This window comes from Beta vulgaris, chromosome 5 (assembly GCF_026745355.1).
Source record: "Beta vulgaris subsp. vulgaris cultivar EL10 chromosome 5, EL10.2, whole genome shotgun sequence".
Lineage (NCBI taxonomy): Eukaryota > Viridiplantae > Streptophyta > Magnoliopsida > Caryophyllales > Amaranthaceae > Beta > Beta vulgaris.
The window spans coordinates 13,052,739-13,122,896 of NC_079206.1; the positions used below are offsets into that span (position 1 = coordinate 13,052,739).

The 70,158-nt window shown below is 35.6% G+C and overlaps 3 protein-coding genes and 1 long non-coding RNA gene across 22 annotated transcripts; 3 read left to right on the forward strand and 1 right to left on the reverse strand.

The window, feature by feature from the left end:
- The first annotated feature begins 2,845 nt into the window (after positions 1-2,845).
- LOC125497893 (uncharacterized) lies at positions 2,846-3,947 on the forward strand. The gene is made up of 3 exons (XM_048645605.1): positions 2,846-2,932; positions 3,175-3,400; positions 3,475-3,947. The coding sequence occupies exons 1-3, from the start codon at positions 2,846-2,848 to the stop codon at positions 3,945-3,947; spliced, it is 786 nt and encodes a 261-aa protein (XP_048501562.1).
- Positions 3,948-5,397: 1,450 nt separating this feature from the next.
- On the forward strand, positions 5,398-10,452 carry LOC104892852 (uncharacterized). The gene is made up of 3 exons (XM_010678871.2): positions 5,398-5,724; positions 6,386-6,939; positions 9,932-10,452. Exons 1-3 carry the CDS (start codon positions 5,484-5,486, stop codon positions 10,193-10,195), a joined length of 1,059 nt encoding a protein of 352 aa, XP_010677173.2. The 5' UTR covers positions 5,398-5,483; the 3' UTR covers positions 10,196-10,452.
- Positions 10,453-31,358: 20,906 nt separating this feature from the next.
- Positions 31,359-60,098, forward strand: LOC104892853 (serine/threonine-protein kinase TOR). 18 transcript variants are annotated; one of them, XM_057395013.1, is made up of 33 exons: positions 31,359-31,576; positions 31,675-31,887; positions 32,349-32,668; positions 32,788-32,867; positions 33,701-33,772; positions 34,894-35,046; positions 35,125-35,277; positions 37,203-37,274; positions 37,362-37,496; positions 37,587-37,648; positions 37,732-37,829; positions 39,083-39,192; positions 39,356-39,529; positions 39,621-39,686; positions 40,723-40,791; positions 40,869-40,979; positions 42,562-42,702; positions 42,941-43,069; positions 43,156-43,321; positions 43,412-43,626; positions 44,913-44,996; positions 48,792-48,875; positions 49,248-49,322; positions 49,929-50,004; positions 50,357-50,454; positions 50,539-50,588; positions 51,044-51,279; positions 51,542-51,863; positions 52,363-52,427; positions 55,401-55,476; positions 57,240-57,304; positions 58,072-58,109; positions 59,234-60,098. In XM_057395013.1, the coding sequence occupies exons 4-22, from the start codon at positions 32,811-32,813 to the stop codon at positions 48,795-48,797; spliced, it is 2,073 nt and encodes a 690-aa protein (XP_057250996.1). In that variant the 5' UTR covers positions 31,359-31,576; positions 31,675-31,887; positions 32,349-32,668; positions 32,788-32,810; the 3' UTR covers positions 48,798-48,875; positions 49,248-49,322; positions 49,929-50,004; positions 50,357-50,454; positions 50,539-50,588; positions 51,044-51,279; positions 51,542-51,863; positions 52,363-52,427; positions 55,401-55,476; positions 57,240-57,304; positions 58,072-58,109; positions 59,234-60,098. The 18 variants fall into 18 exon arrangements, with proteins under 18 accessions (XP_057250996.1, XP_057250990.1, XP_057250984.1 ...); XM_057395007.1 differs by lacking the exon at positions 51,044-51,279 and adding an exon at positions 56,849-56,932 and having other exon boundaries at positions 50,357-50,588; positions 58,036-58,109; XM_057395001.1 differs by lacking the exon at positions 51,044-51,279 and adding an exon at positions 56,849-56,932 and having other exon boundaries at positions 50,357-50,588.
- LOC125497571 (uncharacterized) lies at positions 53,666-59,649 on the reverse strand. 2 transcript variants are annotated; one of them, XR_008969363.1, is made up of 4 exons: positions 59,508-59,649; positions 56,787-57,001; positions 56,373-56,661; positions 53,666-54,134 (listed from the first exon to the last, which is right to left on the reverse strand). It is a non-coding gene; the product is annotated as an uncharacterized LOC125497571 (long non-coding RNA). The 2 variants fall into 2 exon arrangements; XR_008969362.1 differs by lacking the exon at positions 53,666-54,134 and having other exon boundaries at positions 56,014-56,661.
- Positions 60,099-70,158: the final 10,060 nt, after the last annotated feature.

The window sequence follows — 70,158 nt, forward strand, 5'->3', positions numbered from 1 at the left end:
AATTCACCTTTTGACCAATTACTATTATACACCTAACACAAGGCAGTGCACACAATGACACAAGTCCTGCTCTCCAACACACTACCAAGCCAAGGCACTACACCCTCCATCCCACACAAAAGTTCGTTGTTGTCTAAACACAAGAATTAAAAACATAATAAACACGAGACTGTGTGCTGAAAAAAAATATTCACGGTACTTATATGACAGAATCTCAAAGGTTCTCCCAAAAATCCTTATATTCCATAAACATTTACAGGAAAAACATCAAAGCTACCCTATTGAACCATAAACAACAAATACCATAACCATAAACAAGAAATAATCACCCATAGATGAGATCCCACAAAATCACCAAATACCATAAACATAAACAACTAACCATAAACAACAAACACCATAAAGAAACCACATGCAATAGAAAGCCAGCAACTAAGTTCCCACAGGCATAGATCATCAAGATCTAACAGGATTTGAGTCATAGAGTTAGAAAATAGTCACCCATAGATGAGATCCCACAAAATCAACAAGTAGATCCATTTGCATCGGATTCTGACTCAGAATCGGTTGCGTTTTTGGTCGAATCTCCAACATAAGAAGTTTCATCATCAAGAACAGGGGACTTTTGTGGCGATTTTTCAGTTGATTCAATTTTTTTTGTTGCTCTAGCATCAGATTCACGCGTAAACATAGTGTACTTCACTTCAGAAACATCAGGCTTCACAACCAATTTCGAAGTTGCTGTTGAAGATTCAGCGACATACCCACCTTTATCACGGTAGGACTCGTATGAAGATTCGTTATTGTAACGATCTAATTTTCGCAACAACCAGGATTCTTCTTCTGCTGATAAGTCATCGGATGCGAAAATCGCGTCTGCAGAATTCGAATACTCCATAACAAGATGAGAAAAAGAAGAGAGAAGAAAGAAGAAGGAGAAAACTAGATTCGCGAAGTCAGATCTAAAAATTTCGAACACTGTTTTTGCAAGAAACTACTGTTCTTCGTGGTTTAGAGAAAAGAGAAGAAGGAGAAGTGTAGATTGGAATGTAAAAAAAAAAGATCTCAAGAATCGAATGTAAATTTTTCTGGAAATTAGGGTTCTTCGTGGTTTAGGGTTTGAGATGATATGGGTTTGATGAATTAGGGTTCTTGTGGTTTGGGGAAAGTTCCAGATGATATGAGATGGAGAGAGAGAGATATTATCAGATGAGGTGAGGAGATAAAAAAAAAGGGAGGGAAGGGTTTGGTAATTAATGTGGTTTATGTTGGTAGATGGAGAGTTAATTAAGTTGTTAAAGATATTAGGTAATGGCATTTTCGTAATTAAATTGAAAAAAAATTTCCAAAACAAGCTTGGTAGCACTTATTATGACATTTCCATTTTAGGGAAATGTTGCACTTATTTTGAAACAGAGGAAGTAGAAGATATAATAGGTCAAAGATACGTCTCGGAGACTGTGCAAAAAGAAATGAGAACTATATTTTGGGACAGAGGGAGTACTATTTAGGCTATGTTCAGTTCACCTTATTTTTGCTTATTTCAGATCTAATCAGATCAGATCAGATCAGATCAGATCATATCAGATCAGAAAAAATAAGTTCAGATCAGATCAGTTCAGATTATGCTTATATTTAAAAATCAATATATCTTTCATTACATATTAGTAAAAATTATAATAATTGAATATTAATAAAGTAACGAATCAAACAAGACCCCACATGGCTATATTTTTTCTTATATATTGAGAAAAATCTAACAGTGTGTTTGGTAGGGAGGAATTGGATGGAAAAGAAAGGAACGGGAAAGAAAAAAAAGACTTTCCTATGTTTGGTAAAAAAAATAACAAGGGATTTAATAGGAAAGGAAAGGAAGTGAGGGGAAAGAAAACCTTATAATTCTCCCTTATCTTTCCTCCCAAATTGGAGGAATTTGAGAGGAAAGAGATAATTAATTAAAAATTGATTATTTTTTTCCAAATAATACTTCCCTCCATTACGTTATTTTTTTCCCTCCCACCTATCATTCTCCCTCCAAAAAATTACACAGTATATAATAATCATTTTCTCTTCTCTCATCTCAGTTCATCCATAGCCCCCATAATAATATACAAAGGTATGTCTTCTATTATCAGTTTTTTTTTTATCTCAGTTTTTTGCAATTAATATATAATTCGTTGTTCTTGCCTGTAATTTCTTGATTTACTACTTTCACGATTTCATTTACAGTGTGTTTGGTATTTTTAGGAATTGTGATGTTTGATGATCCCATAAACCCCTATCAAAATATTACTATTTTTTTCCCTGTTTTGAACATGATCCAGAAAAAAAATCTCAAACATTTGCTGCTTATTTGTAACTTTTGATTTCGATCCATTTGTTGAAATCAAATTATAAGAAATCCCATTATATTAGAATGTTATAGGTTTATGAACCTTGAATGATTTGTGGTGGTCAGTAATCTTGTTCCAGTGTTCTAATATATAATTTATTTTATAATCTGTTATTATAGATGGAAGAAAATTTTATCAATGATAACGAGGATATATTAGGAGATGAACAAGTTCACAATGACAACGAGGATAGTGCGTTTGAAAATTGGGTTGTGATTTGGGATAGATAGAGAAATTTAGCTGCCATCAAAATGATTTGTTTAGTTACATATGGATTATACCTACTCCGAAAAAAAAACTACATTATGAGTTATAATCATATGCCTTCTAGAGAACAAACAATTGAACGACATGCAACAAGGAAAAACCTTTTTGAGTTCCTTAACTATACTAGGAAGAGTCGTCACTTACTACGCATGCAACCAGAAACTTTTGTTCAACTATGTACTATAATGCGTACGAGTGGCCAATTGAAAGATACACGACTAGCTAATGTAGAGGAGCAAGTTGCAATATTTCTCTACACAATAGGTCATAATGTAAGGAATTGCAGTTTGCAAGTCACTTTTCGTCGTTCCGGTGAAACCATAAGCCGATATTTTCATAAAGTTCTAGAGGCTATCCTTTCATTAGAAGATCAGTTCCTTATACAACCGGATGGCTCAACCGAAACAAGCAAAGATTTTATCCATACTTTAAGGTACTTTTTATAAATGAAGTCAGCAACAAATAATACTTTTTCTGCAGAGATAAAAATTAAATAAAAAAAATTTTGTGTCAGGATTGTGTAGGTGCTATTGATGGGACACATGTTCGCGTCAAAGTTTCTAACACTAATGCACCGAGATATCGTGGTAGAAAAAATTGGCCTACACAAAATGTCTTAGCTGCATGTTCATTTGACTTAAAGTTCACTTATGTGTTACCTGGATGGGAGGGAACGGCGTCAGATTCAAGGATACTTAAAAATGCATTAACTAGAGAAGATAGCTTGCATATTCCGGAAGGTAAAAATAAACACATTGATGTTTTTACCCATATTATACACGTCAATTAGCTTATTTCCATTAATATTTTTTAGGAAAATATTATCTTGTCGATGCCGGTTATATGCTCACGGGTGGCCTTATAACCCCTTATAGGGGTGTACGTTATCACTTGAAGGAATATTCGTCACGTGGCCCTGAAAATGCTCAAGAACTTTTCAATCTTCGACATGCATCATTACATAATGCTATTGAAAGAGCCTTTGGAGTCTTAAAGAAAAGATTTGCTATTATTGCTAGTTCAACAGAGCCACATTACTCTTTTGAAACACAAAGAGACATTGCGTTGGCGCGTTGTATCTTGCATAATTTTTTAATGGCTATAGATCCTGACGAGGAACTTATTGCTGAGGTTGACCGTGAACTATCAAATAGGTCTGCACGAATAAGGCGCAATAATGTAGGAGATGATGATAGCGAAGAAGGAAAAATTATTCGAGACAATATAGCAGCTGAAATGTGGAACAATTATACACAATATTTAGCTCTACGGGGTGACATGACTTGAATGTTTTTTCTTTGTTTTTTTTTTTTTATGTTTACTTATTTTTAACGAATGTGTGTTAGTTTTGAATGACATTGGAATGTATTTTTTAAAAATTTGAAATAATTTACTATAATATGATTAAATTTATATTTCATTATATTTTATATTCTGATTAGCCAGATGGATGTGCCAAACAAGAAACCTAGTGGGGGTCAAATCAAATGGACTGAAAATATGGATGCACTTCTAATTGAGGCATTACTTCACCAACAAATGATAGACAACCAAATCAATGGTCAATGGACTTCTAGTTCTTATGATACCATGGTTAAAGAGCTACGTGAAAAACTCGACCTTCCGATTAAGAAGGACCATTTGCAAAATCGACAAAAAACTCTTAAAAAGAATTTCAATGACGCGTATGATATGTTCAAGAACTCAAGTGGCTTTGGTTGGGATGAGGAAAGTAAGCGTTTTGTGGCTGAACCTGAAGTATGGAAAGCCTTGATAGAGGTACTTTTTGATTGTACTGGGTTGTTTGGTGAGCTTATTGTTATTTTTTTTTTATTTGTAACCTTTCATGTAAATATTTTTTTTTGTAGGCTAAACCTGAAGCTAAAAAATGGACAACTATTAATTCTCCTTGTGAGGCAAAATCTACATCTCCTACAACTTCAAAAAGTGAGAGTTCATCTAAAGGAAAGAAAAGGAAAGAAATTTTGGAGGAAGACTATGAAATCAAAATTTTAAAGCAAGGACTTGATAGTGTTGTTGATGCCATAAGGGAAGGTAATTCTATTTTGAAGCAAATTCGTCAACGAGTTTACTCAAGTGATGAAATCTATGAAGAAATTGTGAGCATAGGTATTGAAGAAAGCAAACAATTCAAAGCTTATAGATTTTTGAACGCTAATGACACGAGGTGAGAGAATTCTTTGGTTGTCCAAAGAATGTTCGCAAAGCATTTCTCATTCAAATGATGGAAGAGGATGGTGTATTTATTTAACAAGTTTTATGATTATTTAAACTTCAAACATTTTTCTGCAATGTTTTATGGACTATTTGTCTAAGTTTTATGAATTATTTTATCTTCAATAATTTTATTTTAGTTAAGATATAGAGGTTGTAATACTCTCACTCTATTTTTTGTTGACATACAACATGAGAGTTGGACGGGTGCCTTTGACTTTCTTAGTTTGAGTAAATAAATCGTATATGAATTGTTGTTCTTTTCCTTTCTGTTCATCCAAACATAAGATTTCTTTCCTTTCCTTCTTATTAACCAAACATCAGAAAGTTTAGTTTTTTTTCCTTTCCCTTCCTTTACTAAAAAAATACCAAACACACTGTAAAAGATAAATCTTGTAATCAGAAAAAATAAGTTCAGATCAGATCAGATAAGTTCAAATCAGAAAATTTCAGGTGAACTAAACATAGCCTTAGCCCTAACTATCGACATTAGGAAAAAAAAATAAGGCGAAAAGCTTAAATCATCCAAAAACCAACCAAACCATTGTAAATACTCTTAAACCGACATGAAGGGAAGTAATTAAAGGAATGCAAAATCAACAACAATCCAGACTTGATTCCAGAGCAATTGAAGAGAGAGAGAAAAGAATGGAAGAAGAAAAAGGAAGAAGAGAGGTGAAAACAGAAGCAATGGAAAGTATTACAGACAGACTTTGTGGTATTGATAATCTCTATTTTCCTCAAGCTCTTCTTCCTCATACCACCACCCCTTCACTCCGCAAGCCCCTCCTTCTCGATCTCCTCCGCCGCAACGTTCCCGTTTTCCTAGGTATCTCTTTTTTTTTTTTCGATTTTCAATTTATTAGGGTTTTACTTTTACATTTCACTTGTGCAATTGCTCTATCATTTTATCAACATTTTGTTACTTCAACCATTTAAGTAAGCATATTTTATTGCACAATTTCTGCTTTTAGTAATGGAAAATGTTTGAATTACCGTTTTAGATGCATTAGAATAAAATATTGATATGTATGTAATAAATTGAGGGGGAGAAGTGACATTAAACTAATGTTTCAATGTATTCCTAATGAATGAAAATTCGATGATATGAGAGAGGGTTGCCAACCCTTAGGCCTTAGGGTCGCTCAATCACTCCCCGTCAGTAATTGTTCTCAACTTGTTACTCCCTCCATCCCAATTTAGTTGCTACATTTTGATCGTAGGCACTATTCACGTCATAACTTTGACTATCTTTTACTCCATATACATAAGAAAAAACATAGTCATGTTGGATCTTGTTTGATTCGTCCTAATTTGTATTTTCCAAATATATATTTTATAATTTTTTCATTTATGTAACTCAAGATATTGGTGTTTGAAGTTGCATCTCGTAAACTGTGATAAAGCAAATGTAGCAACTAAATTGGACAGAGGGAGTAATGTCGAAGAAATGATATGTGACACTTGACATATATTGATCATTAATGTAGAACGATACGGACGGCAGTTGACATCAGAAGAACTTCAAGAGTTTGATGTCCTAAAAGATGATTATGAAATCGATTGGCATTTAAAGCATCTAAGAAGCAAGCTCAGTCCCACTTCAGAGCAGCTGCGTTTTCGGTCGTTAACTATAAAGAACAGGAGAAGTGCATACTTGGATAAGCTAGTCAGTGAAGGGAATTACTTTTCTGAGGATGCTATGAGAGAGAGGGAGCCGTATTTGCACCATGAGTATTTGGGGAAGTTTCAGGATCCTTACGGGAGAAGCATGCCCAGGCCTGGTGAACGGTGGTCAGAAACTTTGATGAGACGAGCTGAGGAGGCAATTTTGCTAGCAAAGATCAGAGGTGAGCAGCAGAGATTGGGTGTTGACGAGAGTGAATGGGTAGGTAATGAAAGAGCAGACAGAATGGAGGAGGAGGAAGAGGAAGAGGAAGAGGAGGAGGAGGAGACGGAAGAAGAAGAAGAAGAAGACGAGGAACAGGAAGAGGAGGCCGAGAAAGTTACTATTCATGGGAACGGGGTGCCCACTGCTTCAGAGGTAACTGACTCCATGAATTGCTTATGCTATGATTGCCAAACATTTGATGAAACTAAGCTAAGAAGAATTACATAGGGTGGATTTTGAAGGAAAATCAAGACAACATAAACTTTAGGTGTAAGAATTACTATTTGGCAGTGACATGAAAAATATTAAAAGGTCAAGTAGAAAATGATGACTCTGTTATCAACTGTTAGTTCTGTACTTGGAAAGGAATTGTTTAAATTTACTGCTCTTCACGAATTGCGAGCGTCGAACATGTCTTAATATGTACATTGCATGAACAATTTCTTCTAAATAACCAATCACAAGCACTTAAGGCACTAGGTTGGGGTATCAAACTTTGAATAGTTAAGTAATGGCGTCAAATTTTAGTACATTGACTTCGGCTGATCTCTTTTAGCAGTTAGGCTAATATTATCCGGCTAGGACAACCCTTGTTTTATAATTGTATCAATTTAGGGATGAGGTGAAGGTACTTGCCTACAACACTTGTATTTAATTTCACGGCTTTCTATATTCAATAGCAATAGAGTAGATGTAGCCCCATTTAAATATCTGCTGAATCACCTCAGAAGTGAAGAGTTTGTATCCTCTAGAGCCAGATCTGACTTAAAGAGGATGTCACTTTCTATGAGTACAAGAGCGTCCTGCCTGTCCTATAAGTTTATTAGCACAATCAAATTGACCCATTACATGCCTTTGTCTCTATTTATTGCAGCGTTGGCTCTATATATAGATTAGTGCCTTTTGCAAAAAAAGAATTCAGTTAGTAAAGATTTTGATAGTGAATCATAAGATTGAGCTTTAAATCTTTAATTGATGTAAGCTTTCGGTTAAGTAGTACTCTACAGTTTTCTACAAAGATGCTTTATTTTGAATTTGTAGACATAGTGGATCCTAGGATTGAGGTTAAAATCTTTTGCACTAAGTGTATTGGTAGTCTTTATGGTTTCACTTATTCCTTAATCCTTATTCTAGTGCATTACTCTGCAATATGGTGCTTAGTCCAGCTCAGTCATATAGACGGTCGGATAAAACAAAGACTCCCTCCCTCTGGAAATAATCACTACTAGCCTACTACAATAGTACAATTTATGTTACTAGTGTGAGAATTAAATCAGGATTTCAGGTAGTATATCTAGAAGGCTTATGTGGTGGATGCGTTGTAATGGAAGTGTACTTGAGTAGGATTTTGTAGTTTCACTGAGATCAGAGTCTGATATACCTTTGAGAGTGTACTGTTTTGGAGAAGCCCTCTTTCGCTGAACCTGAAAACCAGTACAGAAATGGGTGCTTTTTCTATGCTGTTTACCTTAGTTACTGAATGGTTTTAGGAACACCTCAGGCTAGGACCATACTCTTATATTCTTTTCAGTTTAACTCAAGGAATATATAGCTAGCGTAAAAGAGGATAGAGCATCATCTAGACGCTGGAGCTTTCAACCCTAGACATCTATCAAAATGTGGGCATTCTTCTGCACGAGTGATGTGCTTTGTGCAGGCAGAAGAATAGGTCAAAAAAGAAACAAAAACAAAATCTTCATTTCAATTGAGCTCTTGAACAGCCGATGTTGTACCAGTTATTAGACTTGTAGGGCTATAAGTAATGGTGTGGATTTTCATAATGGGGTGTGATGAGAACAAACGAGATAATTATAAGTTTTTGGAAAATTGTTTTAAATAAGTTAACCTTTGCGTGGTCTTCCAATTTCAAGTCTAACATTTGATTAATCCTAGTCAAGTTAGGCTTGTAGGGCTATTTTCTTCTATTGAGTTTTAACCTGTTTGTGACCTATTTAGTAGGTTACATGTGCCACGTGTTGCCAAATGATTGGTTTGCTATTATTTTTTGTTTTATTTTCTCTCTAATCCCCTCCTCCTCTGGTCATCTTTCTCTTCCCTCTTCCTTAGGACCACCCCACACCCACCCCTCACCCCTCCCCTCCCCTCCCCTCCCCCTGCACCCCTACCAGCAGCATCCCCCCAACCCACTCCTCCCCTCCCCTGCCCCTGCCCCTGCCCCTGCCCCTGCTGCGTTTCCACCAGCAGCACCCTCCACCCTCCCCCCACCTCGCCTGCACCCCTACCAGCAGCGTCCCCCCACTCCTCCCCTCCCCTCCCCTCCCCTGCCCCTGCTGCTTTCCACCAGCAGCACCCCACCCCACCTCGCCCACCAGCACCCTTCCTCCTCCCCACGCAGCCCCCCCGCGCCTCCCCCTCCCTCACTCTCGCCGGCGCACTCGTCTCCGTCCTCCTCCCTCACTCTCGCCAGAAGCCCGCAGCCGTAGTCCTTCAGATCATAGTGTTGCTGGCTTGTTTGTCTAGTTAGATAGCACATTATGTTTCCCTAATCCCTACACATTCCATGTAATATATACCGGCTTGGAGAACACCAGCTAGTTAGTTTCTAAGGCAGAATTAGTACTGTGCTGTGGTAAATCATATATCTGGCCTCATAGAATATGTGTTTTAGCACCAAATTATTTTACAAGGGTTGCAAATGAATATTGTATGATTTGTGAGGTTTCTTTAAGAGTAATTGCATGGAATCTATCATTTTGGTTGATTTTGTAAGTACTTTTTCATGTTTATAAGAAGACCGAGGTAAAAATTGTTGTGGGAAAATTTAGAACATCTAAGAGAATATTTGAAATATGCCAGTGTGTGAATAACTCACTGACAATGAATTCTTACTATAGTGAATAGTGATAGTAGTTGCACTATTTGCCAAGTGCTATTGAATTTGATTACTCTCTGACAATGTAATATTTCGTCAGTTGATTTCTGTCATACTTTACCACTCAACTAGCTTGAAGGGAAGCTTTCTTTCGAACTCATACAAGAACACTAATGAAGGCATTTTTTTTTATAAAAAATAGAAACAAATCCATCAGTAAGCTCTCTATGTTAATAAAAGGGAATTTTATGCATGAAGACTGACTTTCTTGGAACATCTGTGTTCACCCCCCCCCCCCAAAAATTTGCGCAGGTACGACCTATACAAGATCAAAATGGAGCAACTGGTGGCATTGTCTCTACGAGTTCATCGAATATGGAGAGGCCGATGTTGTCACCAGCAGAAATGCAAGAGCAGTTGGATCAGTTCACTTACATAATGCAACAGAAATTCTTAACAGGTCAAGATCATGAACATGTTAATTATACCAAAATAGATGAAGATGAGACCCTTGATGATCACTGGTCAAGAGAAGCTAATTATGATGCTGAGGAGAAGTACTTCGGAGAAGATTGATCAATACTGTTGACAACAGTTGCCTTTTGTAACAGAGAAAAGCTTGCACCGGCATCCCAGGGCACGCAGATATGCCGGATTTGTCAATAACTCCGTCACAACTTACGAGTGACTTCATGTACACTGTACAGTGTAGGAAGATGCTGAAGCTTTATAGTTTGTAGTTTATAATGTTTTGTTAACTTATTATGTATAGTTCTAGTACCCCTCTTAACTTTGTTACTCTGGTTTTAATTCTACTAGCCTTTTATTGAGAACCACTGTCCATATTGCACCAATCTTGTCATGTTCTAACTTTCTACATTTGTATGAGCTCCGCCTTATTTACAAGCTCTACGAAATGATTGAATTTATTTTTGTTGACAAAGATAAGAGCCGATGTATACTTTAAAATTAGTGAATGTCCCGGACGATGGCCCGAGTTGTTTCTTTTCGTAAATTTTTGTTTTGTGAGGAAAAAATTGATGTCATAATTTGAAGAATACAAGAAATTGGAGTAAGAGTTTATGTCTACGATAGTCTATTATCATTACCATTAATGTGTTAGTTATCTAAATACTTGTGTAATCTTTTAATGTAATATAATTACAGACCTTATCATATTTTATTTTAAAATATTAAACAATGATGTTATGTTGGATCAATGGTTAAGCTTTTACTTTACCTTTCAAAGGTCATGTGTTCAATACCTTCTAACCACAAAACATTATTTTTTTAGTTGAGGGGTTTGACATGAAAATAGAGCATTTACATTAGAGCCTTAGAGAGTTAGAGGAGAGTGTCACATGAGACATACATATTCTTATGAACGCCTTTTAATATATTAGTATAGATAATCATAGCTTAGAACGATCTAATCCTATTTTCATTTTGGCAAAATCTTTCAACCTCAAGACACAAAAAAGGAGCAATTGTGTTGTACACACCATTACACAAAATTGTAATTATGAAAAAAATAGCATATTGTTGAGATAATAATGGAAATGTGAATTCCACTGTTGAGCTATAGTGAAGTCCATCGAAATGGACTTTCACCTGACAAGTATTTAATGTAGGCTGGAAAAGTTTTCTGCCATTCGCTACAATTGTTGAACCTTGTGCAGATGTACATAGTAAAATTTTTGCTTATAAATATTGTTATCTGTAAGAAGTGAATTGTATGTCCATTCATGTATAATACATCTAACTGATATATTTCTATTAATACCTTCTCTATATTATATATTTCTCACAACACATTGTCAGCACGAGTTTACTACTGAAAAAAAATTAAAGATATGAAGTTACCAAAAGTTGTAAACAAAGAACAATGTCTTTTCGACAGTGGGACAAACACAAACTATATTGAAAAATAAATAGTATTTTTAAAAACTTGCAATATTCCAAGCAAATGTTAGCACAATCTCTTGGACAACCAAGTTAGTTGAAGGCTCTGAAAAGCAAGCATTATATTTTCAAATGAAACAAAAATGATAATCAATGACGCATTATATTCGAGTAAATCTCGAAGAAACCTCATAAGTTTCGAACATGTACGTTAGAATGGTTACCATATGGAAACAATTACGGTGAACCAAGAGTAATTTATACGTCTTAGGGCAGAAAAATGTGGAAAGAAATACATCTATGAAAAATTGTCAGCAATTTCCTCGGGAATGATGCATATGCTATGGCATATGATAATCAATTCATATGATATCTAACCATAAGTTAAATAACAGAAAATCATTTACTCTATGGCATGACCGATTAGGCTATCTTGTCACAGGAATGATGCATAGAATCATTGAAAACTCAATTAGACACTATAAAGAATGTCAAAATTCCTCGATCAAATGAATTATCATGCTCTGCATGCTCACTTGGCAAATTGATAACAAGACCATCTATAAATAAGATTGTCAATGAATCTTTAATGCTTTTAGAAAGAATACAAGGAGACAATTGTGGGCCTATTCACCCTCCATGCGGACCATTGTGCTATTTCATGGTATTAATTGATGCATCTAGTCGATGGTCGCATGTGAGCCTTTTGTCAAGTAGAAATATTACATTTGCAAAACTTTTGGCTCAAATAATTCGATTAAGAACTCAATTCTCATATCATACAATAAAGAGAATAAGATTAGACAATGTTGGAAATATACATCCTACACCTTTAATGATTATTGCATGTCTATTGGGATTGGTGTTGAGCACCATCTACCTCATGTACATACACAAAATGGTCTTGCTGATCAAGAGACTACAATTAATTGCAAGACCGTTAATAATGATATCAAAATTGCCCTCTTCTACTTGGGGTCATGCTATATTACATGCAGCAACAATGATAAGATTAAGGCCAACAATCTATCACAAATTCTCATCGTTACAATTAGTATCAAATCGAGAACCAAATGTTTCACATTTGAGAATTTATGGGTGCGTTGTCCATGTACATATTGCTCCATCCCAGCGAACTAAAATGGATCCACAAAGAGATATGAGAATATATGTTGGATTTGATTCTCCATCAATTATCAAATATTTAGAACCAACAACTAGCGATTGATTACGGCTCGATTTGCCGACTGTCATTTTAATAAGTCGGTATTTTCATCCTTAGAGGGAGAAAAAGTGTAATACTCCGTATTTTTGGGAGTTATTCTTTTATAAATAATAAAATATAAAAAATATAATTGAAAGTATTTTTAATATTATTCACAAAAAGATACAGTTTGGGTAAGCCTATAGTTATAACTTAAATATACAACCTACCTTTTATGCCTAATTATATTATGATTTTATTTTATTTTATTTTATTTTCGAAATAAATAAAATTAGAAATAGAAATTTGATTTGGGAACAAATTCTATTAAACCTAGGTTTACCATCCTATAAATAGGAGAGAGAGAAAAAAAACAAAAAGAAACCCTAACTCTCTTTAGCCGTTTTCCTCCCTCCTCCCTCAAAATTTTCTCTCCTCTTTTATTCTCCATCGTCACTCTTCTCCTCCCCTCCCCTGAGTTTCGTCGCCTTCGAGTGTTGTGTGTGTGCGGTGCGCTGGGTGTGTGGCGTGTGCAAGGGTCGAGTGTGGTGCGAAGTCGCGCAGTGCGTCGAGGGCGAGCGTCGAAGTCGAGGGATTTGTGTTGCTGTGTATGCGAACGCTCGAAGTCGAGCGCCGTGCGAGGTGTGGTCGAGGCAAGCCGAGGGTTCGAGGGTTGTGCAGTGTGTGTCGTGCTAGGTTCTCGCTGTGTGACGCGAGTGCTAGACGAGTGCGAGGTGCGACGCGAGTGCTAGGCGTCAATGTGTGTGTCGGTGGGCACGAGGGTGTCTGCGAGTGTGTCGAGGCTCGAGCGGTTGTGCGTGGTTGCAATGCGTGTCGCTGCGAGAATACGTCGTCGGTGATTGCCGCCGGTGAGTCTGTCCATGTAAAAGAAAATATAATATAAATTTCTCTTTTCTTACTTAATTTAATTGTATAATCTGACCATTTGCCTTGCACAATACTTAATTAAGCACTCCACTTAATCTCGACAAAATTCAAAGTTAAAAAAATGTATGTATTGTGATTTTCGAGTTTTTAGTAGAATGAAATATAATGAACAATATACATATTTTTATATATATACACATTACAAATTTCTTAGGGAGCATTTGGTTTATATGATTCTGGTATGAGGTATGGGTTTAGAATAAACAAAACTCATACCTAGTGCTTTTAATTATTTGATTGATTTAAAACCCATACCTCAAACCCATAAGGTATGGGGTTTAGAAACCCAAGGGGAGAGGTGGGTTTGGCTCATACCATTACCTCTAGGTATTAAATAGAAGAAAAAATTTCATTCCCAAATCAAACCAAACACACGGTATTAGGTATCAAGTTCCAAACCTATACCACCTTGGTCTCATTCCTGATTCCAAACCCATACCACTATATGAACCAAATACCCCTTATGCGGTTATTGGAAGCTTATCACTGGTGAAAAGAATTGTCTTTATGTGTATGGAAAATGTACAGCGTGCATTTTGCTTTTCATACTCCCTCCGTTTCAATTTAATCTACTCACTTACACTTTTCACGCATGTCAATGCAAAACTTTGAGGACATATATCTTTAATTTTGTATTTGTAAAAATTATAAAAAGTACATATTAATAAAATACATGTTACGATGAATCTAACAAGATCCCACATGACTATATATTCATCCGCATATAAATCACAAATGATGGTCAAAGTGAAATTTGTGAATAGTGTAAAATGTCAAAGTGTGTAGATTAAATTGAAACGGAGGGAGTATTATATAAATTTCTAGTTGATTGGCTTCAAATTTTGATCAAATGACAAGAAGTCATGAGTCACGGATCTTATGCTTATTATTGATAATTTGATATATTTCAAACCACTCCACAACGTCATATGGTGTTTGATTGATCAGCAATAATAGAAGGAAGAGAAACCAAATATTGGAGAAGCGCAAATAGGAACATGCAACCAAGTGTATGTAGATGATGGTACAACCTCTGCTAAATGACTAGTTTTAATATTTATTTTTATATAGCGCGTCTTGCGTGCGGCCGGTCACACGCGAAATTACAGGTGTGGCCGCGCGCGACATCCTGTCAGCCCGTCAGCTCATTTTCAAATGGTCATATCTTATTCGAATCTCATCGGAATCGAGCTTTTGACTATGCGTTGGAAAGCTATCGAGCCAAATTTTCATCTCCAACTTGAATCTTCCCAAAAATAATAAGTGCGCCGTGAGATATGATATTTTGAAGTTGACCCTTATGCACAAACCCTTATGAACAAATGAATTTACTCTTATGAACAGATGAAGTTACTCTTCTGACCAAATGGAGTTACTTGTATGAATAGGTGGTTACTTTTAACAATAAAAGGGTGTCACTCCTATAAAAAAATGTGGTTACTCTTGTAAGCAAAATGGATTACCTATGTGAACAAATAGGGTTATTCATATGATTAAATGAGTTTACTAGTATGAGTAAATTGGGTTATTCCTTATGAACGAATGAGGTTACCCTTATTAATAAGTGGGGGTTACTTGTATGAACAATTGGGTTACTGATACGAATAAAATGGGGTTACTTATATGAACAAAATGAGGTTACTCATATGATTAAATGGGGTTACTAGTATGAATAAATGGCTTACCCCCGTTGAACGAATGAGGTTACTCGTATAAGTAAGTGAGGATTACTTGTATGAACAATTGTGGTTCCTGATGTGAATAAAATGGGGTTACTTATGTGAACAAAATGAGGTTACTCACATGAAATGGGGTTACTGGTATGAATAATTAGGGTTATTCTTTGTAAACGAATGAGGTTATTACTAGCTCGTATTAATAAATAGGGGGTTACTTGTGTGAACAATTGGGGTTACTCGTATAATTAATTGAGGTTACTCGTATAAATAAATGTGGTTAATAGTATGATTAAACGAGGTTACTCATAAGATTAAACAAGGTTATTCATAAGATTAAATGAGGTTACTCATAGTATTATACGAGGTTACTCCAACAATATTTTAAGGTTACTCATATAATATTTTAAGATTACTCATATGAACAAATGACATTAATTACTGGTATGATATGGTATGAATAAATAAGGTTACTTATATGAACAAATGAGGTTACTCAGATGAAATCCCCAAATCGAAGCAAACATTAAACTTACTTCCATTTAAAATCCTCAAATTAACTTATCCAATTCAATCTTCAAACTCTTTTCCCCTCAAAATAACAGTTTACAAAGAGGAGAGAATAAATACAAGATAGAATCAAATGCAAGAGTTTTCCAGAGACTGAAAAGAAAGAGAAGAAGGAGAGAAAGAACGAGTGAAGCTTCCTTCAATGGAGGAGAGAGAAAATGTTAAAGAGTATTGAAGAGGTCCAGGGGAAGTAATGTCGTCTTCACCTTCAACCATGAGAGAGAAAAGTTTGGTATGTAATTCACAGGAGAATCATGCGAAAGAAGCGCTAATTTCCACCTGGGCTTATATATGGGTCGGCTACACGCGAAATTTTTAGTGTGGCCGGCCATATATAAGAATTTGTGTTATTTTATTTAAGAGTTCATGATTTGATAAAAAATATCCGTAAATCTTACAGCTTGTTTTACCTTTTCAAAAGAACTGCTTTTTTCAAACTTGTATTTAAAAAAGATACGTTCTTTTAATTTAAACTAGAGGTTCAATTGTATGTTCTTTTCATGAGGACCTATATTCTTTTGTAATTATGTGTTGTTTTTATCTTGAATAGTTGTTGAAAAAGTTTATGTTCTTTTATATGAATGAAATATTCTTTCGAATGCAGAATGAGCATCTTCAGTCATACTATGAAAAAAATTCACGATGCCCTCTTTGGCATTTCTATAAACAACTTTTAGGCATCAAAATTGGTGTTTTTATAGATGGTAGTGTACAAAAAACTGCTTGAGCTTGGATTTTGCTCTTTAATAGTTGGGTATGAACCGTGCGCTCTCAGAGATTTACGCGGTCTGGAACGAAAACTTATAAAAAAAGCTTTTTAAAAAATAGAGATGTATTTTATGCGTTTTTAAATTTAACCATCAAAAAGAGAATGTACAAGATTTTGATGTATTACAAAGTTCATCAAACTTATGAATTATCTTTTAAACGATTTTTTTCAGATTATTTTTTTAAAAAAAGTGGAAGCTTTCTCTCACTTGGCTCATGTTAATAGCCCACACTACGTATCAATAATCAATGTAAAGTAGGAGAATTTACCCCGTGCATTTTGTTTTCCATATAAATGAATTGTTGGCTGGCTTTGATCTAAGGTCAAGAAATGGATTTTATCCTTATTCTTGATAGGGATGAATTTTACCGAATAAAATCTAAAATTCAATCCAATCCGAATTAGTGATTCGGGTCGAATTCAAATTAGATTCGGATTACAATTTTTTGAAAAATTGGATTTTCGGATTGAATTTGATTGAGGATAATTGGATCCAAAAATCCAATAACCGGATAGTAATATGCCTTGTAATATATATCTGGATTGGCCTTAAGTGCTTAACTGAAATTTTTTAAAAAAAAAATCCTAGTACATAACTCAATTGACGTAGCACTTCAACCCTTTCCCTAAAACTCTAACACCACTTAATTCCTCATCTCTATTATATATGAAAACTATAGGGGGACACCAAAATAATGAAAACCCCACTTTACCCTCACTAAATTAATAAAATTACATCTAATCATTACGTCCACTAAACAAAACTGCCACTATAAGCAACTATCTAATACAGTAACCGAAAATATGGAAATAAAAAACCACACGACAGTTTTTTTCTCCATTTTCTTCCTCTTCCAAATCTTCAATCCCTCGAGATACCCTGTTCTCTGTTCATCTTCTTCCATTGCATCAGTACAATTTAATTGAAAAATCAACATTAGGTAATTATAAAGCATAAGTAAAAAAAATTCCCCATATTCTCTGGTGATTTCAATTATGGAGCAAGATTAAGTGACCCACCATAAACCTTGAAGAGCAGCAAGCAAATCAAATGAGTTGCAGTTTCACTAAAGAGAGAAAAAAAAGGTATGTTCTTACAATAAACCAAAATCACAATAACCTAATGTTACAGTACTTAAGTTTCAAAACTTAAACTTCAATTAAATTTGCATCACGGTCACATTCTTAATTAGTAAAGTATTTTTTTAAAAAATTTGTGTGATTCATTTATATGCGTTTATATCCATTTATATCCATATAATCATGAAACTTCTACCCTTTGATTACTATGAATTTATCTCTTTCATAAAAAATAATGTTAAATGTAAAACTATATGGGGAATTTCAATTCATCCGATTGAATTTCTAAACAAGAAAAAAAAAACCAATTTCCAACTAATAGCACCCATACTTATCTCTTGCTTTTCACAAGAAATCAAGGAAACCCACGCACCTTTTTATCAATTGTACTGAAAATGTAACTAATACTACAACAAAATTCCTACCAAAATCTTTCACATGCAAAAAAAAAAAATGCTTTGCGTTCAAACTAACCTGCAAGTCAATATTGAAATTGGCAACATTGCACAACTTAAACTAAATCGACACTTATCCCTATCTGTTGTTGTTGAAGAGTTGTCAAACAATTAGCATCCAATTTCTTCATTTTTCCACTAAAACTGTAAACTTACTACTTGATTTCAATTTCCCCCGGGGTGGAAATTAGTGGATGAAAATGGGGAAATTCGTGAAGACATGAGTGAGATGGGTAAGACACTTAAGGTAGCGGCATCGATGAACTCGCCAATTGACTGAACATATAATGCGGAGACCATCGCCAATGGAGTCACAGACGATGATAGGAGAGAGAGACACACCCCATAGCAGGAGGAGAGATGCATTTCATAGAGGGAGAGTGGAAGAGAGATGTTTCATAGAGGGAGAGTGGAAGAGAGATGTAAATCAGCTATCTTATAAGTTACTAATCTTATATACACGCGATGCCTGCGAAAATATGTAGAAATTCAAATTAGTTACTAATATCATCTAATAAATCAGTAATTTTTAAATTTGTAATCAGTTTACTAAATCAGGGATAAAATTTAGTTGAGAAGGAAGTAATTGATTGTGTCGTAGATTTTCATTGTTTTTTTTTTTTTTTTAATCTTTTTCTCCTTTTTAATTTTTTTCATCTCCTACCCCTATTAACATATATAGCCGGCAAAATTGACCCGTAATCGTTGACCTGACTCGAAATACCCGTCCTGAGACTCGTTTTCACCCGAATAACCCGTCCCGAGACCCGTTTTCATCCAAATAACCCGCCTAGAGACTCGTTTTCTCCCGAATAACCCGACCCAAAAGTTAATGACCGAACCCGAATCACCCGGCCCGGAAGTGACTCGTCCTAAAAGTTAATACACCCGAGCCTGAATCTACTCGAATCGAAAGTGACTTAACCCGAATTTGACCCAATAATGATGACCGAACCGGACGTGAAAAGTTGTCATATTACTCCATCTACTCTTTATTAGTTTACCCCTTTCTTTTGCACAGGATTTTAGGAGAAATAATGTTGTGGGTCATAGAAAGAAAGAGAAACTATTATTTTATATTATAGTTGAATGTATATGTGATGAAAAGTTAGTGTTCCTATTCCAAAAATAAAAACAAATGAAATGGATAAACTAATAAGGGACATCCCAAAAAGGAATATGGAAAACTATAAGACCGAAGGGAGTACTTTTATAAAAAATAAGGAAAAAATTGTCATGAAATGCTATATATGATTTTGCCACTATCCATTAATTATTTAACTTACTCCCATTAATCGTATATGTATTTTATTTATTTGCGACATTAGAAAACCGATTTAACTCGACCAGATCTAACCCGACCAGATGTGACCCGAAATCTCATGGACTCGAGGCGGGATCGTACTGGAACGAACCCGACCCGAGCACAAAATTGACCCGGTTATAACCCGTTCCGTATGACTCGTTTTGATTGATAGTATTTTTTAGGGCAATGCTTTAATTGATAATTCTTTTTTATATTAGGGCAATGCTTTGATTGATAGTATTTTTTTTTTACAATGTAGTACTTCCTTCGTTTTAAATTATTCGCTACACTTTGACTTTCATGTTTGCCGATGTACTACTTTGACTATTAATATCTTTAATTATGTAGTAGAATAAAATATAAAAAATTGATTTTCTGACAATATATACATTGAGACGAATCCAACAACATATTACATTATAACATTTGATTTTATCTAATAGTAAATAATGCATGGTCAAACCTCATTGATGAATAGTGGAATATTCGAAGTGTAGCGAGTAATTCAAAACAGAGGAAGTAGATTGATAGTCACATACTCATATAATATTCATGCAACCCCATTTTTCCTTGAAACTTTATGAGAACTATTATACAGGCCCTGTTCTTTTGGACTGACTTGGGCTGAACTGAACTGAATTACGCTGAAAATGAACTAATATGAATTAAAACTGTGAGAGGAAACTAACTGAACTTAGCTGAATAAACTGAAATTAACTGGAAGTAAGTCCAAAAGAACAAGACCATAATATAATAGACCTGCTTTCTTGAAATGTTATGTATTTCATGAAACTTGAATTGTCCTTTCTTATTTACAAAGTTTTCCAATTTTAAATATTTATGATTAAGATTGTTTTGTATATAAGTAAATACAAATAATCAAAATCTAATAATAATCATAAATGTATTATACCTATGAGAAAACATTATTACTAAAAAACGTCATGGTATATCTACTTATCAATTATAATAAAGGTGACAAACGAGTCATACAGAACGGGTTATAACCGGGTCAATTTTGTGGTCGGGTCGGGTCCGTTCCAGTACAATCCCGCCTCGAGTCCATGAGATTTCGGGTCACATCTGGTCGGGTTAGATCTGGTCGAGTTAAATCGGTTTTCTAATTTCGCAAATAAATAAAATACATATACGACTAACGAGAGTAAGTTAAATAATTAATGGATAGTGGCAAAATCATATATAGCATTTCATGACAATTTTTTCCTTATTTTTTATAAAAGTACTCCCTTCGGTCTTTATTAGTTTTCCCATATTCCTTTTTTGGGATGTCCCTTATTAGTTTATCCATTTCATTTGTTTTTATTTTTGGAATAGGAACACTAACTTTTCTTCACATATACATTCAACTATAATATAAAATAATAGTTTCTCTTTCTTTCTATGACCAACAACATTATTTCTCCTAAAATCCTATGCAAAAGAAAGGGGTAAACTAATAAAGAGGGGATGGAGTAACTAATATGACAACTTTTCACGTTCGGTTCGGTCATCATTATTGGGTCAAATTCGGGTTAAGTCACTTTCGATTCGAGTAGATTTGGGCTCGGGTGTATTAACTTTTAGGACGAGTCACTTCCGGGCCGGGTAGATTCGGGTTCGGTCTATTAACTTTCAGGACGAGTCACTTCCGGGCCGGGTAGATTCGGGTTCGGTCTATTAACTTTTGGGTCGGGTTATTCGGGTGAAACGAGTCTCTAAGCGGGTTATTTGGATGAAAACGGGTCTCGGGACGGGTTATTTGGGTGAAAACGAGTCTCATGTCGGGTATTTCGAGTCAGGCAACGGTTACAGGTCAATTTTGCCGGCTATATATGTTAATAGGGGTAGGAGATGAAAAAAATTAAAAAGGAGAAAAAGATAAAAAATAAAAAAAAAATGAAAATCTACGACACAATCAATTACTTCCTTCTCAACTAAATTTTATCCCTGATTTAGTAAACTGATTACCAATTTAAAAATTACTGATTTATTAGATGATATTAGTAACTAATTTAAATTTCTACATATTTTCGTAGGCATCGCGTGCATATAAGACTAGTATTATTGATGTCATTTGGTCTGTTTTCATGCATGTTCTCTAATCTTTCATACATCCAATAAAAGTAATTTATCAACGAGGTTGAATGGAGAACAATTCGAGGTGTGATAGGTGTGTCATAGTGAAATGTCAAAATGGGATCTCACAGAGATATAAAACATAATTTTTTTTAAAAAGTGAGGAATACACATAGACATAAAATATTTGCATTAGAAATTTGAGGAGAGTGCCACGTGATATATAGGTTTTCTTTCTCACGCCTTTTAATATATATTTTTATAGGTTTGTATAGATTTCATCTTTCCACTCTACTACTATTTGCTACTCTAATACTATCATTCAAATTGTTTTTGTTTTTTGACGGGATTATTATCTTCCCTTGAGTTTTATACAGGATTAAAAGAGGATAAATGGAGGGTGATTTCTGCAACAAATCTTGTGTTAGGGATCCACTTGTGGAGTTGGAGGCCAACAATAATAAATCATCACTTCAAGAATCCAACACCTCTTCCTTCAAAACTCTCTTCAATGGCGCCACAGGTTCTTTCATCTTTCTTTTTTTATAAGTGGCATTTTCGTAATAATATGAAATTTTTTAGATAGTCGAATTGATTGAACATACTGTCTATAAAGTCGTGAATTAGTGGCGGATCCAGAAATAATATTTAGTGGGTTCAAAAACATTTTGATAAGTTTTATTGGGGTCAATTGATCACTTTTATAAAGAAGAAATTGAAAATTCCAAAATTTATAATCATTTTTTCATATTCAAGTAGGGTCAGTAGACCCTATTTGGTCTAATGTGGCTCCGCTACTAGTCGTGATAATCTTTTCTTTTTATAGAACATAGACAACATACTTTCTCAAAGTACAACTTTTACCAGTGGATCTTTTACTATCCATCGATAAAAAATCATTAAAAATATAGATAGTATTGGCATCAACACCACAAATTACGGCGCGAGTACATTAGTGAAAAATCAAAATTGGTGGTGCTGGATGTAACATCGTCATAATTTATGGTGTTGAAACCAATTTTGCCTAAAAATATATACTAACACAAACTTTGAAAAATTAGGATCGGAACAAATTATGGTTGCAAGTGGGGTTAGTGAATAATGTCAAAAGTTTTGTTGTGTCCACATTTTGATATATATTTTTTTTGGTACAAAAGGAGAAGTTAGGGCACCCTTCTCTCAAGGGATTCCACATTTTGATATTGTAAACTTACAACTTGGGATGAATTCAAAAGTGTGAAAATCACAATAATGAAGTTGATAAATGTTGCAAAACTCAAAAAATGGAGTTTTGATAGTCCCTTATGCATTAGCTTCCGGAGGTTGGTTGAGCTTAGTGTTGCTTATCACTATAACTGCGGCATCTGCCTGCACAAGCCTCCTAGTAAAACGATGCATGGAGGCGGATTCGAGAATCAAGAGTTTCGGAGAAGGCGGCTACGAGAAGGCAACCTCTAAGGTTTCGAAGAAGGCCTCGAAGAGGGCCTCTTCGGGAGTCTCCTCAGGAAGCAAAAAAAGAGCCGAGGTCATGACTGAGGACCCTTTGTTGGCTTTTGAGGAGCCTCCTCAGAAGCGGTCCCATGTTGATCAGTTTGGGACCAACATGCCCTTCACCTCCATCACAAGGCCTCAAAAGTTAGCCAGGATGAAAAGTGTCGTCCAGGCAATCTATACCGATGCTGATGATGAGGCCCTTCTAAACTTGGGCCGTGTGGAGATCAATGCCCTCTATGAATCTTGGCTGGAGGTCAGCTTTTATCCCGAGTGTGTATCTAATTCCTTTCGCACCTTCTTTAGGCGTTTTCTGACATGTTTGACTCGTTTGCAGACCTCCCTTCACATGAATTCCATCACCAATCATCGTTCTCAATTTGAGGAGGGTGTTTCGACGCTTACTAAGGAGGTTGAAAGTCTGAAGAAGTAGGTTGAGGACCATGAGGCTGAGGTCCTTAAGCTCAATATCGAGCTCGATTCTCAAAAGGAAACTTTAAAGAAGGCCTCCAAGATCGTGAATGAGGTAGAGGGGTTGAAGGAGACCAACAAGAAGGTTCTTAATGACATCAAAGTAAATCATTAATACAACAAGGGTTTTTTTGTCCCAAACTACCTAAACTTTTAGCCACTTTGTGACAAACTACCTTAAATACTCAGAATTGTCCGAAACTACTTGAATTATACAAAACCGTTGTTGACCCATACCTTGATGGTTTTGGGAGAGTTGACCACGATTTTATACGTATTTTCATACGAATACGTATTCTTATACGTATTTCAGTATTTATATGTATTTTTATGCGTATTTTTATACGAATACATATTCTTATACATATTTTAGTATTTATATGTATTTTTATGCGTATTTTCATATGAATACGTATTTTTATACATATTTTATACCAAAATACGTATACATATGTTTTTTTAATGACACGTAAATCGAGGCTATCCGGGAACGCAGTTCAGGGCTAATCGGGTCGGTTTTTGCAAATTCCGACCTCGAAATCGAACCATTAAAGGTGGGGTTAAAATGACCCGTAAAACCTTGAACGAGCTATTTTTTTTCCCTGACACGTAGATCGATGCGCGCAAATCGAGGCTATCCACGAATGCAGTTCGGGGCTATAATCGGGTCGTTTTTTTCAAATTCCGACCTCTAAACGGACCAATTAAGGGTGGGGTTAAAATGACCCGTAAAACCTTCACCAGGTTAATTTTTTCCTGACACTAGATCGATGCGCGCAAACCGAGGCGATCTGAGGTTGGAATTTGCAAAAAAGACCTCGATTTGCGTGCATCGATCTACGTGTCAGAAAAAATAGCCCGTTCGAGGTTTTACGGGTCATTTTAACCCCACCGTTAAGGGTTCCGTTTCGAGGTCGAAATTTGCAAAAAACGACCTGATTAGCTCCGAACTGTGTTCCCGAATAGCCTCGATTTACGTGTCAATAAAAAACATATTTAAACGTATTTCATATAAAATATGTATAAAAATACGTATTTGTATAAAAATACAAATAAAAACTAAAATACATATAAGAATACATATTCGTATGAAAATACGCACAAAATCACGTATAAAACCGCGGTCAACTCCCCAAAACCATTAATACTTTATGTGTGAAAGAGCTCAAGTAAATAACAAAAAGAAAAATCTATATATATATATTTAAAGTAGAATCCTTCAGGCCACGTGTCGCAAAGTTAGAGCTTTCAAGCCCACGTGGCATGACGTGGCATGCTCCGTTGATCTTTTCTCAAAGCTCAATGATAGTGTCCATGTGGCGAGGCAATCAAAGAATAATTCCTTCCCTTAATCACGCATATAATTGATTTGATATTGAATTAAATTAGGAAATCAGTAAGATTCATAATCAAATTGATCCGCAATCAATATAATTAAGGAAACAATTATTAGTATATTAATGTGATTGACGTTAATTATGGTTACAATTACGTAATTAAAATCTTAAATTGATATGTTTTTGGCCGAAATTTTTAGTTGTCATATTGGTATGTTCGAAAATTTTACTCAGCAACTAAACATGGCAAGTAATTTAAATTATCAATCAATCTTAATTATTGCCTTCGTTAATGGTAATTGTCAATCAATCACTTAATTTATATTAGTATCCGAAATTAATAAAAAATTATTAACATAGTAATAAAATTAAGATATCAATCAATCAATATTTATGCTAATTGTCAATCAACCATAATTTTAGGTGATTTATGACTTTAATTAGGCAATTAGTATCCTCAAATCTTTATGAATTTAAATCACTACTAGATCATTGGCATTTTTTATTTAATTGATTGATATTACAACCGTATCTTAGGGATAAGGGATCCAAAATGTCAATCAAGTCAATCATATATATTTTTGGAATTAGGAAAAAAAATCAATTTAATATACAATATTACAAGTATAAATATAGACCAGAAATAGCTCACCATTACTCCAAAACGTGCCCTACTCCAAAATTATTCATTGAGTGTTATACGTATGCTTTGGATATTATAGAGTAGGGAGATCTTCTCTTCTTCATCATGGCGTCGCCAGAGATCGCAAGCCCATTTGGATATTTTTGATATTTTGAAGATAAAAATCGAAAGGGAATCCCACGAAATTTTAATAGAGAATGCTTTTTTTCTTCTAAATGTTGTTGTTAAAATTTTGTACTTTAACAAATGTGATAGCTCTTTGTACTTTTATTGCATCAAATCATCAGTATCATACTGTTAATTTTGCTAAAACTATAAATGGTTCCACCATAAGAGTAATAATGAGTAATGGGAATGGTGATACACAAACACGTTTGACATTCTTTCAATGGATATAAGTTGTATGCTGTCAATAATACCTATTATCTTTGCTATTATAATTATAATACACAAACAGGTAAATAAGTCAACTTTTTTAGCCAGTATTAATTATAAACCAAACCTCCTATGCATTTAAGGTTAGTGGAAGAGGATGAAACATTTCGTTTCTTTATATTGTGAAAGTCAATCTTACAAGTATATTGTACATTTCGTATATATCTAATCATATAATTTATCAAATTAATTATAACATAAATTTAGATTAAACATATTCATGAAATTTGATTTACATACTCCGCATAAAAAAAAAGGACATTTGTATGAAAAAAAAATTCTTTATAATTTGTTTGGATAACCAACAAAATAGTATCATGTGAACCTAAAATATTGCGTATATATGGATATATGAACAATGAATTAATTTTAACAGAAAAAAAAATTTAGATGAGGCAATTATGCATAGAATCATAATATTTTATATGAACATAATTAATTAGCTAGATCTTAACTTCTAAAGAAATTGGTAACAAGAATAAGGACTTGAATACTTATCTAAAAAAGATTTCGAAATTTGAAAATGTGAATATATAAGTTGTGTTTTGAAGGTGATATGGAGGTTTGAGAGAGAAACAGTGGATTATGGTGGATGATTTAGAAGGAGAAATAAAATTGAATATGAAGACTTATATTTTGAACGAGATATCGAATAACCTATTTTCAAGATCTTCTTTTTTTAGGGGGTTCGCATGTAAAAAATTGTGTATTATGTTAACTCTGTTTGATTGTTTTTTGTCAAAAGATAAAGGAATCTTACTTGAAACAAGATGTAGTAGTATAAGAGTATTGTTTAAGTAGTGGTCTGTTTAGTTCACGTTATTCTAAGTATTTCAAGTAAAAAAATAACTTCATATGATATATATTTAAGGTAAGCTCTATTTAAATATGTAAGTTCGAATACTATAAAATAGATGCTATCAAATAGAACAAGTTAAATTAAGGTGAGATCAAATAATTCTAATAATACAAAATTGTTAAGGTTCAATAAATTTTAGTAATATATAGATTATTGCATGAAAGGTGAAGTATAATATAAAGAACATAAAAGAAATGTAACATCGTATACTATAAAGAGCATTAAAAATTTAATGGACGAAATTTGTCCCTTGATTTAGTACGCTTATTATAATCTAAAGAACATAAAAGTTCCTTCAATGTTGAAGAAATTTTTACGATGATATAACAAAAAAAAAAGATAAAACAACTTTTATTTATCTAATCGACGCGTAAAACATTAGCCACTTCAATTTCCAACCAGAAGTCTTGCTCACAAATACACGTTATGTTAGTGTCAACATATTGCTTAATTTTATAACCATTAAAAATTGTAGTCGCTTTTAACTTTTAACCTATTTCCAGCAGTGGACTTGAATAAATAGTATTCATCAAAATCGATTATTATTTTTATAAGAACGCTTTTGCATCATAAACCAATAACACTTATTGATAGTGAGTAAAAGATTTGATATGTGATCATATATCTTTCGAAGGCTGAAGATTGAATGTATAAATCAAATTATGTTATTAATTTATTTTTACCATGTAAAGAAGATAAGAGAACTTGGATATTTTTAATATTTTTAATTGAAAAGGAGTAGCTAATGAGCTTTCACGTTTCTATAACGCATATATATATGCTTATGTTTTCACTTTTTTATATATAGTGTCGACTAAGCTACCAATGTATTGGATATTTGTAAATCAAGTATAGTCATTATTACAAGAGAGGGTATGTCCATTTTGCAAGGACGATTACAAATTTAACAAGAAATTTACAAACATTACTATAGAACAAAGAGAGTATTACAAATTAATTTACTTTATTTTCAACATAAAAACATACATGACTAGAAAATAAAAATAGAAACAAAAAATATGTTACATATATGAAAAGCAAACAATAAAAATTTTAACGCTTAGAGAATATTTGTGGTGACAAATAGTGTTGAATTTATTCATTAGATTTTTCGGTCACAACGTTAAACATTAGAATAGTTATAAAATATTAAGGTATAGAAAACAACACGTTTGCTGCTTTCTAACAAACATAAGTAATGAAAAATAATAAAATAATAATTAAAATCTACAACAAGATAACATAATTTATAAAAAAGAAAAAATCGCAAAATGCAAGATGATTAGAAACCTGATGAAAAGTAAAAAGTTGTTTTTAATAGAACGGTTTTCCCCACAATAAAAAATGTAAATAGTATTATGAGACAAAAAAAAATAAAAAGGGATAGTATATTTTACTCTAGAGCAAAGGGTATTAAAAATTAATTTAAATTAATTTTCAATGTAACATACAATGATACAAGACTATATAACAAATGTATATAACGAAAATAATATGATGAGACTTTTGGGACAATTCACTGCAAATTCTTATTTTTATGTTGTAACTTCTTTGAATTGTACGTTTTTTTTTATAAGGAGAGAAAGCTTAGGAAAACCCTTCAATCAGGGGCCAACTTAAAACATCCTTGCGGACAAAAAGAGAAAAATCAATATCATAAGGAGGATAATTATAGACGAGATCCGAGTGAGAGTGTCCATGATGCGCCATAAGGTCCGCTGTCTACTCATAATTTTGAAAATCGTGATTTTTGGTTGAAATGGATGTTAATAATGACTATTGAAATTTATTAAATTTGTACGCAACCATTAAATAAAGAATGTATTTTTTTTTTTTTGAATTATAATATCTCTATATCTAAAACAAAATCCTTGAAGCCACATGGTATGAAGTTAGAGAATTTTTCAATGAAGCTAAAAAATTGAGTCATCAAACAAAATGGTAGATATCACTTGGTGAATGAACACAAAAGATTACGAAGATAATTTTAGTCAAAAAAAAACAAAAAAGATCAAAGGAAAGTTCAGTTGACAACATCATAACATTATGGTTCAGATTTAAGGAATTCTTTAGATCTCAATGGAAAGAAAAATAGGTAACTATTTGATAACTTAAATAAAGTTTGTAGATGATTAAGAGATTTCATTTATGCAATTATGATATATTAAAGAAGGAAGAAAGTTAGGACACTCTTTATATCTCAATAAATATATGTTAAGATTATAACATAATTAAAATTAGTTTCATCATAAGTGGAGCATAATCACCTAGAACTAATGCATAACCAAGATCGAACTAGATCTATTCTATCACATGAAATTTTCAAATGTAAAGAAATGGGTTGGTTATTGCATTGAAACACTTATCGAATCGTATTAATCATACTATAAGTTTAAATATTGACAAATCCAAACTTGGCGTGTTAAATTTCTTTAACACCTATATATCAACATACATGATTTTAAAGTGGAATTAAAAAAATGTCTATAATACCCCTTTGTTCTAGAGATAGGCGATAGGTGAATGTCAAGTATAAATTGAAGTCAATATTTTTGTTCAATTTGAAGTTAATTGTATGATTAGTGGGGTGACTATGGGAATAAAATTAAATGGATGAGGGTGGTTTATATTTAAGGTTGGTTTACATTGAGTAGGTCAAAACAATATGAAAAATAGTATATGCTAAATTATGATTTTACTAAGTTGCATAATAGAGGTGTGGTTTAATTTAGTGTGCATTTAGGTCGAATATGACCAATTTCTATTAGTAAGTTATGATAATTATGGTAATCATAATTCTTTATGTTATTCGCTTATATTCTTTAAAGAAAAATCATAATTTTGTTTGAGTAAAATTAATGACTTTAAAATAACATGGATTATATAAATAATGACATCAACGTGATGTATTTATCTCATGCTGTTTGAGTTTTTTTTATTGCACGGGCTATCTCATCCCGTGCATTTTTATTAAACGTAAATTATGAATTATTTAATTTTCTACAAAAACAAATCATATTTTCTATCAATGGGTAGCGTATTTCTTCTACTAAATTTGGTTAATTGTGGTACATGGATAATCGAACATTCATCTTCGAGGTCATAGACATGTTCAAGCTAAGGGGCTCCAAATAAAAGGAGACTACACTACTAAAATGAGAATAAAAAAAGATGAAAAACAACCAATCCAGTGGTGACAAGGACACGGGGTGGCTTAAGGAGCCAGCAACAAGAAAAACAATCATGTTACTTTTTAGATGGGAAAGGGAAATGATCCTGTATCAACTATATATAGTAGAAAATATATATTTGGTATTTTCTAGAGAATCATTTAAAGGAGGCCTGAGTATGTCAAGGAAAGCGGAGTAATATGGTATTTATACCCCGTATGACACTCATTATGTCAAATGGAACAAAATTTCCCTTGAATTGTGTTTTGCAATGACTATACATAAAAGTCAAAGATATCTCTATCACATATGGGTTTGTATCTTTCAAGTTCGGTTTTCAACCATAGCCAATTTCATGTGGTCATTTCTAAAGTCACGGGTAGAAAGTGTATAATAATACTGATTTGTGAGAAAGAGCATGATATGTCTAATATTACAGCTAATGACATATATAAATAAGTCTTCTACAACCTAAGAGTGTCATGTATTTACAAAACAACTTCATAATTAACATAAAGGAGCATTTTTTGTCTTTCTGTGTAAAGTGCATCAAAAATGCTTTGTTTTTGGTTAAATATGTATAGGATTATTCTGTATTTCAATACGTCGTTCAAAGTCTATTAATTTAATATGGTATAGAGGTTAAACTCATTTGAGTTTCGAGCATTACATAAGCTTATATTAAATCGAGTAGGCGTAGAGAATCTTTTATATGCTTTTACTGTAGTTGGTATATAAACACGCTTATTAAACAAAAAAGTTCCCGTGCATTTTTGCACGGGTCCAAAAGCTAGTGTATATAACAAAATAAAATAAAGGAAATCTACAAGCTCATGATGAAACTATTACTTCATTTGGCTCCCAATATTGAATATAATCGTGTGTACTCTGTAGTCTCCTTTCCCAACAAAACAACGTAAAGGTGAGAGCAAATTGAGAAAGTATCCCTTAATTTTTACTCACTCCATTCCAAAATATAGTTCCCATTTTCATTTTGGGTGTCCCAAAATATAGTTCTCATTTTCATATTTAGTTCCACATTTTTCCGTAATTTGTCTAGAAAATCATGTCATGTCATTTATTTGCTTCTTGAATTTTGTTTTTTCCTTTGTTTATTCAACCAAAATGTTACAATTAATGCTCTTTCACCAATTATTCTTCATTCTGTCTCCTAAAATCATCTTTTCCCATACAATATTTATCTAAATAAACAAAATTTGTTTACTATCCCTCTTATATTTTACTTGCATAAATTACCGTGACAGAAGAGAAATGAGAATTATATTTTGGGAGTATTTTTTTAGTGACCGTTTACCTCCAACGGCTAGTTTTCTAGCAGTGCCGAAATTACACTGTATCCCTCTCTTCCTCACGCGTTGCTCTCTTTCTCTCTCCTCTGGGCTCTCTGTCATTCATAACGTTATTTTTCCCTCTCCCTCATACTTTTTCCTCTCCGAAATCAACAATGGACACTGAAGGTTTGTCGATAATCTGTGCCGGGATCGGTTCTTTTGATAAAGATGAAGAGGGTAATATTGATTACATCAAGGAAGAATTTTGCTTAGGTAAAAATATGCTTTACGAAAAACCCTAATTTGTTTGTGGGAGCTGATTTTTGTCATTCATTGATTTAATTGTTTGCTGTATTTCGTTTATTTGTTAGATAATTTGAAGGATTTGTTGAGGTATTTGCACCGTGATGATCCGTCGACTAGGGATGGGGATCTGTTTATATTCCCTTTTTTTCTGATTACGGCTGGAGTGCCACTCGCCGGACACTGCTGACTGCCGCCTGCGGAGGCCGGTCGCCACTAGCCCAGGACGGCAGAACGCCAGTCGCAAAGAAGCCCAGAACGGCAGAACCTTACTGGTTGAGGTATTTTTTTTAAATTTCTGTTAATTTATAAGACTTCTCAATTTTTTTTAATGGAATTTGGAGATATGATTAGAACTATGTTAGATGTGAACTGATGAATGGAATTTTGATGTGAATTGATATTTTGAATTGAAATAAGAAATTATGAAAATGAAATTTCAATATTGTGCAATTGTGAAATATGGAAATTGAGATTACTTGAATTGAAATTAGAGATTAGAAATTGTGAAATTGAAATAGAGGTTGTGAATTGAAATTAGTTGAATTTGGAATTAGAGGTGTTGTGAAATGTAATTTGAATCAAGGGACTTTGGAATTAATAACTAATAATATGTTTACTTTATACTAGATTTGGAAGATGAAAAAAAAAAGTTTACAATCTTTTTGGAAGAGAGGTGGAGGAAAATCACAAAAGTCTTTTAACTCAAGTATTGGCATTGTATTTTGATTTGAATTTTTAGTCGTAAATTCACTCTGGTAATTCCGTATCCCATCCCGTAATTCCTGGATACGCCACTGCTCCAAAGTTGCTGTAACCAATGGGATTTCCTCCGAGAAGGATCATGATGATTATGATTATGATGATCTCCATAGGGTTAAGTTGCTTCATGATGATAATGATCATGATGATGATGGTAATTATTATGAAGCAACTTAATCCCATGGAGGGGAAGAAGGTGGCGACAAGGAAGGGTGGCATACTGGCATGATGATGATGTCCATGGGCTTAAGTTGCTTCATAATCATTACCTTCAATGGATCATTGGAGGTTTCTTAAATGGTAAGGCTGAAACATGCTTAAATTTCCAGAAGAAGCATTATTAGTTTATATTATTTACTGCTGTTTAAGATTTTTTAGTTGTGTGATGGTAATTTAACAAACTATATTTGTGTGCCTAGAATTATCACGCGGAAAGCTGCGGATGGTAGAAATATACCTTTGGTTACATTTTTACCTCTACACCCGAGTGTATAATATCGTATGATTTTTCCCGCTGTTTTTTTTTTCCGAATTTTTCCAACTGCATGTATATTGTTTTAAGTTGGATATAATAATTTTTTTTGGGTTGTAAAGATAATTGAAGGTTGTTTCTTCCATAGTTTTGTAATAATTTTGTTGATGGTTTATACATGGAACAATACTAGGATAGAAACGAGGAAAGAAGATTGTAAATTGTGGGGAAAGAAATTACTATACATATAAAATTAATTTTATAATACTTTGAAGTGGTCAGAGAGCAGGGTAGGTGCCTTAACTGAACTCGATAACGTCCATAGCTACTACTTCTTACTTGGGTATCTACACCCTCCTATACATTAAAGTATATTGCTGACTCTAAAGTTGTCACTGTTTTTGCTCTCCACGCATCAACTCATTCAATTTGTTGATGTTCTCTAGGCATATACATCCTCTGTTTTTCTTTAGATGCAACATTTGCCTTTTAGTGAGTGCGTTTAAAATAATCAAATGTTGCAACTGAAGAAAAACAGAGGTAGTATTTGTATCGAAGGCTAGAGAACACAAAGCTACTCAGAATCTGAGCCTTCTTTGTTATTTATATAGCCAGATATTGCTGTTGTACTTTTGCCATTGTACTATTTTTAGCATGTCATTATTGCTCACTCTGCTATTGACTAATTTACTATTGATTTGTTTATTCTCAAATTGGTTGAAACTCTTTTACTTGTATCATTGAGGAAGGTCTCTTCACTGAATCTACGTGTTGAATCTATGCCGGGCCTTTTTTTTTTGTTGCAATGCAAATTTCTGATAATGTCCTTTTATGATTTTTTTGTCACCTGGTCTTTGTAGGCAGAATTTATGGAACATGATGAGAAACCTCTTCCTATTGATATACGTCTTCTTGGAGCTCTTGCAGAGAAGGTATGTCTTCATCTCTTGCAGATTTATGACAATTAGAGATGGTAGGTCTGCTAACTTGCGTCACTTGAATACGAACATCAGAAATAGTTTACTTGAATACGAACTGCATCACCCTGAATAGATCTGAATATGAGCTGGGCCAATAGCAATATTATCAGTCCCTTTGTGCTTGTTTGTGGGGCTGAGCAAAATAACTAAAAAATGCATATTGAGCTGAAAACTTTATTTTGAAAGCACTAAAAATGTGCCTGTTCTGATTTTGTGCTGGTAGATTTGCCCAAAACTAATCAAAATTGGTGTGGCTGAGCGGATAGGGTCGATGTTAATGGCCTTGTGCCTATAGTTAGGTTATTGCCCAAGGCAGGGTAATGGGAGATCAGATGTACGCTATCTTACCCCTTTGTTAATGGAGTGGCTACTTATCCATAATAGAATTGTCTCCTACTCCCTTCATTTCGATTTATAATGCATGCTGACCACTTTAATGCCTATTAAGAAGTTACTTTAGTTAAAATTGCATTGATATGTAAACTGTCATTGATATGTGGTTGGATTATTGCTTGAGGTCCTTTACTTGTTGATGTTTGGAGATGCCTAAGAGAGAGAAATGGGTTGGGTTTTCTTATCAAAATTATTTTGTTATAATTGTTTTAGTTTGAAAATACCAAATACTTGGCACCACTGGCTATTCCTTTAGGTTTAATGACCAAACTTGTGATTGTTTTGATTGGAAAGTATTTGTCAAATGGCATACTTTTGTCTTATGATTTGGTTGATTAATTTCAATTTTCCTGTGGAATTGTATATCTGCGGCATGTCTATTTTATGCACGATGTTTTGGAAAGATTCTGGGATAGTGGAGTGTCAAAAGCACCAGCTCTGACTCAAAATACATATTTCAGAAGCACAAGATGACAATGAACACAAATATATATTTAGAAAATTTGTGTTGTCGTGTTGTCTGGTATGCTGGTCAGTTCTGACTCAGAATACATGCCAATAGCTAAATTGAGTTTTGTTCGAAAAGGGACAAAAAGCTAAAAATAAGCACAAAAAAGACCTAGCGGTGTATAATAGAAACTATGTCAAGAGCCTCTTAATGTAAGTTTCAACTTATTTAGGTTAATGATGGACGTTTATGTACTGCTGGGGAGACTTCCCAACGCAGCACCAAGGATGATTGGGCAGAATGGATGAGACATTTCAGTATTGAACTGCTTAAAGAATCTCCTTCTCCAGCTTTGCAAACTTGTGCTAGGCTTGCACAGTTGCAGGTGTTACTCCTAGCTGCTTTACTTCATATTTTTTATGATTATAATTGTTATTATTATATTAATCACAGGCATCTGCAGCCTTTTGTAGGGAGAGAACTATTTGCTGCTGGTTTCGTCAGTTGTTGGGCTCAACTTAATGAGACAAGTCAGAGGCAGTTGGTTCGACAACTAGAGACAGCTTTTTCTTCACCAAATATACCTCCTGAGATTCTGGCAACTCTTCTGAATCTGGTATATTTCCATGCTCTCTTTCCTTTTCTTGTTTCCTGCGCGAGGCTTTGTAATGCCTTCTATTTCGTCTTTCAATATGACATTCTTGTGATGTTTAATGCATTTTAACATTTCATCACTCATTGTCATTATTTGTGTTCATCATGCTCCATCGACTCCAATATTTATTGTCTTCTTTCTCTTTCTTCCCGTCCATTTCCTTTCCAACCTTCCTTCTCTACTATGAAAGACACATGATTGTTAAATTAGAATTAGATCCATTTCCATAGCTGTCAGACTTGGCCAAAAGTTGCAGAAAAGAAGCTTGGCAGCCAAGTCTGACTCTCTCTGACCATGGAGGAACCAAATCTTGGTCAATAATATCTCATCTTCCAATGAAGCATAGGTGACCTAAACTCTCTCTGCCTTCCCACCCCCTCCTTGCGTTGTGGATTGGGGGTGGTGCCGGGGCTTGAAAACTAGAGGCACTCGAGAGAGGAAGCAATGTCAAATAATTGAGAGCTGACTACACTCACAGCTATTAGAGGTTTGAATGCTATTTAATCACACCTATTCTGACATATAAGTCCATGCAAATCGAGCCTCACTTTTTTAGGATTTGTTGCCCTAGGATGCTGTACTCCATTGTTACGTTTAGTTACAACTTTATGTTTTCTGAATAATATCTTACTCTTGCAATGTTTTGTGGCTGACTCGCTGAAATTACTTTGCCGTCTCCCATTTTCAATATTTTTGTATTTTTTTATTTTTATAAGGTCAAGAGAAGGAGACCCTTGACATCCCTTTATGCACTGTGATATGGGATAACACCGCCGTATACATATTACGTGCATGTTATGTAAAGTTCTGGTTACTCCTAATCTTCTGTGAACTCAGGTTAAGATCGTGCTTAGTTATTATTTTTCTAGTTCATTAATACAATCCTTCATCTAAAATCTAATTTAATCGATTCCCACTTTCCTTAACATGTGTGAGAAGCCAACACGAACAAATACTTTGATGGTGGCTTGGTGCGGGACTAAAATTCATTTTATAATATTTTGAAGTGGTCAAAGAGCAGGGTAGGTGCCTTAATTGTGATATGGGATAACACCGCCGTATACATATTACGTGCATGTCATGTAAAGTTCTGGTTTACTCCTAATCTTCTGTGAACTCAGGTTAAGATCGTCCTTAGTTATTATTTTTCTAGTTCATTAATACAACCCCTCCTCTAAAATCTAATTTAATTGATTCCCACTTTCCTTAACATGTGTGAGAAGCCAACACGAACAAATATTTTGATGGTGGCTTGGTGAGGGACTAAAATTCATTTTATAATATTTTGAAGTGGTCAGAGAGCAGGGTAGGTGCCTTAACTGAATTCGATAACGTCCGTAGCTACTACCTCTTACTTGGGTATCTACACCCTCCTATACATTAAAGTATATTGCTGACTCTAAAGTTGTCACTGTTTTTGCTCTCCACGCATCAACTCATTCAATTTGTTGATGTTCTCTAGGCATATACATCCTCTGTTTTTCTTTAGATGCAACATTTGCCTTTTTAGTGAGTGCGTTAAAATAATCAAATGTTGCAACTGAAGAAAAACAGAGGTAGTATTTGTATCGAAGGCTAGAGAACACAAAGCTACTCAGAATCGGAGCCTTCTTTGTTATTTATATAGCCAGATATTGCTGTTGTACTTTTGCCATTGTATTATTTTTTAGCATGTCATTATTGCTTACTCTGCTATTGACTAATTTACTATTGATTTGTTTACTCTCAAATTGGTTGAAACTCTTCTACTTGTATCATTGAGGAAGGTGACCTTCATCTGAATCTGCATTTTGAATCTATGCCGGGCCTTTTTTTTTTTTTTGTTGTTGCAATGCAATCTTCTTATAATGTCCTTTTATGATGTTTTAGTCATCTGGTCTTTGTAGGCAGAATTTATGGAACATGATGAGAAACCTCTTCCTATTGATATACGTCTTCTTGGAGCTCTTGCAGAGAAGGTACGTCTTCATCTCTTGCAGATTTATGACAATTAGAGATGGATGTTCTGCTAACCTGCGTCACTTCTTTTAATAAACTGATATCAGTGTAGAGCATTCGCCAAGGCTTTACATTACAAGGAAACGGAGTTTGAAGGTCCACGTTCTAGAAACATGGATGCTAATCCGGTTGCTGTCGTGGAAGCACTCATACATATTAACAATCAGTTGCATCAGCATGAGGTTGTCAAGATCCTCAGATAAATTGGTTTTCCTGTTTCAACCGTCTGTATTTGTTTGTCAAGAACTTGTACATTATTGTTTTATGTGTAGGCTGCTGTAGGAATTTTGACCTATGCGCAACAGCATCTAGATGTTCAATTAAAGGAATCATGGTACGTCTTAAGTGATCTTAAAATGGATTCTGCAAATGGCAGTGTCCTTGTCATGATTCCGCTTTTTGCATTTGTTGATTTAGGTATGAAAAGCTACAACGTTGGGATGATGCTTTGAAGGCATACACAGCAAAAGTAGCTCAAGCAACAAATCCCCATGCTTTACAGGAAGCTACATTAGGTATGGATCTGATTACCCCTAATCAGTATCTGCAATTGTTGTTATGTTTCTCAGGGGTTTATTTTCTCTTCTGGGTGACCCTAGTGAGTATCTGCAGTGATGTTAAGGTTCTGAGGGATTTATTTTCTCTTAGTACCTTAGACAGATTAGGAATCTCCCTTGAGAGAAGGTTCTCCTAATTCTCTTTCTTTGTTTCCACTTTCCAATCATTAGCTTGGTTTCTTTTCAGGCTCATCAACTTTTTATTTTGGTACTCTAGATTCGTGATATATTGTCACTCTGGGTTACTGCTTTCTCCTATTCTGACATTGCCTTCTCTTTTCATATTTTTTTCCCCTTTTTTCTTCTATGGATTGTATAGCAGTGGTGGGTTAATTTAGGATGACTATCACTAGGTTTACTCATGTGTCAGTAACAGACTAATTACTGGTGTCGCTAATATGTAGCAAACGTTTTTCTGCTAGTTAAGTTTTTCTGACCACACCTTTGAGAGGCATATTTTTTAAAATTATCTATCAGTTGCTGCTCAGTGTCAGGTAGGTAATAGATCAACCCAATATGCATGCAGTCTTACCCAAACTAGTATGGCTATATAACCAGCTTGTTTCCCTTAAGTTTTTATTGTTTCTGTTATTCTCCATATGGTCTTTTGCTTTGTGGGTTGTGTAATTTACTCTCTTATGGGTTGTAAATCTATCAGTTGCTGCTCAGTGTCAGGTAGGTAATAGATCCAAGCACCAATATGCATGCAGTCTTACCCCAAACTAGTATAGCTATATAACCAGCTTGTTTCCCTTAAGTTTTTATTGTTTCTGTTATTCTCCATAAGGTCTTTTGCTTTGCGGGTTGTGTAATTTACTCTCTTATTCTGCTGGGTTGTAAATTGTAATCTTATGTGCATTTCTCTTGTTATCTTGGAGAGTGCTATGAAAAGCTTGAATAGCTGAGGGGATAGAAAGGCCTGATTTTTGTTCTAAGCTCAAGATGTGTTCATGAGGGGTTTTTTGGGTCTTAAAATATTTTTTTGGCCGTCTTTTATCCTCTTAGATAGCAAATAAGAAGGTCTTCATAGTCTGCATATGAAGGTATTTTGAGTTGTGGCAGGAAGGTCACATTTTTAGCTCTCCTTGGAGTTCTATTGCCGATATTTATTGGCATAAGTATATCAAAATTGAGTTGGTTGCTTGATACAACACAAAATACCTCCTGTATCAATAATGCTTAGAGAAGTTTAACTCTTTCGAATTTTGTAGGGCGAATGAGATGCCTTGCGGCACTAGCCCGTTGGGAGGAGCTCAACAATCTGTGCAAGGAGTATTGGACACCAGCTGAGCAAGCAGCTAGATGGGAAATTGCACCAATGGTTTGCTTCATTAGTTCTTTTTTTGGAATTTTATTTAGATCAACAATTTACCTTGTTTTCCCATGGAAATTCTTTCATATCTGATAACGTATTACAAAAAGCTGTTTCTTAATGCTGCTTTGGTGCAAAACGTTTGCTCCTGTTTTCTGCTGATTAATTTTAGGCTGCTAGTGCTGCATGGAACATGGGTGAGTGGGATCAAATGGCAGAATATGTTAAAAGCCTCGATGATGGTGATGCAACTAAATTTCGCGTTTTGGGAAATTCTTCCGCTACTGGTGATGGAAACAGTAGTGGTACATTTTTCCAGGCTGTGGTGTTTGTTCGGCGTGGAAAGGTGGTCTTAACTTTTTCACGTGCTTTCTGGTTTCGACTGCAAATAATTTGTATAATGCTCATGTAATTCAAATGTTCATTTTTTTTTACAGTATGATGAGGCCCGTGAATACGTCGAGAGAGCAAGAAAGTGTTTGGCTACAGAACTGGCAGCTCTGGTAATGTTTTATTTAGGAGTTGCTTTCCTTATTCCACGCCTAACGAAACAAAATAAGTTCATGATTTAACTACCTAAAGATGATTTAGACAGAATTATTTTGTTTTAATGTTAGTGATGTCACATCCATCTTACGTTGGTACTTGGCTGATTGTCTTATGAATGCGACTTCTTCGTGTGTGGTTGATTTAGCACTTTGTTCTAACTTAGGTTTCTAGGATTATGCAGTTCTGTATGCAAGGAAGAGTTTTTTGTACTTTGAAAGTGTTCTTTAGAGTTGCATTCATTGAGTCTTTCTTGTCTAGGATCCTTTTTTAGAGTTCTCACTTTTTAGCCTTTATTATGATAGTAAGGATGGAAGTTCTTTTTGGTTTTTCTTTGGTTGAAAATTGAGAGTCTTTCTTGGAATGAGATATTTTTGATACCTATGTATAATCGATAGGGTGCTAACATTTCAGTTTGTGGTGTTTAAGGAAATTATTTCAGTAGCACCGCATAAAAACATTCCTCCTAGAGTAGCTGTTAATACGAATAACAGAAAATCTGTTAGAGCCATTTCTGTACATTCAATGTACTCTACGGATAGAGGAATACATAGAGTTGAACATAGTAAAATAAGAAATTGAAAGATTTCGTTGAAATTGTTCGTTCGGAAATTTCCCGAAAAGCTAATTTTACGTTCTTCTTACTCAGTAGCTCCTTTGGGGACCTTCTCTTTTATGCTGATGTGTGGCTCTATTACCTCTCTTATGAGTATGATTTACTCTATGGCAATGATTAATTGTAGATACAACAGTCAAAGGAATGACCGAGCATTTTTGCTATATTATTATTGTTGTGTTATACTTTTATCATGTTGCAAGTTAACATTTGCTGTCTTTGGTTCATTTAATGGTATGAAAATCATATCCAGATTTCCTTCATAACAATCGCAATTCATATGCAGCAATGTTGATGTGCGCTATGGTTTAAATGAAAATTATCTTGCTTATTTTTCTTAAGTGTATTCTTAGTAGAACCTTAATTTGTTTTCATAGGTTCTGGAAAGTTATGAGCGTGCATACAGTAATATGGTTCGTGTTCAACAATTGTCTGAACTAGAGGAGGTTGAGGCTATGAGCAACCTCTTCAAGTCCTTGAAGAGTAATTTATTAATTCTAACACCCAAATTCCCATTGGGCAGGTAATTGATTATTGTACTTTACCAGTTGCTAATCCAGTGGCTGAAGGACGCCGTGCACTTATTCGGAATATGTGGACTCAACACATACATGGAGTGAAGTGTAATATTGAGGTTTCTCTATTGTTTGTTCAGTCTATCACAACCATTATAGTAATATCTGTGTGTGTGTGTTCTGTGCGCGCGCGCGTGTGTGTGTGTTCCGTGCGCGCTCGCGCGCGTGTCGCGCGCGGTGCGTGCGTCAACTCCTCATGATCCTGCTGAATGACACACACCATCGAGCAATGGCCCACCCTATTCATGGGATGTGTTTATGACGTGCGCGGAATTTGATTGTTTCATTATAAAATTAGCTCAAAAGATACCCTTAAGAGATGGCCCACTATAATGTTATGCTTTTACATGTAATTAAGTTCGACGAGAAGGATGAAATGGCATTGAGGGGGGGGGGGGGGGAGGGTGTTAGCTGTCTGACCAACCTTGTGAATACTTTCGAGGTGCTTGGCTAGGAGGATATTGGATTAGCTCAAATTGAAGGCTTATCGTAGCAAATCAAATGACTTTCCTTTCTGCCAAAATTATGCGTTATGCCATGTATTAAGATTTCACTTTCAAATATTAGCTATTCCCTTCGTCCCAAAATAAACTGCCATGCTACTATATGTGTATTACAAAAAAACTTCTCTATCCCTTTCAAGTAAACACATGTTTAATATTTTTTTCCTTTTCTCATCATCCACTTTCAAATAGTTTATTTGCATTATCACTATTGTTAAAGTTCTGTGCCAAAAATCAATCATGTAGCTCTTTTTGGGACAGAGATTACAGGTGAATGACTTACTACCTTAGTTAGTCAAACTAAACTCTTATGATCAGCTTCAGGTGGCAACTCTTCCTTACAGCGCCAGTGGGCGACATGTTCATGATTAATAAGTATGGTCTAAGCCTCTAAGGACAAAATCAAACCTAAAGCGAAATAATTATGAATAAAGAAACATAAGTAAAAAAAAATGCTGTTTTCGAGTGCATAAAGAAGAAATAAGGTAATTTCAACCCTAAAAACAATAGTATGTTTATATTAAGAGGATATTGATACCAACTTTTTGGGAAGTACCTGATATTACTTTTTTTTTGTTATAAACAACCACCTTATAAGAAGTTCTCACTGGAGTAGAACTTTGTTGACTGATTTTGTTTTCCATTAGTCAGCCACTACTCAAATGCAAACGTACCATGAGGTAGATGTTTGAAAGAACAGTAAAGAAAGTTGGTAATAAATAGGTAATTCCCCATAGGATTTCCATCTAAATGTAATACATCATTCTGTGCATTAATAAAAACTAGTTTTTGTGTGTGTTTTTACCTAAAGTCTTACCGTGTGATAGATAAGGCTAAGACAAAAGGAATCATCGCGTGCTCAAACTAGAGGATAAATAATGGCTGTTCATTAGCCTTTTTCCAGATTTTTTTTGGAGTAACAGTTCAAGGGTGTATAGCTCCTCTAATGATGAAAATTAGATTATCTTGTTGGTGTTGTACACTTGTACTGAACTCTCTGCTGGCTTTGCTCCTCCGTAATTATAATCACAGTTGGAGTTTGGTTGCTTAGAGCATGGTTATCTTTCTTTTGTGTTCGCTGGATTGAATTAACTCACTTCTAGTTTCTATCTTGACTTGTCTACACTTGAATCTGTAGGTTTGGCAAGCTTTATTAGTAGTGAGAGCGCTTGTCCTGCCTCCAGCAGAAGACACCGAAACATGGTTGAAATTTTCTTCTCTCTGCCGCAAAAGTGGGCAGATTAGTCAAGCCAAATCTACATTGATTAAACTTCTGCAGGTAATGGTGCATTTATTTAATATCCTATAAATTTTATAGATGCGCATATATTTTATAGGTAAACTAGTCAGTGGCCCCGGCTACGCCCTAGATGGTTGTGTTCCCTAAATTTGGTGGAATTTTTTTTATCTTCTGAAAAGAAGTTATTTTATTGATATCAATTATCATTCATCAAATCATTGTAACTTGATCACTTTATGATAATATTAATAATTTATGGTGGCTTTCAATTGTCTAGTACGACCCTGAAACATCTCCACGAAACGTACATTACCGTGGGCCCCCTCAGGTAATGCTTGCGTACTTGAAATATATATGGTCACTTGGGGAGGATCTCAAGCGGAGGGATGCATTTGCAAGGTTGCAGGTAAGGCTGAATCTCGTTATAATCCATTGTGACTTGAAAAAAAAAAAACAAGTGGCTGTAAAGCGATACACTGTTAATTTGAACAGGATTTGGCTATCGAGCTTTCTAGTGTGTCAAATATTCTGCCGACCTCTCAAACAGCATTGACAAATTCTTTAACTCCATCCACGCCTCTTGTTGCCCGGGTATATCTGAAACTTGGCACCTGGCAACGTGAACTTACTCCAATACTAGATGACGAGTCTATCAAAGGTATTTGATTTATTGGATATTGTGTTGATAAATGGTGGAATGTAGAATGCTTAATAAAGCCTTGTAATGATATTTTTATCCTTTTTGTAGAGATAATTGGTGCATTAAGAAATGCTACGCAGTGTGCACTTAAGTGGGGCAAGGCTTGGCACTCTTGGGCTCTATTTAATACTGCCGTGATGTCACATTATACTCTTAGAGGTTATGCAAGTACTGCAAGACAGTTAGTGGTTGCAGCTGTTATTGGATACTTCCATTCTATAGCATGTGCCGCCAATTCTAAGGGTGTCGATGACAGTTTGCAGGTAAACACTAGTGCCACAAGTTGAATCATGTTACACTGGAAATTAGGTTCTTCTTAGAGCATTGCTTTTTTTGCTTTTTTCAAGTATTGACATGGTGGCTTTCACTCATCTGAAATACACAAATAGTTGGGTAGTTTTTTTCTTCTAGTCTTAAACAACAAAATCCTTATGTTAAGAATTTTTGGTTCCAAGGAGGTAACAGACCATGTAGCCTTCTCGCTGCAACGAGTGCTAGCTACTTCAAAATGAATGGGAAGAGCAGGAAGTTTGATTACTTCTTCATTAAATTTTTTTTGTGATGGACTAAGCTGAGTTTGGTTAATTCGACTTACTTGGATGCTAGATTTCTTCAATCCAATGCCAATGAACATGATGTTATATTTACACCTCAATAGCATGACTAATTAGAGTAACATGTAATCTACCATTTCTGGAACGCTGCAATTGAATTTTTTGTTCCATGGCTACCATGGATGAGGTTATAAATTAATCAAAAGATCAAGTATAATCATGAAATTGATGTAAGTTTCATGGAATTAAATGAAATTTGGTAATATAGCACTTGTGAGAAACTTATGTGACACCGCAACCACAATTCTTATCTTGTGTAGAGGAGACAAGCACGCAACAGTCCTTTCAGGCAACTATATGTTAACTTCTGTTTAAGAAAAGAACAGATTGATATTGTATTGTTGGACGAGACTAGAGATGGGGTTAACGTTAAATTAGAGAGATGGAAGCATAAGTTAGAATCTGCAAGGGTTAGGCCAAGTCAGAGCAAAACCTAGTACATGAGTGCTCTTTAGAGGGAGTCAAGCGATGATGTTGTAACATTGCAAGGTACTGAGTTACCCATAAGTGAGTGCTATAACCTTTAAGTACCTTGAGTCAACTTTGAATGGGATTATTGACCATGACATGGCGCATCGGGTGTTTTGTACCTTGGGTCAATCCTATTACGTATGTCAAACATTTGTTGAACACTTTGATATCGAGAAACATTATTCTGGTTATCTAGAATCCCAAGTTATTTGAGCTGAATGATGATTCTATCTGCTTTCTTCCTTTTAACTCATTCTTTTTAGTGGGACTTTTATTTGCCATATAGTTGTAATTTAGGTTGAACTTCTTCTGATTAATTATCATTTTTATTATTATTATTACTTGTGGACCTCTGTGTATGGCATGACATTTCACTTCCCATTATCCAAGATATAATTTGTCCTTGCTTGAAATTGTGTGGATGTTTATATGTTGAGATATGAGCATCTTCCTTTACCCTTCAGGACATTCTCCGTCTTCTTACTTTGTGGTTCAATCATGGGTCAACTCCTGAAGTTCAAATGGCTCTTCAAAAGGGATTTCAACTTGTTAGTATAGATACATGGCTGGTTGTTTTACCTCAAATCATTGCACGGATGCACTCTAACAATCATGCTGTTAGAGAACTCATGCAGTCACTTTTGGTGCGGATTGGACAAAGCCATCCTCAAGATTGGGGAGTGGAGTAGGGAGGGGGAGGGGGGAGGGGGAGTGGAGGGGGAGGCGGAGGGAGTGGAGGGAGGGGGAGTGGGAGTGGAGGAGGGAGGGGAGGAAGGAGTGGAGGGAGGGGGAGTGGAGGAGGGAGGGAGGAGATGAGGGAGGGGAGAGGAGGAGTGGATGGATAGGGAGGGGGAGTGGAGGAGGGAGGGGAGGAGATGAGGGAGGGAGAGGAGGAGTGGATGGATAGGGAGGGGGAGTGGAGGAGGGACGGGGAGTGTATGGAGGGGGAGTGGGGGAGAGGAGGGAAGGGAGTGGGGGAAGGAGGAGGGGGTGGGAGTGGGGGGAGAGGATGGAGGAGAGGGGAGGAGGGAAGGAGGGAAGGGAGTGGGAGAGGGGGAGTGGAGGGGGAGGAGAGAGGGGGGGGAGTGGGGGAGGGGAGTGGAGTGGGGAGGGAGGGGGAGTGGGGGGAGTGGGGAGGGGAGTGGAGTGGGGGAGGGAGTGGAGTGGGGGGGAGTGGAGGAAGGGGTAGGAGAGGAGGGAGTGGAGGAGGGGAGGGGAGTGGGATGGGAGTGGAGTGGGGAGGACGGGATGGGTGGGAGAGGAGAGGAGGGAGTGGAGAGGGGAGGAGTGGGTGGAGAGGGAGGGAGTGGGGTGGAGGAGGGAGTGGATAGGGGAGGAGTGGAGAAGGGGAGGGAGAAGGGGAGGGGAGGAGGGAAGGGGAGTGGGGGGAGAGGGGAGGGGGAGGAGGGGAGTGGGGGGAGAGGAGGGAGTGGGAGGGGAAAGGGAGTGGGAGGGGAGTGGAGGGGCGGGGAAGGAGGAGGGGAGTGGGGGGAGTGGAGTGGGGAGGGGGAGGGAGGGGGGGATGGGGAGGGGGAGGGAGGGGAGAGGAGGGGGAGGGGGGAGTGGGGGAGGGGGAGGGGAGTGGAGCAGGGAGTGGAGGGGGTGGAGGAGTGGAGTGGGGAGGGAGTGGAGGAGTGGGGGAGTAGGGGAGAGGGAGGGGGAGGGGAGGGGAGTGGAGGGAAGGGAGGGAGGGGGAGTGGAGGGGATGGGGGAGGGGAGTGGAGGGGGGATGGAGGGGAGGGGGAGTGGAGGGGAGTGGGGAGGGGTGTGGAGGGGGGAGTGGAGGGGAGGGGAGGGATGGGTGGGAGGAGAGGAGGGTGGAGTGGAGAGGGAGGAGTGGGTGGGGGAGGAGATATCCAGTATACTTGCCTTCATTTATTCTTATACACCAAATCTATATCTCTCTGACCTTTTCATTATCTTTAATATATATGATAACATATATGAAGTATTTTGTATAATTAGATGAGTCTAGCAGTGCCTTCATCTTTTTTTATACACCAAAGGGAGGAGAGGAGGGGGGTGAGGGAAGGGAGAAGGGAGTGGAGGGTGGGAGGAGTGGAGGGGAGGGTGGGAGGAGGGAGGGACGGGTGTAGTGGAGAGGGGAGGAGTAGGGGGTGAGGGAGGGGGGTGGAGGGTGGGAAGAGGGGAGGGACGGGGTGGGGTGGGGTGGGAGGAGGAGAGGAGAGGAGGGTGGAGTGGAGAGGGGAGGAGTGGGTGGGAGAGGAGATATCCAGTATACTTAGATGAGTCCGTCAGTGCCTTCATCTCTTCTTATACACCAAATCTATATGTCTCGAAGGAGTAGGGGGTGAGGGAGGGGAGTGGAGGGTGGGAGGAGAGGAGGGTGGAGTGGAGAGGGGAGGAGTGGATGTGAGAGGAGATATCCAGTATACTTAGATGAGTCCGTCAGTGCCTTCATTTCTTCTTATATACCAAATCTATATCTCTCTTACCTTTTCATTATCTTTAATATATATATGTTAACATATATGGGGAGGGAGAGGGGGGAGAAGGAGGAGAGTGAGGGTGAGAGGAGGGGAGGGACGGGGTGGGGTGGGGTGGGAGTAGAGGAGAATGGAGGGGAGTGGAGTGGAGTGGAGAGGGGAGGAGTGGGTGGGAGAGGTGATATTCAGTATACTTAGATGAGTCCGTCAGTGCCTTCATGCCTTTTTATACACCAAATCTATATGTCTCTTACTTTTTCATTATCTTTAATATATATATATATTATATTATATATATATATATATATATATATATATTAACCTATATGGGAGGAGGTTGAGGGGTGCGGGGATATGAGGTATTTTATATAATTAGATGAGTCTAGCGTGCCTTCATCTTTTTTTATACATGAAATCTCTGTTACCTCTTCATTATTTTTAATATCCATCATCCATACCCATAACCTTTTAAAAGTGGCAAAGTTGGCTACTATTCAAAGCAATAGTGACTTGAGTCACATTTGGCTGAAATTCACTGTTCATAAGCAAACTAACGATCTGAGCCATCCATCATCATTCACTCTCAACCACACGATTATTCTTCTCCTTTTTTCTGCCCTCTCCTCTTTCTTCTTTCTCTGTCTTTTCATCTGGTTTCACTCCACACAACAGGGGTTTTTCTCTCCTCTTCTTCATGTCTCTCAATTTTTCCATTCAACAGCGATTGAGAGGATGAAAGATGGTTGGGAAATGCATGGACGACCAAGAAAACCCTCAAATCCCGAAGATGATGCAGCTTCTGCTGCTAAACCTCCGAATTACGCACTCTTCAATCCCAATTCATCCACTTTTATCACTTATTTTGTTTGCTCAATTGATTTCAGCTACGACCAAGAAGCAGTGAAAGTCTGCACAAAACTGCTTCAAATAAACCCAGAATATTACACTCCCTGGAATTATCACAAAATCGTTGTTGAGCATTTTGAATGAGGAGCTTTGCGTTGTAAGTCGACTTTCATTTATTATTTGTTAGAGTTAGCTACTTAACTGCGTCAGTTAAGAATCATATACTTCTACATTTGTGCTTTAATTTTTATCAAATTTATATTAGTGGTAATGTTTGATTTGTTGAAAATGTTGGATGAGATTTGCGGTTATGGATCTGGGGTTTTTTGAGTTATTTGGAATTCGTAGGCCAAAATGTTCCAAGCTTAAAAGTTTGGAATTAGGTTCCAAAATTCGTTAATGTTTACCCTAATTGGAGATTTTTAATTGTTATCAAGTCCTGAAAGTGTGGAGTGCTGGAAATGTGGGACATTGCACCCACATTTCCGGTTTTATTGCGGATACACGATTTATTTTAGGTTTAAGTAAGTGTTGATTAATGTTTGACAATGATTTAGGTAGAGAATGCACTGAGACAAAATTTCAAGTCATATGGTGCATGGCATCATAGCAAATGGGTGATTAGCAAGGGCCATTCGTCTGTAGACCAGGAATTTCATCTATTAGATAAGTTTTAGAAGGCTGATTCACGAAATTTGGCGAACGAATAATGACTCATCTTGAGAGGTCAAGAAAATTTAGGGGAAAATCATACTAGTCAAGAAAACATTAATCATATTTTTGTCTTAACTGGTATGATTTTCCCCTAAATTATCTTGATTTCAGGTTTTTAAATGTGGGTTTCTTGAGAATGATAAATTGTGAGCTGTTGTGACAAGAATATCTTTACATAGCCTGGAGTCTGGACACTTAAATTAATACTAAGAATTTTCATCATTTTGTTGGTTTAGTATGCTGAAAATCTTATAACATAGCTATATATTATATTTGCATTTGATCCCTTTTCTAATCATTGTTTTTAATTCTTTTGAGCTAATTATTATTTCTTAGGAGTAGGACAGAAAAAGATTGAGCAATGATTGCTAAGATTAAGATGAATACATCAGATCATAGTAGGTCTCTCTTGTGTTCAAGGTAAAGTTTTAAATTTCACCGTTTTAATATATCATGATTGGGATTTAATAGAGTTGTTATCTTATTTTGGTTGGTCTTTGTAATTAACAACTGATTGATGGTGATTGAATTCTTAGTTGAATTGCAAGTATAATGCTGTGTCCTTTTCTTTAACATTACTGGGCAAGATATATTGATTTTACTATGCTTAATAGTCTCTATGATATGAAATTACTCCACACATCCCATGTCCCCTCCTTGGTGTACATGTATAAACATTCACAAATGTCATGTTTGTTATGAAAAAATAACTACTTGTCCACCTATTCTATGCACTGTTTGCATTTTGCAATTTTTTGGGGTGATGTTTGACTTAAATGCTGGTGTTTCAAGGTCGGGAGGTAATGCACAAGGCAATCAAGGTATGCATCCACAAAAGAAGCGTCCTTCATGGGATATTGACCTTGGGTATGTCAACTGCTTGAGCACCAGGCTCTATGTAAAGGTCATGCACTCATGTTAGTTTTGATAGACTTTATGCATAATTTTCTCGGTTTAGTTAGAGCTCTACTCATTCACATGAAAATTCTATTTGCCAATAGAAGAGACTTCATCACTACTACAAAAATTCTATTTACTAACACATTTCTTAAACATAGCAAACCATTGATTATATAAAACCGGTCTCTTATGTTTTACTATTTGAGTCATTGAGAAAGCTATTGTGAGATAGGAGACTGCTTCTCACTAAAACCAGTTTCATATTTCATTTTTTTTGTTACAATTTTTTAAACATAATACTAGTGTACATGCTATACACTCTACTTATTGTGAGATAAGAGACTATTTCTAACTAAAACCGATTTCCTTGAAATAATTTAATTCAATTTTTTAACAAAATACTATATACTATATCTATACGTGCTACTGTACTTTTTATTTTTAGAATTGTTTTCCCTCCTTGCAGCAACAAATAAGGAACATCCCTTTTTTCTAAAAAAACCATACCAGCTGTTCAGTATTCCTCTCTTTAACTTCCTTCGCGCTCTCTCTCTCGTTTTTGCCAAATTCTAGGGTTTTGCCGAGCATCCAAGACTCTCTCATGGCATCAAAGCGTATCCTCAAGGAACTCCGACTTCATGCAGTGCTGGTAAATTCTCTATTTCTCCTCCATTTTTCGTCTTTCCTATCTTCAAAGTTTTTCGCTTTTATAAACTCCGTCTCAAATTCGATGAAATTCGTTCCCAATTTGAGGAGAATTAGTTAAATTGATTATTTAAATTTGTTGTCGCTGCATTATCACTTTTTTTTTTTTTTTTTTTTTTTTGAGGGGAGCTGCATTATCACTTCTAGTTATATGCGAAAAACAGGTTAAATTGATTATTTAAACTATGTTATCGCTGCATTATCACTTCTAGTTAAATTGATGCCAGATCCTTGTGTTATCTCGATCTTGATTTTCAAAAATGTCCTGACATTCATGTCATGTAATGTTTTTTTAGGTTCTATGACCAGATGCCAGAGCCCAGGTGGGTTATATCTATGGGAAGCTGTGCAAATGGAGGTGGATAATATCATTATTCATACTCTGTTGTTCGAGGTTGTGGCCGGCTTTTTTCCAGTGGATATCTATGTCCCTGGCTGCCCACTAACAGCTGAGGCCTTGCTTTATGGACTTTTGCAGCTACAGAAGAAAATTAAGAGGTGCAAGGATTTACTTCACTGGTGGACCAAGTGAGCACATTTTGCTTATATTCCTTTGACATGGCTGTAGTTTGGCGAGATAATAATTTGTGTAGTGTATGCTGGCTTGTTATGGCCAAGGGTCATTCATGATATCTGAAGAAACCCCTTGAAATTACTCTGAATTGTAATGTCCAGTTGTGGTTTTTTACTGTATCTGATGAGAGGTTTATATGTTCTTTTAGTTTTCTCAATTCCAGATTTTTTAAAAAAATATTGAAATTCTATGTGTTATTTTGCTTTCTGGCTGAAGTGAAGCTATCCTTTGGTTTGTATCTGGGTTAAGGATGAAGAGAACCTTTGATAAAAATTCAGTCTTCTAATAAGATTCTGTAACTTTATTTGTATGTTCAGTAGTATATTTTTAGTATACATTCGCTTGATCTCCTGCATTCAGTAGTTATTTCCCCTTCTTTTCAAGGACTTAAATTTGTGAACTTTGGTAGTTTGACGAGAATTCTAGATTGACAACAGTAATTTCAACTATGGCCGGTATCCTTAAGGTATCCTCTACCTTTGTGCTAGTTAGTAATCTCTCTTGTATGTTCCTTTTATCTTCAAGTATGCTGTGTTAGAATTTTTTGATCTTCTCAGAGGCCTTTCTGCTGATTCCGAAGACACTATCAGAGCATCTATAGATGCTTTGGGAAAGCATGAATTTATTAACTATTTTGGTCTACAGGTATTTCTGCTGCTTGTCTATGTTACCGCTTAATTAATTTTTTTTTTTTTTGCGTTTGTGGTTTTCTCTTATGTGCTTCCTATAATTCTTCTCAAGGTAATGAGAGTGTAGACTGCTGAGCTAAAGTCCCTCATACTCTGTGACCTCTAGGAACTATTTGGCTCACTTTTTCTTTCCTAGGAAAATGTTACACTTTTGTTTTTTCTATTAATGTTGATGATATGTAAACTAATTAGAACAACATATCCATGTATAATTACAGAGGTTTGGAAGAGGCTCAGTACCAACTCATCTTATTCGGAGCAGCTTACTTCGTGGAGAGTGGAAAGCTGCAGTTGATTTAATTCTTGATCCAAGGGAGGGGGATATCCTTGCTTTTAATTCTAAATTGTACTGGACGATTGATCTTGTTAACTTCTTTCAGTTGTACTATATTTTGAAACAACAAGAGTCTTCCTTGACAAAGATATTGCATTACAAAGGGAAGCTGTAAGAAAGATTCGAGAACATTACAAGGAAAGCAATGATGTTGAAGGAGCACTGAGGCGATTACCACATAATATATGGTTGCGAAAAGATCTGTTGTAAGTGCATGTGTACTAACCCTGAGGAGTGTGTTTTACTGGATTCATATGTTCTATGCTATTACATTATGTAGTTGTTCAATTTTCTTTTCTAACAGGTGTGCATTAGTTTGGGATGATGGATGCTCTTTGATTTATTATATTTGTTTGACGAACAGTTTGATGCTACTAAAAGGATGTTTGTGTTTTTTATTGCTAAATTTAAACCTCTTTGAATGTTAAAAATTGACTTATGATCTCATATTGGAGATTCTTGATTTCATGTGTCCAAACCTTGAAGGTGCATCCCTGTCATTCTTTTTTGTGTGGTTGTTTGCAGTGTGATTCGATAAAATAATCTTTCATACAATAATTAGTTTAGAATTGAAAGAGACTATTGCATAACTATAAATCTGTTAAGCAGGTTGATTGTGTAGGTTCATTAGCCTTGCAATTACGTCATATTCTATAATAATGAAAACTGAAACTGTGACATATGTTCTACTATTTCGCTGTTCAGGTATGTGCACAGTTACCAAAGCTACCTGTGGAACCACGCAACAAGCATTAGAGTGCAGAAGTATGGTACTCCCTCCGTCCCAATTTATTTGCTACATTTTGCCATTTAGGTGTGTCTCAATTTATTTGCTACATTTGCAAATATTTCCATATATAGTACATAGGTCCCACACTTTTTTACAAATTTGCCATCACTCCCTCCTTGGTTTTTGTAAATATTTCCATATATAGTACATATGTCCCACAATTTACCTATTTGCTTTTTTTGTTAATTCTTGTTATGGCAATGGTCCCCACTCCCTCCTTGGTCTTTGTGATAAAGTGAATGTAGCAAATAAATTGTGACGGAGGGAGTATGTGGTTTGCTACCTTTATATGTGATGTTTGCAGAAAATTATGTCGTATCCTACTTGCCTTCTTGATAATTTGTTTCTTACACTATATATCCATACCCATATCCATATCCATACCTATTAAAAAGTGGGAAATTGAGAAACTGTAGCTTAGTAACAGTGGACTGACCATTTTACCCTTGCAATTTTGTTTAATTGTTGTTCTACCCTTTCTTGCATGTGGTGTTGATCTTTTCCAGTAACGCTTCCTCCTCCCCAGTCCCGATTTCCCCTCTTTCACCTCATGAAACCCCCATTTCCCCCTCTCTCTTCGCATCTCTTCTCACCCTCCGTCGCCGCTCGCTCGCTGGAGCTTCTCTCACCTTTTCTGATATTGAGAAAGACGAGGAAATGCGAAAGAATGTTGACGAAATTAACGGCGAATTTCCTAGAATTATTAACATCTCAAGCGGCTTTCGATTATTGCCTTTATATTTTAAGAGTTAGTCAATTTTATCTCTAATCTTTAATTTCCATGAAATTTCAATTCTTTTATGCTATGTTTGGATAGCAAGATATCATTTCAAATCCTGTATTTGGATGAAATCTATTGTTTGGATGGCATGGAATTTGAAATTATGGAATTCGCCCAAATTCATATCAAAAGCCTATATTAGTAGAATTTCAAATTCAAGCTATTACCTTGTCATTTGAAATTCTCTCCTCATACATGGCCCAACTCCATGAGTAAACCCACACTTTCTAATATTTTTTTCTCTCTCCTTTAGTAAACCCACACTTTTTCTCTCTCCTCTATTAAACTTCTATTTCTCTCTCCTATATCAAACCCCCTTTACAAAATAGTGATTAGGAATTGAAATACAAACTTTAAATTCCAAATTTCAATTCCATTATTTGAAATGAAATACAAGTTTCCAAACACTACCTTAGTTAGATTATTTGTTTATTTGCTATTTGTTTTAGATCTTGTGATGATTTTTCGAATTTGCTAGAATTAAGATCTAATTTCTCATGGATTTTTTAGGGTTTCGTGTTTTTCCCAAGATCTGGTTACTTATAGTTCGAATTTTGGAGTTTCATCATTATCTGTCTCTTTTCTCTTGTTCACATGTCGCATTCGTGGGATTTATCACTGGTACAACTTTCCTACGGACAAGGCTACATGCTATAGATGTGACTTATGGAAATCTCTATCTTAACTGCCTCTACTATGGGGTTGTACATATGATGTTTAATGGACTTTCAGAGTTGTCTCTCATGATAACTCGACTCCCCGTCTTTTACAAGCAAAGAGACAATTGCTTCTATCCTGCTTGGGCATGGTCACTTTCGAGCTGGCTTCTGCGTGTGCCATATTCTGTCCTTGAATCTGTTGTTTGGACATGCGTTGTGTATTACACAGTTGGATTTGCTCCTGCAACTGAAAGGTACATCCAACTTAATAAAACTTCGTCTAGACTTGTAGAAAGAAAACAAAAAAAAACTAAAATATGAATATTTGTTTGGGAAATTCCCACTGGTAACCCTGTACTATGGAACAATTGCAATAGTAAACCGTTTTTCTTTTGAGTTTCAAAAATAACCCTATACTTAGTAATATTATACAACTGTGACATTAATGATGGTTTAATCGTTACTTCAACCATTAGTATTATTAGATTTTTTCTTCACTGTGATGAAGTATTGAAGAACATTTTATTTGTATTAGTTAATGTTGGTTAATCTGGGTTAGGTAAACCAATAATACTAATGGTTGAAGTAACGATTAAACCATCATTAATGTCACAGTTGTATAATATTACTAAGTATAAGGTTATTTTTGAAACTCAAAAGAAACACGATTTACCATTGCAATTGTTCCATAGTACAGGGTTACCAGTGGGAATTTCCCTATCTGTTTTTCCTACAGATTTTTCCGTTTTATGCTGCTGCTATTTAGGGATGTTGTTGCCCTGCGTTTCTACTGGCGTTGTTGTTGTTACCCTTGCTTGTTGGTTGATTCTATGCTTCATTTGTTTGCAGAAGGGTCTGTTTTGATCATTAGATAGATGTGACTTTTGTTGTAAATTTTAATGTTGATACAATTATGATGTTGTGTTTATTCAAATTGATATGTTATTACACTTTGCCATCTAATTTTAACACTTTGCAGTTCATACATATATCTAAGAAATTTCAGTGAACCTATCAGTTCAGAATTGTCTTAGTTCTCACTTCATCTTAGTCTTATACTAACACTCACTTGAAAAGCATTAGTGTGTTTTAACAACAATCATAAATATGAAATATTAGAAATTGCAAAACTGAAATTTAGGCAAACTATAATCAGAAAAGTTCGTAAACCCTCAAATCATGGTTTTGTAATGCCTGTAAAACTTTTGGAAATATTGGGGTAATTAATCAAAATGGAGTATAAAAAGATTGAATTCCTGGACTTCCGTGTTTTCATTTTACTGGTAAGAAACTTCTTATGCTCATGGGTTGCCGAGAAATACCTTTGGTAGTTGTATGATGCTTGAGATAACAAGTTGGTAATACAGTTCAAATTTTCCCATTAACTCATCATAGTGGTTTACTGGTTTCGATGAGAAGTGTTCATATCTATACTATACACCATCCATGTGCTATTAATTAATCATACCAGTGAATCCAAGATTTCACTTATTCCTAATTGTTATGGCAACAGGTCATTCTATGCTCTTATTCAAGCCTTTCTCGAGAGGGAAATTCCTATTTTCTTGATACATGCCGACACACAAAAGGTAATTTTTATTCACTCCTCAAATCCCCCATTCCTTCCATTTCGTTTAGTTTATGACGTAGCAGATTGCATTTTGATTAGGTAAGTGATAAATTTTTAGTTGCATCATGATAGCTCTCTAATGAAATGATCTCCTTATACGTTAAGAATCTTGGTCGTTGCTTATTTTTTGGATTATTCTGGCTAGAGAAGCTTATCTAATGTTAATAATGAGGTCTAAAGGGATGGGGATTAGGGGCGGGGGAAGAGGTAGGCTAATTCTTCTAAGTTGTTTTTTGGAACGAGCAAATTGCTTCTAAATCTCTGATTCACGAGGTTCGTTAGGAGAGTTAGATCAGTGTTTTATGAAACGTAATCGGGATTATCAGGGCCGTCTTAAACATTTAAGAGACCCTGTTCTAGTTTTAGAATTGGACCCCTAGTATCAATATTTTTTTCTTTTGCAGTTTAGATGATACAAAAAATTTGTTTATAATATTACAATTATATATCTATATTCTCGCAAATCAAAAGACGAAAACCTCAAACTAATTTGAAATTATATATAACAACTCAAAACAAAACAAGCTTTTCTTGATCTTTTAAATAAAGATAACTTTAATAATTTTACTATTTCAACCTAAAAAGGTACTATAAAAAAGAGAATTATGTAAATGAAGTAGCTAAACCTATGAACTAGTAAACTTGTGGTCTCAAATTCTTCGGTTCTTCTCAGGCGTATGTACTTATCTTTTGCAATTTTCAATATAAAGTGACAAAGATAGAAGGTGGTGGACTGGTTGTAAAATTCATATGTACTTATCTTTTGCAATTTTCAAATTTTTATGTCCAATAATTTGTCTAATATCTGCTTCTTGATGTTGTAGTTTACATTGTTGTGTGGAAATGGATACATACTTGAATATTTGAATTCTGTACAGATCTTTACAGTCTTGACTTTGAACTTGGAAGGAATTAGTCACCTTGATTTGCATTTCATCATAGTAGAAAAGCTATCATTTAAAGCCCTCAAACATTTTTTTTGTGATTGCTGGAGCTTGTGTTGCCTCAAAAATTGTGGTTTAAGCTTACTTTCGACTCTGATATGTTGTGCTTATGTGTCAGCTATCTGAATTGCATCAGTTGATGCTTGAGGCTGCTGAAATATTGAATATTGAGCCTCCCGATTTGTATGTTCGCCAGAACCCTGCACCAAATGCTTATACTTTAGCTATTAGTGGCAAAAGGCCATTTGTTGTTGTGCACACAAGTCTTATCTAGCTTTTGTCACGAAAAGAGTTGCAGGCATTAACATCATATTGTATTCCTTACTTCTCCTGTAGTCCTGTCCCATTTCCCCTTTTGTCTAATTCTTCATCTCTGGGCTCTGATAGAAGTGTTGGGTCATCTTAAATGTGACCATGGATTATGGCTGACATATGCGAACATCCTTGCCCTTGGGGCATACACCATACCTCGTAAGTTCATAATTTTGTCGTTGAAAAGTTTAAAAGTGCTTCTCTATTTTTGTTGCAATACCTGCACCACTGCATGGATACACACAAAATAGTTTACATAGTTTCTATTTTACTTGGGATAGATAGCAATTTTGAAAAGGGGGGGGGGGGGAGAGGGAGGGAGAGAGTGAGGGAAGGGAAGGGAGAGGGAGAATTTCCTGTACTCGATACAGGTATGCGCCATATCTACGAATTTACTTCATTGCTTTGGGTCCTCATACTTGGTTTATTGAAATGTGTTTTAAAATTTCTGGTGAATTTGATGTAGCCAATTAAGGTTTATTTCAGAGTTGAGGCTTGGCAATGTTTTTCAGCCGGCAATATTATTTCCAGGTGCGTTGTGCTATTCAAATTTAAACTTTTTTTAATTCTTAATTCCTTGCTCTGAGAGTGACACAATTATATGTTTCTGTTGTTGAAACAATGTTATTGTTAAAATTTAAAATTTATGAATAACTAAACTGAGATTTAATTAGATATGTATGATCCTACATTTTGTTTGATTTTGGCCTGAAGCCACTAGGCTAGAAGCTGTTTTAGTTCTCTAAAATTTGCACTCCCACTGGCCACTGTTCCATTTCTTTGTTGGCTTTTCAGCATAAGCTGTTACTGATAGGTATTAAATTTTCACCTTGCATATATATTTTTACAAGTTGAACTGGTAATGACATGCTAGAGTTGCACAATTGAGCTTCATGGAGCATGTAGCTGCTTGTGGCAAGCCTACGATGACATGAGACCAACAACTCTCACTCTCTTTATCTTCTTTGTTTCCTTTTTCCTACCTATTTACTTGTCTATACATGCTTGCTGCAGTAGTTCTCTGTTAATTTTGTATAATCTTTTGTCCAAGTTGTACATTGTCCTGAAAGTGTAAATTGTTTATTGTATAAGTTTTGCCACTGGAACTCACCTAAATCAGAGACCTGAATGCTTTTGTTGCTAGGAGAACTCGCTTTGTACTCTGTCTTTCTACTCCATTTATTTATTTTTGCTTGTTTTCATGCCCTCTTCGTGTGATAATCAAGCACTATTGTGATATGTGCTTTCCATGTGTAGCATAGAATTTGACAGAGACCACGAATTGTTTGCAACTGCAGGTGTCTCTAAGCTGATCAAAATTTTCGAGTTATCCTCTGTAAGGAATACTAATATTATAGTATTATAATCTTACTTGGTTCTTGGAGAAAAAATAATTAAGTTTCCCACCTATGGATCGATATCTTATTATATTTTCTTTTCTTTCCTGTTTCTTTTATGGTTATACAAGATGTTGTGGAGTAGACGTTTACTGACCTTAGTATATTTCAATGTTTATTTTTTCATTTTATATCCTATATTATAATATTTTAAATTTTTATAATGTTAGTGTTTCAAAGCATATTAGCTCAAATGGTAGAGCAATGTGTCATTGCACATGGATGTAGGTTCAAGTCCTACATGTGCTAGAATAATTGTAATGACTTGTTTACCGCCAAAAAGGGAAAAACTTAAGATAGGCCATTCATAAATCATTGTGGATACTCCTGTTTAAATTCATTAGAATATGTAATAATTTATAGCGGTTCCTCCTAACTGCTGCCAAATGGTGCCTTACCTATAAGTCTATAACAACACCTAGATCAACATCGGTTGGAAAAACCATTGTCCATAGCTATTTTCAGCCGTTGTCAAATGCAATTTTTGTAGTAATGTTGATATTAGTATCTTTCCGTCTACCTACTAATATTCTGAACTTCATGGTTAAAAAAGAAATTCAAGAATCTATTGTATCTTGAGATGTTGTTGGTTAAGTGTTTCATGTTAGGATCAAAATTAATTCCAATTTGCTTTCAAGATTGCGCTATGATTGTTTTGTGAGGTCTTCTCCTTGTCGATATAACTATTCGGGTATGCATGCCTCAAGTTCTGCTTAAATTTAGCCTATATATGTGTTCTTTTTTTCTAATTTTTTTTTGAAATTTTGTTTGGCACTTTTTTACATGTTGCTTTGGAATTCTTATTGAAGTTGGCGTGGACCATGGTTGCTTTGTAAACGTCTAAATGCTTATATAAGCTCAATAAATTTGTTGACATGAGTTTAGGAACATAATTAAGTTGTCAGAAAAATGTTCAGAAAACTATATGCCTTAAGGAAAGCAATCACAATATAATTTTAGTAAAGTAGAGTTATTATTGGTTTTTAGAGCACTTGAGCATTTGTAATGGTGCTAAATAACAATGAAGGTATTTTACTACTTAAAGTGCTTCATTAAATTGCAGAGGTTAACGATAGTTCCTGGGATTGGCATTGGTCATGCCTTATTTACTTACCTTCCATTTTGCCAAGAAGGTCACTTCAAGCAAGCATGTGAGTTAGCTCCTATTTTTGTATGAACTCCTACATATGTTAACTGAATCTTCTTCCATATGCATTTGATAGTTGAAGTTCCATAAGCTCTAATTACGTGATTTAACAGTTGCAATACATAATGAACACAGTATATATATACTTATTATATGCATTTGATGCAAATGGTTTTGAGTAATTGTTTACCTTATCTTCAGATGCCCAAAGCTTGAGATTCTTTCAATCAAATGCAGTCAGTGTGTCTCTGATGCTGCTCTGATTGAGGTGGCCAAAAGGTGTTCTATGCTGAAAGAACTTGATATTAGCTACTGCCATGAGATATCTCATATGATCTGAGGAAGGCTGGAGGAAAAAGAAAAAGGAGGAAGAAGAAGAGAATGTAGGAGGAAGAAAAAGAAGGGAAACTATGGTGGTTGTGGTGAGGAGAGAGAGAGGTGCAGTAAGAGGAGCAGGCGGCGGGAGGGAGGAGACCGAATGAAGCAGGGAGAAGGAAGAAAAATGAAGGGGGAAATGAGAGCTAATGTAATAAGTTGATCTCGCCAATTTTCCCCCCTATGCTCATATGCTTTGTTTTTGCTAGGTTATTGGAAATATGAGAAAAAATCAGAGTGGATATTTGAAAAATAAGGAAAAGATGCAATATGTGGGCATTTCTCTTGTGAGTTAAATACAAAAGATTTGAAGATTCAGTAGGACATTAGTCTTATTTCTCAAATGAATACCATGTCTTTCCCTTGATAATGTGGCTTGCCTATTAATCTATAGCTTTTTTTTCTCTGTCTCTATGTCATGCCTATGCCTTTATTATTATTTTCATATTTGATATCTGTATTTTAGCATAGGTATTTAGAAAAGAGGGGGATAGATAGATATTATCACCTATTCAGTTATCACTTCTGTTTATGACTTGTTATGTGAGTGAGCAGTTGCTAGCTGGACTGCTGGGGAGTGAAGGAAGCGGAAGAAGAAACGATTGCCATGTGCACATAACACGGTCCTGAACCTTGTAGAATTAGGTAATTATTCAATATGAACTGGTGTTTATTAATTTTGGAATTCCTTTGCTTGGGGAAATCGTTGAGGAAAGACTTGAGTACTGTGTGATCAGTCCACCTGAGATACCAAATGTGACCATCGATCATCGACACATATAATTATTATTGGATGGCCATGGCATTCTCTCTTGTTGCCGGTGCAGCAGTGCTGATGTTCTGGTCATCACTAAAGACCAGGGATGTACAGGCAAGACCTTCCAGGATCTCTAAACCTTAATGCGGAAATTTTGTTTTGAGAAGAAATTAAGAGATTAAAGTGCTTCTTGCTTGAATTATCATCACATTCTTTGTATTATGTTTTTAAGATATTACTGTATTTGTTGATAGTACAACTAGAAGTTCTACTATGTATTTAATGAATTAGAGATGAATATTTGGGTGGCTGAATTTTGAAGTTTGAACATGTGATGCAGATAACATTTTTGTGGATTTTGGAAGTTATTTTTTTAGTGTGCGGTACCGAGTTGCCTATTGTTATTTCAAGTTGCATGATTGCAATTTGCAACCCTCTGGCCTCTCCTAAATAAAATAATTCAGGTCCATAACTATGGTTTTAATATACGAGATTTTGCAGCACTTATCAATGAGGTCATATCGATTAGTATTACACGCCAAAAATTCATTATAGGAAGTATTACAATTAAAAATTCATTATAGGTAGTATTACAATTGCATTTTATTCGGTTTGTTTGACCAATCCGGATCAACACTCCACCAATGCTAAATAACCTCTACCTTTGCTTCACCATTAAGAGCATAAGATTATGTGTGTCATCTAAGTGTTTAATTATCTGGCCATTCTCTCACACAACAATCACAATCTACTTATATGAAAATGGAATGAATCCCACATTTGGCAGGTTTCAAAGGTCCAAATCTATGTAATTTAAATATATTAAGTGTAGATCTATTACGATATTGGTCTTTAAAGACATTTGCGGGAGATTTTATTATCTTGCTACTGTGTGTCATAATGATATACTTCATCCATTCCATAATACTCGTTACACTTTTCATTGTGGGAAGTTTCATATTACTTGCTACAATTCTTTTTTGGGCAATAAACTCTCTCTATCTCTCTCTCTTCTCACATGGGTCCCTTTTCTTTTTACTCTCTACATCTCTTTTTTCCAAAAATTGCCTAGGAGTCCGTGAATTGAGAAGTGTAGCGAGTAATATGAAACACAGGAAGTACTACATTTGCCTTCGATTGTTAAACCTTGCTTACTTTCAAAATTAAATCTATATTGAGTCATAAAGTCAACCTACATTTCAAAATTATTTTAAGAACTACTTCTATAAGATTGTATTTCTAAAACTATGACTATGATATAATGTTATAAATTCAATGATTTGATCTTCAAAGTCATGGCGCATATTGGTTTCCCAGTGTTGTTTTTCGGAAGGGAACAAAAAGTACTAGAAGCAGAAGTGTATGTAGTGCGTATTGTTACCTTAGTAGACACACCCAGGAAGGAGGAGTCACACTCTGTTTGAAAACTCTTCTGAAAATAGATCACCCCCTACTTGATCTATCTCAATGGAACTCTGAGTGGCACAATTTTCTTTGAAGGAGTATGTTGTTGATGATAGATTTTGTCTGGTTTCACTCTCTCTTTTTTATGAGATCGGCCAGTTTTTCTCTCATTGTTGTATTAGTAATTGTTTTTATAGGCGTAGTGGTTAGATAAAGAGTACAAAACAGTGGAAGGAGTTGGAGATAGAAAGAAAAGGGAGATGAGAAGGAAAGGCATTGCTCAGATGTGAGACACACAAGGTGTAGAGTTGATGTTGTATGAAAGGATGGTTGGTATTGAGATGTGAAGTCAATATTGGGAGTTGATGTTGTATAAAGAGCTGGGATGCACAAAGTACCTTCATGGCTCTAGGTGAGGTAATTTTGGTAAGGTTCATTCTAGACGGCATACATAGCTTTGGGTGTGTCATCAAATGCAATTGGAAATTTAGAAGATACGATGCATTACATTACTCCATTATGCTTAGTTACAACTAACCAAGTTCTACAAAAGTTAAATTTCATTTCTGCTTACTAATAATCACTTCAAGTTCTTCTACTTCCTCACCATTGCTTCGTTCAAATTGTCTTTATCTTATTGTAGTTTGAAACCTACGCTTGATAGCTGTTCAACAACAGAGAATGCAGGATCATCAAGTTCTTCTGCTTGCTATTTTGCTTTGCAGCCTAATGCTCCTTGTTAATAATGTGTCACCTAAAGTTAATCACTGCCTAATATAAACTAATCTCTTTTGCTGCTAGGCATGATTTAAAACTTGTAATAGATATAGCAAATTAGAGAAAGCACAAAACCTTGGGGCAATTTTTGTAAACAATCAAACGGTTTGCAATCAACGCATATAAGAAATATAATCTAATAGCCTTATTATTTTACCTATACGTTTATATACTTTGAAATACCTTAAATTCAATTTATTGATATTTCTATAGAGCTATTTATAAGAATTTTCGCTTTTTTGGGGGGACCGCGCAACAACTAGTAAAAAGAAATGTGAGAGAAGAAATAGCATGCATCTGTATACTGATTGAAGACCAAAGGACTAGTACTAGTAAAAGGAAAGTATCAAAGAACGTAGTTTTTTTCTTTATTTGAAATTTCAAAATATGAAGTAGTTTGTTTCTCTTTTACTTTCATTATCACTTTAGTTAAAGTAGCAACAATGAGTTGTTCTTCGGTGACAATGAAGAGCAAGCAGTAATAACTAATAAGCAAACCTCACAGGAAATTTAGAATAAAATGCTTAGCTTCTTGAGATCCATCTAGAAAATGTTGGAGATTTAGAGTATAAGATTAGTGTATTTCATGGTGCATAGTTGAGTTACTTGGTAATGGTGTTGTGACTCAAGCTATACATACATTGTACCATGCTCTCAATCTCTCTCGCACTCGCACAAGGAGAGAGGAAGTTACTGGTCGCGACTCGCGACCTACGTCGCACCTCGCGACAGTACTGGAACAGACGAAGCAAGACAGACGCACCTTCGCGACTCGCGAGCCTGATTGCACCTCGCGATCGTACAAAGTCGCGACTCGCGATGGTTAGCTCGACTCGCGACGAGCGTCTGTTGTTCGCTGCGTGGTTTGTTGATGCTGCGTGTTTTTGGCGGTTACTAAGTAGCGATTCAGTTCTATGCCTTGGTATATATATATGATACTTCTCATATGATGAAAACAGAGAGAAAACTGATTATTCTCTATTATACAAACTCTTTAAACATTAAATTCCAAGAGATTTATCATCATCACAAATTCTCACAAATTCATTTTTAATTGATAGTGTTCATAGTAAGCGTGACCACTATTGTTTTCTTCTTTGTATCTCGAAGGTGAATTCCGTGATACCCGTGCTTTACGAATAGGGTCGGAATATTACTTTTGGGAAAGTGATCCACGCCTAGAAGATTGTTCATCTTGTGACTCTTGTTCATTTCGTAATTTATTCTAACAATCCAAAAGTAATATTTTTCTTCAAGATGACTACAATTCGTGAAATGTCTGCAAATTTTCACAAACTTGACAAGTTCGAAGGTGTTGGATTTAGAAGATGGCAAAAGAAGATGCATTTTCTTCTCACTTCGTTAAATGTGGCATATGTTTTGAGCACTCCCAAACCCGAGGAAGTAGATGATGAAACTGTGGAAGAAATTCGAAGGAGAAACAAATGGAGAATGATGACTATATATGTCGTGGCCACATTCTTAACGGTATGTCCGATGCTTTGTTTGATATTTATCAATTTGTTGAATCCGCTAAAAGTCTTTGGAATGAACTAGAAAGTAAATACATGGCCGAAGATGCTTCTAGTAAGAAGTTTCTTGTTAGTAATTTCAATGCCTTTAAAATGGTAGACACTAGGCCGGTAATGGAGCAATTCCATGAAATTCAAAGAATTTTAGGAAGTTTTAAGCAACACAACATTGATATGGATGAGACCTTTGTTGTTTCCTCAATAATTGACAAATTACCACCCGGTTGGAAAGATGTTAGAAATTCTCTTAAGCATAAGAAAGATGATATGAATGTTGAACAATTGGGTGCTCATCTTCGGATTGAAGAGGGCATTCGGGTCCAAGATGGACAAAAGGATGTTAATCCTAATCCTTCTACCGTTAACATGGTGGAGGATGGTAAGTCAAAGGAGTCTTCTAATCCTAAGAAGAGGGCTAACAATTTCACCAAAGGCAACAATTGGAAGAAGCCTAAGTTTGGTGGAGGTGCTCAACGTGGTTGTTGGGAATGTGGCAAGCCCGGTCATTTTAAGAAGGATTGCACCATTTGGAAAAAGAAGATGAACAAAAAGAATGGTGGGAATGGCGAGTCAAGCCAAACCCATGCCAAGCAAGGTATGAGTACACAAGTTTCACTTAATTCAAATCTGAATTTTGTGTGTTATTTCTGAAATCTTTTGTGTACAGGATGATTGTTCATGGTGGATCGATTCGGGAGCATCAAGACATGTATGCAAGGAGCGATCTCTATTTAAGACTTTCAAAGAGGTTGAAAATGGAGAAGTTCTTTACATGGGCAATGATTCTACGGCTAAAGTTCTAGGTATGGACAAGTAGAATTAGTGTTTAGTTCCGGAAAGCCTCTTATTTTAAGAGATGTATTGTATGCTCCGGAACTTAGGAAAAATTTAGTCTCGGTGCTACCTTGAATCGATTAGGATTTAAAATGGTGTTTGAAGCTGATAAATTCATATTATCTAAGGGTGGAACATTTGTAGGACTTGGTTATCTTTGTAATAGTATGTTTAAACTTAGTATTTCAAATGCTTTGAAAGATACTTTGTTTGTTGTTAATGACAATTCTTCTCTATGGCATAATCGACTTGGTCATGTTAATTACAAGAAGTTATGTTCAATGTCTAAACATGATTTGATTCCTTCTTTTGATCCAAGTATAGAGAAGTGTAGAACATGCATGTTAACAAAGATAACTAGAAAATCCTTTCCAAACAATGCTTGATTTGGTGCATAGTGATTTATGTGATTTCCATAGCACTCCTTCCTTAGGGAACAAGAAATACATGATAACTTTTATAGATGATTACTCTCGATTTTGTTATGTATACTTGTTGTTTACTAAGGATGAAGCCCTTGATAAGTTTAAGATCTATAAAAAGAAGTTGAATTGCAACTAAGTGACAAACTTAAAAGATTTAGAACCGATAGGGGTGGTGAATTCTATGACCCAAGTTATTTTCAATCAACTGGCATTATACATGAAACCACAGCGGCGTATACACCACAACAAAATGGTATAGCCGAAAGAAAGAATCGAACTTTGCAAGAAATGGTAAATTCGATGTTATCCTATTCAGGTTTAAGTGATGGTTTTTGGGGTGAAGCTATGTTAACAGCTTGTCATATTTTAAACCGAGTTCCAATGAAAAAGAACGAGGTTACCCCATATGAACTTTGGTATAAAAGAAAACCAAACTTGAGTTATCTCAAAGTTTGGGGATGTCGGGCCATTGTAAAGTGCCGGAACCAAACGTAAAAAGTTTGGGTGAAAGGGGAGTTGAGTGCATCTTTATAGGGTATGCTCTTCATAGCAAAGCCTATAGGTTCTATGTTATAGAACAAAATGACTTTTGGTCAATTCACACTATTGTGGAGTCAAGAGATGCCATATTTGATGAAAATAGTATTCATCAATTCCTAGACCAAAGGACTACTCCTAATACCAATGTTCAAGAAATTGATCAATCAAACATGGATCAAGGAGTTGAACTTGATCAAACTAACATTGATCAAGAAGTTGATGCACAAGCTCTTGATGAGAATGTTGCATCAACATCATCACAACCTAGGAGAAGCAAAAGGGCGAGAAAAGAGAAATCTTTTGGCCCAGATTTTCATGTATACTTGGTTGAAGGATCAAGGAGTTCCATAGTGACTAAGTTTCCATATATATTTAATGTGGAAGAAGATCCTTTAACGTTTAATGAGGCTATGAGGTCTCAAGATGCCGCTTTTTGGAAAGAGGCAATTGATGATGAGATGGATTCCATCATGGGAAATAACACTTGGTTCTAGCTGATTTACCTCCTAAGTGTAAACCAATTGGGTGTAAATGGATTTTCAAAAAGAAAATGAAAGTAGATGGGACTATTGATAAGTTCAAAGCCCGTCTTGTGGCTCAAGGTTTTTCACAAAAACCGAGCATTGATTATTTTGATACATATGCACCAGTTGCTAGAATCTCCACTATAAGGTTATTAATAGCTCTTGCAGCTATTCATAAGCTTGTGATCCATCAAATGGATGTCAAGACTGCGTTCTTGAATGGACACTAGAAGAAGAGGTTTACATGCGACAACCGGAAGGGTTTGTTGTGAAAGGTCAAGAGCACAAAGTGTGCAAGTTAATTAGATCTTTGTATGGCTGGGCTAAAACAAGCACCAAAGCAATGGCATCAAAAGTTTGATGAGGTTGTGTTGTCTAATGGATTCAAGTTGAATAATTCAGACAAGTGTGTGTATAGCAAATTTGATGACAACGGTAATGGTGTCATGATTTGCTTATATGTAGATGACATGTTGATTTTTGGAACGGATTTGTCACAAGTTGAATGGACAAAATCTTTTCTATCTTCACAATTCTCCATGAAAGATTTAGGAGAGGCTGATGTCATCTTAGGTATAGAATTAAGAGAGACAATGGAAAATTGATCTTGTCACAATCTCATTACATTGAGAAAGTGCTCAAGAAATTTAATGTTAGTGATTGCTCTCTTGTTTCAACTCCTATGGACCCAAGTGAAAAATTGTTACCAAATGATGGTAATGCCGTGTCTCAACTTGAGTATGCGAGGTTATAGGATGTTTGATGTATGCTATGACGAGTACTAGGCCGGATATCGCATTTGCGGTAGGGAAATTAAGTAGATATACTAGTAATCCTAGTATGGAACATTGGCAAGCTATTCGTCGAGTGTTAAAATATTTGAGGAAAAACATGGATTATGGTTTGTCCTACAGTGGATATCCTTCAGTTTTAGAAGGGTATTCGGATGGGAGTTGGATCTCTAATAGAGAAGATCATTCCTCCACAAGTGGATGGGTATTCCTCCTTGGGGGAGGTGCAATATCTTGGGCATCCAAGAAACAAACTTGCATTGCAGATTCATCAATGACTTCTGAGTTTATAGCTCTGTCATCGGCAAGCAAAGAAGCCGAGTGGTTAAGGAATCTCATGTTTGAGATACCTTTGTTGCAAAGCCAATATCACCTATTGCTATACATTGTGATAGTGATGCAACGTTGGCAAGAGCTTATAGTCAAGTGTATAATGGCAAGTCAAGACACATTGGTGTGAGACATAGCTATGTCCAAGGGCTTATCAAAGATAGTGCCATTACTGTTGACTATGTAAGAACTTGTATAATCTAGCAGATTGTTTCACAAAGGCGCTAGCTAGAGATACGGTAAAGAGGATAGCAATCGGTTTAGGATTGGTGCCTTTTGGAAATCAGAAGTGAGGGAATCTTAACTTAACGCCCAATAAGACGTTGGGTCTTGAGTTCAATAAGATCAATTTCCTTATTTGATGATTGAAAGAACTTATATAATCATCCAAGGTAAAGTTCTTTAAATCTGTGATGTTTAAGAGGTTGTTTAATCTTAATAGGTCTCTTGACATTGTGCTTTATCACAGGAGCATGTTTTCTAAGAGATCTACCTATGTAAGTGCGAAGTTTGGCCGCTTCAAGGAGCTGGTGAGGCATAGCTTTGATGGCTTATGAATTGATATGGACACATGGCGAGTTAGTGTCAAGTATATATTGAAAATGGGAGTTAATCTTGTGTGTATAATATCTTCAAGTTTTCATTATGTGTTGCTAATGGTTCAATCGTTTATCGACACCATTTGGATACGAATGCTTGGAATGTGTATTATACTAAGTGGAAGTTCAAGTCTTTGTACACTTTCATTTATGCATAAGATTGTTTTGTGATGATGATGTTTGTGGATTTATTTTGTATACTCTAAATGGGGGAGGATTGTTGGAGATTTAGAGTATAAGATTAGTGTATTTCATGGTGCATAGTTGAGTTACTTGGTAATGGTGTTGTGACTCAAGCTATACATACATTGTACCATGCTCTCAATCTCTCTCGCACTCGCACAAGGAGAGAGGAAGTTACTGGTCGCGACTCGCGACCTACGTCGCACCTCGCGACAGTACTGGAACAGACGAAGCAAGACAGACGCACCTTCGCGACTCGCGAGCCTGATCGCACCTCGCGAGCCTGATCGCACCTCGCGATCATACAAAGTCGCGACTCGCGATGGTTAGCTCGACTCGCGACGAGCGTCTTCGCTGCGTGGTTTGTTGATGCTGCGTGTTTTTGGCGGTTACTAAGTAGCGATTCAGTTCTATGCCTTGGTATATATATATGATACTTCTCATATGATGAAAACAGAGAGAAAACTGATTATTCTCTATTATACAAACTCTTTAAACATTAAATTCCAAGAGATTTATCATCATCACAAATTCTCACAAATTCATTTTTAATTGATAGTGTTCATAGTAAGCGTGACCACTATTGTTTCTTCTTTGTATCTCGAAGGTGAATTCCGTGATACCCGTGCTTTACGAATAGGGCCGGAATATTACTTTTGGGAAAGTGATCCACGCCTAGAAGAATTGTTCATCTTGTGACTCTTGTTCATTTCGTAATTTATTCTAACAGAAAACAGTATGCTTTTATTGAAGTTTTAATCCAACAAGCAACAACCACTGTTTTTACGGCATGTCATCTAGAAAAAGACAACTTATTTTTCTATTTAAGGAGATCATTTTCGTTAGTGTCAACAATACACATTATAAGTTGAGTTTGTAGAGACAAAATAGGTTCAATTTCATAATGGACGAAGATGAACGTCCTACTCCTAAGGTTGCATATGATCAATTTAGCGATGAAATCTCGGTGATCTCCCTCGATGGAATCAAGGATGATTCACCAGGTGGTCGAAGGGAGGTTATATACATGAACAGTGGCGGATTCAGAATATGTATTAAGTGGGGTCGGAATAAAATTTCTAGTTTTTAGTGGGTTCAAACAATTAATTTCACAAGAAAATTTTCAAAATGTATCAAATTATATAAGGAAAATTTTCAAAAATTTTCAGATTTAAATGGGGTCAACTGACCCCACGAATACTAACATGCATCCGCTCCTGTGCATGAACATAGCTCAAGCTTGTGAAGAGTGGGGGATGTTTCAAGTGGTCGATCATGGCATTGATCTTGATCCTAAACTTGTTAATGACATGAGTAGCTTGTTCAGGGAGTTCTTTGCTTTGCCTGATGAAGATAAATTGAGGTTCGATATGAGTGGTGGTAAAAGAGGTGGTTTCACTATATCTAGTCATATTCAGGTACGTACGCAGCAACTTTTGTGCGGTGCCGCCCTTATCTTTATATTGTATAGTCATAATAACAAGTACTCCTACCAAGTAAGAGAGGGGAATTATACATTGATTTCAAATTAAAACTAGGAATTAGATTTTAGTTACCCGGACATTATCACCAAGACTAGGAATTATCATTCTATACTGCAGTCTGCAGCCAATCATCGGAACAAGAGAATCTTGTAGTTGAGACACGCTGCATGCCTGATATCTGGATTCTTTGAATCAGTTTAACTTGACTGCATGTTGAATTTATAGAAGCTTTTATAATCTGGTTTTGTTTACTGACTTTATTATTGACTTAATTACTATAGCTTCA

Bases quoted from the DNA above. Each gene is read 5' to 3' on its own strand.
- LOC125497893 (XM_048645605.1), top strand. From the start codon at position 2,846: ATGCGTACGAGTGGCCAATTGAAAGATACACGACTAGCTAATGTAGAG. The intron at 2,933-3,174 runs GTAAGGAATTGC...ATTTTGTGTCAG, and splicing joins TCTACACAATAGGTCATAAT to GATTGTGTAGGTGCTATTGA. The intron at 3,401-3,474 runs GTAAAAATAAAC...AATATTTTTTAG, and splicing joins TAGCTTGCATATTCCGGAAG to GAAAATATTATCTTGTCGAT.
- LOC104892852 (XM_010678871.2), top strand. From the start codon at position 5,484: ATGCAAAATCAACAACAATCCAGACTTGATTCCAGAGCAATTGAAGAG. The intron at 5,725-6,385 runs GTATCTCTTTTT...TCATTAATGTAG, and splicing joins CAACGTTCCCGTTTTCCTAG to AACGATACGGACGGCAGTTG. The intron at 6,940-9,931 runs GTAACTGACTCC...AAATTTGCGCAG, and splicing joins GGGTGCCCACTGCTTCAGAG to GTACGACCTATACAAGATCA.
- LOC104892853 (XM_057395016.1), top strand. From the start codon at position 32,811: ATGGTAGAAATATACCTTTGGTTACATTTTTACCTCTACACCCGAGTG. The intron at 37,275-37,361 runs GTACGTCTTCAT...AACTGATATCAG, and splicing joins TTGGAGCTCTTGCAGAGAAG to TGTAGAGCATTCGCCAAGGC. The intron at 43,322-43,411 runs GTATTTGATTTA...TCCTTTTTGTAG, and splicing joins AGATGACGAGTCTATCAAAG to AGATAATTGGTGCATTAAGA.